Source organism: Salvelinus fontinalis, chromosome 6, assembly GCF_029448725.1.
Source record: "Salvelinus fontinalis isolate EN_2023a chromosome 6, ASM2944872v1, whole genome shotgun sequence".
NCBI lineage: Eukaryota > Metazoa > Chordata > Actinopteri > Salmoniformes > Salmonidae > Salvelinus > Salvelinus fontinalis.
The window spans coordinates 57,370,521-57,431,468 of NC_074670.1; the positions used below are offsets into that span (position 1 = coordinate 57,370,521).

The window sequence follows — 60,948 nt, forward strand, 5'->3', positions numbered from 1 at the left end:
AGCATAAATATTGGAGGCTGAGACAGGAGGGGTCAGGAGACACTGTGGCCCCATCCGATGATACCCCCGGACAGGTCCAAACAGGAAGGATATAACCCCACCAACTTTGCCAAAGCACAGCCCCCACACCACTAGAGGGATATCTTCAACCACCAACTTACCATCCTGAGACAAGGCCGAGTATAGCCCACAAAGATCTCCGCCACAGCACAAACCAAGGGGGGGGGGGGAGCGCCAACCCAGACAGGAAGATCACGTCAGTGACTCAGAATGACACAAATATTAATTTTCACAAAGTCTGCTGCCTCAGTTTGTATGATAGCAATTTGCATATACTCCAGAATGTTATGAAGAGTGATCAGATGAATTGCAAAGTCCCTCTTTGCCATGCAAATGAACTGAATCCCCCAAAAACATTTCCACTGCATTTCAGCCCTGCCACAAAAGGACCAGCTGACATCATGTCAGTGATTCTCTCGTTAACACAGGTGTGAGTGTTGACGAGAACAAGGCTGGAGATCACCCTGTCATGCTGATGGAGTTCGAATAACTGACTGGAAGCTTCAAAAGGACGGTGGTGCTTGGAATCATTGTTCTTCCTCTGTCAACCATGGTTACCTGCAAGGAAACACGTGCCGTCATCATTGTTTTGCACAAAGAGGGCTTCACAGGCAAAGATATTGGTGCCAGTAAGATTGCACCGAAATCAACCATTTATCGGATCATCAAGAACTTCAAGGAGACCGGTTCAATTGTTGTGAAGAAGGCTTCATGGCGCCCAAGAAAGTCCAGCAAGCGCCAGGACCGTCTCCTAAAGTTGATTCAGCTGTGGGATCGGGGCACCACCAATACAGAGCTTGCTCAGGAATGGCAGCAGGCAGGTGTGAGTGCATCTGCACGCACAGTGACTTTTGGAGGATGGCCTGGTGCTTGGAATCATTGTTCTTCCTCTGTCAACCATGGTTAACCTGCAAGGAAACACGTGCCGTCATCATTGCTTTGCACAAAAAGGGCTTCACAGGCAAGGATATTGCTGCCAGTAAGATTGCACCTAAATCAACCATTTATCAGATCATCAAAAACTTCAAGGAGAGCCTAAGAACACAGCCATGAATAAAGAATGGTACCAACACATCCTCCGAGAGCAACTTCTCCCAACCACCCAGGAACAGTTTGGTGACAAACAATGCCATAAGGCAAAAGTGATAATTAAGTGGCTCAGGGAACAAAACATCGATTTTTTGGGTGCATGGCCAGGAAACTCCCCAGACCTTAATCCCATTGAGAACTTGTGGTCAATCCTCAAGAGGCGGGTGGACAAACAAAAACCTACAAATTCTGACAAACTCCAAGCCTTGATTATGCAAGAATGGGCTGCCATCAGTCAGGATGTGGCCCAGAAGTTAATTGACAGCATGCCAGGGCAGAGGTCTTGAAAAAGAAGGGTCAACACTGCAAATATTGACTCTTTGCATCAACGTCATGTAATTGACAATAAAAGCCTTTGACACTTATGAAATGCTTGTAATTATACTTCAGTATTCCATAGTGACATCTGACAAAAATATATAAAGACAGTGAAGCAGCACACTTTGTGAAAATGTATATTTGTGTCATTCTCAAAACTTTTGGCCACGACTGTATATAGCCTCATTATTGTTATTTTGTGTTACTTTTAATTTTTTTACTTTAAGAAAATATTTACTGACTCTTTCTTGAACTGCATTGTTGGTTAAGGGCTTGTAAGTAAGCATTTCATGCATTTCAAGGTTGTATTCGGTACCTGTTGTATTCCGCACATGTGACAAATGTAATTTGATTTGATTCAAAATACAAAATATAGGACAATACACCCATCACGGCAAGAGATATCACAACATACATAAAGGGAGACCCAAGACAACAACATAGCATGGTAGCAACACCACATGACAACAACATGGCAGCAGCACAAAACATGGTAAGAGTTACACACAAGGATACTTTATTGACACACATGAAAAGGTAGTGTAACGGTAGTGGCTATGTAATGGACAAAAAACAGTGGTAATGAATACACTGTTATTCCAAAGCACAATGATAATAAAGGACTGTATAAAGGACCATTAACATCGACGGGGCTGTAGTGGAGCGGGTCGAAAGTTTCAACTATCATGGTCCAAATACACCAAGACAGTCGTGAAGAGGGCACGACAAAACCTTTTCCCCCCTCAGGAGACTGAAAAGATTTGGCATGGGTCCCCAGATCCTCAAAATGTTCTACAGCTGCACAATCGAGAGCATCCTGACGGGTTGCATCACCGCCTGGCATGGCAACTGCTCGGCATTTGACCATAAGGCACTACAGAGGGTAGTGCGAACGGCCCAGTACATCACTAGGGCCAAGCTTCCTGCCATCCAGGACCTATATAATAGGCGGTGTCAGAGGAAAGCTCATAAAATTGTCAGACTCCAGTCACCCAAGTCATAGACTATTTTCTTTGCTACTGCACGGCAAGCGGAACCTGAGCGCCAAATGTAGGACCAAAGGGCTCCTTCTCCACCCCCAAGCCATAAAACTGCTGAACAATTAATCAAAATGGCCACCGGACAATTTACATTGACGCCCTCTCCCCCCACCTATCGCCAAGCCCGGTTCTCCTTTCTGGGGAGGTTCCCATTGCTTGGAAGGCAGCCACGGTTCGTCCTTTATTTAAAGGGGAGATCAAGCTGATCCTAACTGTTATAGGCCTATTTCTATTTTGCTCTGTTTATCAAAAGTGTTAGAAAAACTTGTCAATAATCAACTGACTGGCTTTCTTGATGTCTATAGTATTCTCTCTAGTATGCAATCTGGTTTCTGCTCAGGTTTTGGATGTGTCACTGCAACCTTAAAGGTCCTCAATGATGTCCCCATTGTCCTTGATTCTAAGCAATATTGTGCTGCTAGTTTTATTGACTTGGCCAAAGCTTTTGATACGGTAGACCATTCCATTCCTGTGGGCCGGCGAAGGAGTATTGGTGTCTCTGAGCGGTCTTTGGGCTGGTTTGCTAACTACCTCTCTCAAAGAGTGCAGTGTTTCAAGTCAGAAAATCTGCTGTCTCAGCCACTGCCTGTCACCAAGGGAGTACCCCAAGGCTTGATCCTAGGCCCCATGTTCTTCTCAATTTACAACACAGCTCAGTCAGTAGGAAGCCCTCTCATCCATTTATATGTTCTTGTTCTGAACACCTCCAAAACAAAGGTCATGTGGTTTGGTAAGAAGAATGCCCCTCTTCCCACAGGTGGTATTACTATCTCTGAGGGTTTAGAGCTTGAGGTAGTCACCTCATACAAGTACTTAGGAGTATGTCTAGACAGTGCACTGTCCGTCTCTCAGCACATATCAAAGCTGCAGGCTAAAGTTACATCTAAACTTGGTGTCCTCTATCGTAATCGCTCCTCTTTCACCCCAGCTACCTAACTAACCCTGATTCAGATGACCATTCTACCCATGCTAGATTACGGAGACATAATTTATAGATCGGCAGGTAAGGGTGCTCTCGAGCGGCTAGATGTTCTTTACCATTCGGCCATCAGATTTTCCACCAATGCTCCTTATAGGACACATCACTGCACTCGATACTCCTCTGTAAACTGGTCATCTCTGTATACCTGTCGCAAGACTCACTGGTTGATGCTTATTTATAAAACCTTCTTAGGCCTCACTCCCCCCTAGCTGAGATATCTACTGCAGTCCTCATCCTCCACATACAACACCCGTTCTGCCAGTCACATTCTGTGAAAGGTCCCCAAAACACACACATCCCTGGGTCGCTCGTCTTTTCAATTCGCTGCAGCTAGCGACTGGAACGGGCTGCAACAAACACTCAAACTGGACAGTTTTATCTCAATCTCTTCATTCAAAGACTCAATCATGGACACTCTTACTGACAGTTGTGGCTGCATTGTGTGATGTATAGTTGTCTCTACCTTCTTGCCTTTTGTGCTGTTGTTTGTGCCAAATAATGTTTGTATTATGTTTTGTGCTGCTACCATGTTGTATTGCTACCATGTTGTTATGTTGCTACCAGACTGTATTGTCATGTGTTGCTGCCTTGCAATGTTGTCGTCTTAGGTCTCTCTTTATGTAGTGTCTCTCTTGTTGTGACGTGTCCTATATTTATATTGTGTTTTTTATTTTTTATCCCAGGCCCCCGTCCCCCCTTTTGTATTTTGGTAGGCCGTCATTGTAAATAAGAATTTGTTCTTAACTGACTTGCCTAGTTAAATAAAGATTAAATAAAAATAAACATTTGTTTTGTACACTGCTGCTACTCGCCGTTTATTATCTATGCATAGTCACTTCACCCCTACCTACATGCACAAATTACCTCAACTAACCTGTACCCCCACACACTGACTCGGTACCCCATGTATATAGCCTCGTTATTGTTATGTTATTGTGTTACTTTTTATTATTATATATATTTTTTTTTACTGTTTACTAGTTTATTTGGTAAATATGTTTTTTAAACTCTTCTTGAACTGCACTGTTGGTTAAGTGCGTGTAAGTAAGCATTTCACGGAAAGGTCTACACTTGTTGTATTCTGCGCATGTGACAAATAAAGTTTGATTTGATTTATAAATGGCTATGCCACCTGGGCATATTACAACAATCTTTTTATTTCACCTTTATTTAACCAGGTAGGCCAAGTTCTCACTTACAACTGCGACCTGTCCAAGATAAAGCAAAGCAGTGACAAAAACAACACAGAGTTACACATGGGATAAACAAACGTACAGTCAATAACACAATAGAACAATCTGTATATAGTGTGTGCAAATAAAGTAAAGAGGTAAGGCGATAAATAGGCCTTAGTGGTGAAGTAATTACAATTTAGCAATTTACACCGGTGTGATATATGTGCAGATGATGATGTGCAAGTAGAAATACTGGTGTGCAAAAGAGCAGAAAAATAAAAACAAATATTGGGATGAGGTAGGTAGTTGGTTGGATGGGCTGTGTACAGCTGCAGCGATCGGTAAGCTGCTCTGACAGCTGAAGCTTAAAGTTTATGAGGGAGATATGAGTCTCCAACTTCAGTGATTTTTGCAATTCATTCCAGTCATTGGCAGCAGAGAACTGGAAGGAAAGGTGGCCAAAGCAGGTGTTGGCTTTGGGGATGACAATTGAAATATACCTGCTGGAGCACGTGCTACGGGTGGGTGTTGCTATGGTGACCAGTGAGCTGAGATAAGGCGGAGCATTACCTAGCAAAGACTTATAGATGACCTGAAGTCAGTGGCTTTGGCGACAAATATGCAGTGAGGACCAGCCAACGAGAGCATACAGGTCGCAGTGGTGGGTAGTATATGGGGCTTTGGTGACAAAACGGGTGGCACTGTGATAGACTGCATCCAATTTGTTGAGTAAAGTGTTGGGAGCTATTTTGTAAATGACATCCCCAAAGCCAAGGATGGGTAGGATAGTCAGTTTTACGAGGGTATGTTTGGCAGCATGAGTGAAGGAGGCTTTGTTGCGAAATAGAAAGCCGATTCTAGATGTAATTTTGGATTGGAGATCCTGCTTAATGTGAGACTGGAAGGAGAGTTTACAGTTCATGTGTTCTGCCTGGATGTGTTCACTGAGCATGTCTCTCTTCTATGTGGACGACTTCTGCAAGGTCTGTATCAGCAGATACTGGAATACTACCAGTGTCCAGTATGTTAGAAAACATTTTCTAGTAGACCAGATCTGTTTGTCAATACTTTCATTTCTGAGATGGCTATTAAGTTCAGGAAGTCAGTTGAGGTGAAAGCTATTAGTGGCTCAGACCATCACTCTACTGTGGCTGGAGAAGTGTTCTGTGATGTCCGCACTAGGACGAATCTCAAGGCCCTGAAGTCCTGTCTGGACTGTCTAACTTCTTTCTGTGAGACTCACCTGCAGCCGCATCAGATAGCCCCAGCCCTGAAGAGACACAAACTGATCAGTAGAGCTCATCCAGATAGACTCAGAGAGAGAGAGAGATATGAGACCGTGTGCAGGTCTTCACTGCTCTTGCACACTTCATTGCGAGAAGCCAGGCTGACTACATTGAGGTGATCGAGGAGAAGCAGAAAACAGCAGAGGCAAGCTAGAGCAGCTCTCACATAGTGAGGACCACCTTCACCTCTCCCCATCACTGTGCCCTCTGACACTCATCAAGGACTGGTCTGAGATCAGTGTTCACAGTGAACTGTGTGAGTGGAACCTGAGGAGAGCTTTGTCTCAGCTGGAGGAGATGGCAAGGAAAGCATTTTCTGAACTTGAGGAGAAATTCAATAAAGAGATGGAGAGGTTTTCATACCACCATTGTTGTGTCCTGGGAAAGGAGGGCTTTTCCTCAGGGAGATTCTACTATGAGGTACAGGTGGGGGAAGAGGAGGTGGTTTTTAGGAGTAGCGAGAGTCCATCAATGGAAAATTAGGATAGCACTGTTCCCTGAGAATGGATACTGGACTGCGGGACTGATGTATTAGAATGTGAGTCAGGCCTGTACTAGCCCCACTCTCCCCCTCTCCCTAAAAAGAGAAGCCCCAGAAGGTTTGGGTGTTTGTGGATTATGAGGAGGGACAGGTCTCCTATGATGTCAAGGCCAAGTCTCATATCTTCTCTTTCTCTGGCTGAACCTTCACTGAGAAACTCTATCCATTTCTCTACCCAGGTTATCATGGCGGTGAAAACTCTGGCCCGTTGGTCATCTCTCCTGTCACTCAGATTGAACTTTAACCTCTCAGCTGATGGTCATTCTATAGAGGAGATAACAGTGAAAGGAAACGTGTTAGAGGAGATACTGTACTGAACTTGTATGGTCTTTATATGGGAGGTGGGAGAGAAAATAATATGGAACACTTCCAACTTTTTAAAGTAGTGTTAGTTCTGTACCTACAAATGGCAACTTGACTTGATAAAACGACTTCAAATGAAAAGGCTTATTGAACAGTGCTGTCATATAGACCTAGTCTATTTCCTTGACTACACCTACCACTTTGTGTTGATTGGTGGTTGTAGGTAGAACCATTTCATTTCTCTCAACCCAAAAATGTTTAACACTATTTGAATATAATAATGATCAATTGTAAACAAAAGCAGCAGTTAGGAAAGCTCAAACAGACAGGAAAAATAATGCATTACACTAGTGACATATTTAATCTAATTTATTTAAACTCATTTTACATGAACAGAAAACATAGAATTTCCATGTTTATGATTTCACTTTTGTGGCTTTCTTAGCCTTCTTGGGCTTTCCCTTCTCTGCATTTGGCCTCTCCAGACGATTAAACAGGACTCCAGTGTCAGGACCCAGTGCTCTGCCCTCGAAGGGGCAGTCCTTTCCCTGATATTTAACCAGGAAGTTCAGAGCAGCCCAGCTCTTCTCCTCTGGCTTCACCCCCAGCCTGGACAGAAGTTTGTCTGCTATCTCTGGCACTATGGGCTGTAGGAGTGTCCCATACATCCTCAGACACTCTAGGGACACGTGGAGGATGGTGTCCAGCCACAGCTGGTCTCTCCCATCCCCACTGCCCAACTTCCATGGTGTGTGCCGCTGGACAAAGCCGTTGGTCTGCCTCACACACCGGTTAATGGCCTCCAGAGCTTTGTACACGTGCACACTCTCGTAGTGCTGTTCCACCACGGCTGGTAGTGCACGTACAGCATCCAGCATGTGATAATCTTCCTCCACAGCCCTCCCCTTATGTGATTCAGTCCCTTGATTGGGGAAGGAGTCAGAGCAGAAGTGGGGGTAGACCTGAGCTGGGTTGAGAGAGGGGGCAGTGCAGCGGTTTAGAAGGCCACCCAACGAGTCTGTAAGCTCGGCATTGAGCAGTTTGACCACTTTATCATCATCATAGTCGCAGTCTGTGTCTGGGACCCCCTGGCGCAGGAGGAAGTACCTCATACCATCTATGGTGAACCTTTGAGACCTCTCCAGGGGGTCCACCACATTCCCCAAGCTTTTAGACATTTTCTTCCCTCCCACTGTCCAATGAGAGTGCACATGTATGGTCTGTGGGAGGGGCAAGTCAGCAGCCAGTAGGAATGCCGGCCAATAGATGGCATGGAATTTGAGAATGTCCTTTCCCACAACATGATGGGCAGCACTCCACCATTGAGAGTGTGAGTCCGGGTAACCAGCCACTGTGAGGTAGTTGACCAGGGCGTCTAACCACACGTAGATTGTCTGGTCGAGGTCACCAGGAACTGGAATGCCCCACTGGAGACGGCTTCTCTGGCGGGAGACAGAGAGGTCTGGGAGGTCCTCCTGAAGCCACTGGAGAACTGCGTGGTGGAACCGTTCTGGCTGCACTGCTCTGGGGTTCCCCTCCAGCCACTCCTGCAGCCGGGACCGGAACTCAGACAGACGGAACATGTAGTTCTCCTCCTTCATCCACTCCACCTGCAAAAGACAAACCAGATGATATTTTATGAGAAAAACAATAAATAAAGAGCACTAGAGTAGTAAATAAAGTGTTTTTAAAATAATTAAAACCTACTTGAGTCACTGGACCTGAATTTATCTGACACATGATGGATATGATTTTTCCTGTTCTCTTTCAGATTGTGTAGGTGTTACTTCAGAAACATCACGTTTTGAATACAGACACCTTCTACATTTTCTCTCACCTTCCTAATCGTTATTACATTTCTTATGCTAGAAAGAGAAGCGTTACATGGCCATACCAAGGAACAACACTCAGTAAATGATATGAATCAATGAGATGTAGTAGTAAACCTTGTTATGATGCGAGCAACAACGGTTTATGAAGTCATCCTTTAGCCTACCTTGTGGCCGCTCTCCAGAGAGATCTTGATCTCCTTCCCCGATGAATCCTTGGCATCTCCCACCTGCGATGGCGTGAGGAAGCTCTCGTCCTGTGTGGAGTACCAGCCTTCATAATTCCCCTTATAGATGAAGCCTTTACTCTGAAGCACGGTCCAGAAGTGCTCCACTGCACAGCGGTGTCTCTCCTCAGTGGTACGGATGTAGTCAGTGTATGAGATGTGACAGCTCTTGAAGAGGTATTTGAATCTCTCAGATACTTTAGTGCAGAAACTTAGAGGATCCTGTCCGGCAGCATTGGCAGCCTGTTGGATTTTGAGTCCGTGCTCATCTGTACCTGAAATGCAAAGATGTTATTTAGATATTATGAATGGAGGAGGTGAGTCTCGAAACTCGGGTCGCCTGTCCCTAAGGTAAATCAAATGACAGTTTAGCAGATGTTATAGCGGGTACAGCGAAATGTGTGTTACTAGCTCCTAACAGTGAGGCAAAATGTCAAACAAGTACACAAATAATCATCAAAAACTAGACACAATAAATCACGAATGTCAGAACGAATCCAGTTAACCCAAATAACATTACATTTGGATTACTGAAACAATCTATGCGTATATACACCAACAAGACATACCTAAAATTATATGTACAGCAGTAGATATATTAGTGAGGTATGTCGAGAATCCAGTGTATAACAGTAACTAATTGCAATGTACAGTAGTAGATATCAGAATGAGGTAAGTGAAGAATACAGTATATGAATACAGTATAAAAAGAAACAGTCCAGTGTTCAATGTCTCTATATACGTGGGACTGCAGCATTGGCTGTGTGTCTGTGCATTTATGATGCGCGAGTGGGTTTTGGGTCATGAAATATTGTGTGGATGAAGGGCGGGTGGGTTGCAGTCAGATTGAAAAAAAAGAAAATACAGAAAAAAATAAATACATAAATGTATAATTTCTATAGGCTACATTGAGGTTTCTATTTCTTTATTTTGGCAGAAGTGAGTAAGCATGCTTCAGTTCGGCTGGCGCCTAGCCTAACAGAGCTCAGCTAGCCGAACGAGTGCTCGCATACTCTCTTAAAAGACCTTCGCTTGAAAAATGAGAAAAAGCAGCAATAGTACTGGGTTTGTCGATTTTGAGACACTGTAGCCTGAATTAATCTAGGATAACTCAAGAAATGTCATGAATTGACGTTTTTGCATCTGACTAGAATGTTGTGCACTATTTCTCAAGTGAAAAATTGTACATGAGGACAACTCGTCTCTCGTTGAATGACAACAGGCACTTCATTGAAGAATCCCTACTGTTAACCAATCACCGACGAGTGGGCGTAGACTTCGGCTTGCCTCAAGAAAATGTTTTGTGTGCCCGAACAGAGAATTTTTGTGTAGGTAGTTGTGGAAAAATGTAGGGATGTGACAAATAGACCATTTCTTAATGTTTAAACTGCCATTTAAAAAAAAAAAATCAGTTTTCCATAAAAAATTCCATGTGAAATCCTATTGCGTGATATGACCACTAGGAGACATTTCCTTACGCTGTCATCACTGGAGTCTCGCCCCACTACTGAACTGACAAGTGTAGTGTTTGTAACACAAGATGGAGGAGAGCCCGTCTCTTGTCAGAGATCACATTCATTTTGGGAGATTGCAAAATATGACCTTTTCATTCGAAACAGGATAAATATATAGTTTCAGGTGATAATAAAACATGTTTTGTTTAGTTACTTTTACCTCAACTTGTTTCTTTAACTTTATTCTCCATTGAAATGCATTTAATCCATCGCAACGTAACAGAGTGCTTATGGGTAATGTGAACGAGGTTTATGCGTTCATCTGGATGTGAGTAACACAAGTTCAACATTCACCTTTTGCTATTATTCCTGTCAAGCTGTCTACAGATACAGTTCGACGCATTAAGCATCTCCAATCCAAAATTAAATCTAGAATCAGCTTCCTATTTCACAACAAAGTCCCTTCACTCATGCTGCCAAACATACCCTCGTAAAATTGACTATCCTACCGATCCTTGACGATGTCATTTACAAAATAGCCCCCAACCCTCTACTCAGCAAACTGGATCTAGTCTATCACAGTGCCACCCGTTTTGTCACCAAAGCCCCATATACTACCCACCACTACGACCTGTATGCTCTCGTTGGCTGGCCTCACTACATATCCGTCGCCAAACCCACTGGCTCCAGGTCATCTATAAGTCTTTGCTAGGTAAATCCCCGCCTTCTCTCAGGTCACCATAGCAACACACACCCGTAGCACGCGCTCCAGTAGGTATATTGCACTGGTCATCCCCAAAGCAAACACTTACTTTGGCTGCCTTTCCTTCCAGTTCTCTGCTGCCAATGACTGGAACGAATTGCATAAATCACTGAAGCTGGAGACGTCTATCTCCCTCTCTAACTTTAAGCATCAGCAGTCAGAGCAGCTCACAGATCACTGTACCTGTACACAGCCAATCTGTAAATAGCACACCCAACGACCTCATCCTCATATTATTACTTACTCTCTTGCACCCCAGTATTAATGCTAAATTGTAATTATTTCTCCTCTATGGCCTATTTATTGCCTACCTCCCTACATTTGCACACACTGTACATATATTTTTATTTTCTATTGTGTTATTAACTGTATGTTTTCTTATGTGTAACTCTGTTATTTTTGGTCGCACTGCTTTGCTTTATCTTGGCCAAGTCGCAGTTGTAAATGAGAACTTGTTCTCAACTGGCCTACCTGGTTACATAAAGTTGAAATAAGATAAAAATAAAAATCATATCCAATCAATTGAATCTACCACAGGTAGACCCCCAAACAAGTTGTAGAAACATCTCAAGTATGATCAATGGAAACAGGATGCACTTGAGCTCAATTTTGATTCTCACTGCAAAGGGTCTGAATACTTATGTAAATGTGATATCAGTTTTTGTAATACATTTCTAATAACCTGTTTTACACTTTGTCATTATGGGGTATTGTGTGTAGATTGAGGGGGGAAAAAATATGTAAAACATTTTAGAATAAGGCTGTAACGTAACAAAATGTCAAAGTCAAGGGGACTGAATACTTTCCGAATGCACTGTACCTCTGGTGTACCAAAATGATCGAGGTGTGTGATCGAGGTGTTAAGGTTTTGGCCTAACTTTATGCACCCCAAATATCTTACATGCCAATCGCTTTTTGGGAATGGGCAGAAAAAGTCAACCTTGATCCACTGTCTCAAAAAGGATCATGTCTGAGTTTTGGGTTAAATGGAAACTGAAATCTGGACACTGACCTGACTATGTCTATAACCTCTCTCAGTCTCAATATTAACTCCTGCACAATTAAAAACATTTCTTGCTGTAAAATTATACACCAAATGTACATTTTGACTATGGAACAGGAGTGAAGAAATATGATTTCTTCCAGCATTTTGAGAGAACGCAAACGCACAGTTAGGGACCGTCTGTAGAGGTTCGATTTTTTATCAGCATCATAAAAGCTGATAGTATTTCAACCACATAAAATATTCATCGAAGCCGAACTGAAATGTTAACAGAAACATGTTGGGTAATTTTCACAGCTTTGTATTTCCTTACAAATCAGGCAAACTGATGTCATTTGGAAATTTTGTACCCAAAAAAATCTTCCAATTTTCTTGGAGAGTTATTACATTTTTCCCCCGGTATCTAAACGTCTTAGAACAGAGATGACAGAACTTTATTGATGTCAACTAGATTGGAGCATTCATTCTATAATTTATGACATTATTCTGGTGAGCAAGAGTTTAGTCTTCTAGGGCAACCAAGGCCATATAAGGGTTTGAGTTTTTGTGAGGACGTCATTTCTAAAAATGGAAAGAAAAAGCTATTTGGAAAACATTAAAAACAAGCAAAAATTAGCCCATCCATTATCACCTCTGCTACTGTAGCTTCATTCACCTCAGTCCATGTACAAACACATAGCCTATTAGCTATACAATGTTATACCCCTGAAAGGAGGGAAATATGAGAAATGATTCCCACTGACACGTAGTATCAGCGACTGTTCAATCAGTTGTAATGATGAATTGCATAAAACCATCTCTTTACATAGATCTATTTTCTTACCTTACCTGCTGCTCCTTCTAGGGACATTCATATGTTATATATATATATATTTTTACATCATCATTTTTATTTCACTTGGTCCCCTCAGTGATCATGCTGCCCACCCTATGGTCACCCCCCCACAACAGTCTTCACTCTGCCGCCACCCCAATAAACATTTATTTATTCATCACTGCTACAGTTATGTATATAGTGCTATTTATATTGTTTTTTTATTACCATTTTCATTATTTTATTTCTCTTAGTCCTGCATGTTGGAGCTCAGAGCCTAATATTTTCACTGTACCCTGCAATCACACCTGAAACCCTGTGCATGTGACTATAGAGCCCCACAGTAGAGGTGTCATAATACCAGTGGAGGCTTCATAATTACGGCCGGAACAGAGCAAATGGAATGGCATCATTCACCTGGAAATCAAATAAAATATATTGATACTTCACCTGGTCCGAGAGAGATTTACATTGTTATCAAAACTTCACAATAGTGAAGCCTAGACAAAACACAGCCCTTATTTTAAGTGTTTCTAAAATCCCCTATGGGAAAAATGTATGATGGAAAAACAATTGGAACCATTCTTCTGTTTGACCGCTAGGTTTATGGGTATTATGACTCATACTGTGGTACTCTATTAAAACACTGTCTCAAATGACAGATTTTGTATTCCTAGGCACACATCAACATCATCATCCCAGAAACACTAGACCTACTCCAATTTGCATACCGCCCAACAGATCCACAGATGATGCAGTCTCTACTGCACTCCACACTGCCCTTTTCCACCTGGACAAAGAACACCTATGTGAGAATGAAATTCATTGACTACAGCTCAGCGTTCAACACCATAGTGCCCTCAGAGCTCATCAATATGCTAAAGACCCTGGAACTAAACCCTTCCCTCTGCAACTGGATCCTGGACTTCCTGACGGGCCACCGCCAGATGGTAAGGGTAGGTAACAACATATCTGCCACTCTGATCCTCAACACAAGGGCCCCTCAGGGGTGCGTGCTCAGCCCCCTCCTGTACTCCTTGTTCATTCATGACTGCACGGCCAGGCACGACTCCAACACCATCATTAAATTTGCCGATGACCGACAACAACGACGAGACAGCCTATAGGGAGGATGTCAGAGACCTGGCCGTGTGGTGCCAGTACAACAACCTCTCCCTCAACGTGGTCAAGACAAAGGAGATGATTGTGGACTACAGGAAAAGGTGGACTGAGCACGCCAGCATTCTCATCGACGGGGCTGCAGTGGAGCAGGTTGAGAGCTTCAAGTTCCTTGGTGTCCACATCACCAACAAACTAACATGGTCCAAGCACACCATGACAGTGTGCAGAGTGCAGGCACCCCTGATTATCATGTCCTCAGTAAACTTTATGATTGAGTTGGAGTCGTGCTTGATTATCTGTCATGTCATCAGTAAACTTTATGATTGAGTTGGAGTCGTGTGTAGCCACGCAGTCATAGGTAAACGGAGTACAGGAGGGGGCTGGGCACAAACCCCTGGCGGGCCCGTGTTGGGGATCAGTGTGGCGGAGGTGTTGTTGCATACCCTCACCACCTGGGGTCTGCCCGTCGAGGACGGGCTAGGTAAGCGTGTTAACCAATGCTTCAATAGGGATATTTCACTTAGCTTATAAACAAGGGCAACTACAATATTACCACAATGTTAATCAATCCACATTGATTTGCATGTGTTTTTCACTCACCTGTGACAAACCTGGAGTTGAACCCCTGTAGAAGCTTGTATCTGTGCAGGTAGTCAGCAGTAACAGCCGAGTACAAGTGTCCAATATGAGGGGCAGCATTCACATAGAAGATAGGGGTGGTGATATAATAGTTCCGGTCTTCTGTCGGGATATCCGTGCCCAGGCGTCTCACCATGAGCCTTTTGCAATTCCATTTTGAGGAGAATGGGGATGGAGAAACTGCACATCTTGTAGCATGGCTGAATGACCATCTCTGTGCAACCTTACAGTTTCTGATAACGGAGAGATACGTCTTCATCATGGGACAACAGGCAAATATTGACAGCGTCCACAAACTATGACTGGGAGGTTATGACGGACCATATGACTAACGTTACCAACTCAGCGGTGATATTGCTGTCCATCGTAAATGGCAACAGTGATATATCCTCACCCTGTGTTAATTCATTTCTAAAAGCCCATGAGTCGTAGAGAAAAGTAACGACACCAGAAATTTCAAAACAGTTCAAGTATTTTGAGTAATTCTGGTAATTGTTTGTTTTTATAGAAATATAATTCCGTAGAGGACTCCACTTTGCATATCTTTATGAAACCCACGTTTGTTTCCCTGCCAAGGTTAGATCTTCTTCCGTTTGCTGCAACGTAATTTCGGATTAATCCAATCACAGTGCACAACAGCCTAATACCGCCCCTTTCTACAGGGAGCAACCAATCCGATCAGCAGGAAAGACGCACGTGACATTGGGCCAATTCGTTTTACATTGCCCGATGCCCCGGTTTAGTTTGGTTTGCTCACTTTCAACCATTCCATGGGTAAAAAAATCTCCACTCACCCGAGGCAACGGGCCTTGTAAAACGAGTGCTATGCGTGATCCTTGGGACGAAACCACAGATGCGTAAATGTGAAGCCTCCGGTTGGCGTTTCCACTCACTATCAAATATGGTGATGAGAGGAAGCCCAGTGGCAGCCAGTGGGCGAAGATGGGCGAGATGGATTTTGGCCAACATTCTGATGTTCCTTTTCAGATTCTGTGGCAGCAACAAACTTCCAAAGTGCACAGAAATGATTAGGGGAGTACTGGCTCCTTATTATCTCAAAAGGGTAACATCAGATGTGGGGGATGAGAAGTTCAGTCTCCTTTTGGATGAGTCCACTGATGTCAGTGTCTCGAAATACCTGTGTGTGGTGATTCGGTATTTCAGTGCTAAAAAAATAACCTTGTGTCCATATTTCTCGGGCTGGTTGAATTGGAGGGCGGCGATGCCAGATCAATAGCACAGGCGGTAGTTGAGTTTCTTGAGAAGTGTAACCTTAAAAAAGAGAATCTTCTCATTGCCCAATTTGGTACTCATCCGCTGTGTGTGCCAGTCTTTACAATTGGCTGTCTGTGCAGCATACAAAGAAACCATCCCTGGGAGTGTTGAGTACTTAAATCAGGGAAACCTACAACTGGTTTTCCATTTCCCCAAAACGGCACGAGGCGTACAAAGCCGTGTGTGCCACCATTAATTGTGGCCAGAAACCCCTGCAGATCACCAAAGTGTGTGCCACACGTTGGCTATCGATTGAGCCTGTGGTAACTCGTATATTGAGCCAGTGGGAAGAACTGAAACTCCACTTTGAGTTGACCAAGGCCAGTGAGCGTTGCTACATGGAGGATGTGCTCCACGCCATGTACAAGACCAACTATGTCTACCTGACATTCTTGAAATCAATCCTGTCTGATGTACAAGTTGCAGTGAAGTCATTTGAGGGAGAGCAAACAGATTCTGTCAAGCTTTCGGACAATCTGGTACACCTCTTAACATCAATTTGCAGCAGAGTAGTCAACCCTATGGCAAAAATTGATGTCCTGAAGGATGCCATTGATGGACATCTCAGTCCATCACCATACCTTCGGTACCTTTTCGAGAGCATGGTGTACCAACTCAGTCTTGCGCGAGAGGACAAAAAGGTAATTCGGAGACAGTGCATCAACTACATTGTTGCTTTAAGCAAGGAGCTGCAAGCAAGGCTCCCAGACAACCAAGAAAACTTGCGATTAAGTTAAGGAAACGCTAAAGCACAATAAAGGCACCACTGAAATTATTAAAGTATCTGAGCTACTGGGATACCAGCCCCAAACAATTGATAAAATAGTTTCCCAATAGAGAAACATCCATCTGTTTAGGTGGGACTCAACTGAAAATACAGTCGAGATTTGGAGTGAAGTCAATAACTACACGGACTCTTCCGGGTCAAATCCATTTGAAGAACTGTGCAAAGCTGCACTTGCTGCCCTCTCCTTGCCACACTCAAATGCGGAGGTTGAACGGCTGTTCAGCCAAATGAGTGTGGTCAAGTCAAAGTTAAGAAGTAGAATGTCACTGCACATTCTCAACTCCATACTCCTGGTGCGGTAGTGGCTGGTAGTGGCTGGTGATACCTGTTACCAGCATAAACTACCAAGTGAAGTTCGGCAGCAGTTTGGCACCACAGCAGCATACAGCTTTAAGGCCACTCCATCCTCTACTGCCGGTTCCAACTCTGTGACAATGCAGTTGGACAGTGAAGATGAAGAGGATTTCCTTGCCAATCTATGATTCATCATATTTACAGTACGTATGCAAGGAGTGGACTTTCTGGAACTGGCGGAGACACACAGCTGATGTTGGCAGTGTGTACTGCAGTGTGTGCGAAAACAGTGGCAATATCTGGAGGAAACCATTGAGCAGCTAGCCAGCCAAGCTGCACAACAACCTGGAGAGCTGGAGAGAGATGCCTAGCGCGCACATCATTATTTGAGTTAAGTTGCTTGTTCAATAAGATAGCATTTATACCTTATTAGCCTGTACCTGTAATTGTTGATCAGTTAGGTAGCATGTTAACTAACTACCAATACACTGCTTAAAACTATAATGTTCAGAATGTGTAGGTTTACTAGTTAAAAAGAAAATAAATAAAATGTAATTGTTCAATAATGTGTAATTGTTCAATAATTCAATGTGTTGTGTTTAAAAATAAAAATGTGATCACATAAAAATGTGTTGTGTTTATATTACTTTTACAACCAAAAAATATATAATAAACAAACAAATCTAAACTAACAAATGTCAAATCCTATTTTTTGCTGAGATGGCCAGTCAATTTGAGAAACGTTATTGTGTATTCTACGTAATGACACAGTTTTACGTTATTACGTAATGACGTCATCCCAACGTCATTTAGCAACAAATCGACCTGCCTCTAGCAACTTTCCCTGAAAATTTGTTGGCAACACTGGAAACGACAGGCTGTGGTCTAGGGTTAGTTCTAAAAAAAGATTTGCCCTAACCTTAATAACCCTTATCCTAACCCAGGGTTTTCCAAACTCAGTCCTCATGACACCAAGTGGTGCACATTTCATTAGCTACCCTAGCACGAGTGTGGGCCAGAGACAGGGAGAAACTAAGTCCTACCTGCCAGCCCCATTGCTCTTAAAAAAGATAATATATTCTAATGACGTTCTTCTCAATGTACTCTAAACTAATTTCCAGTATCCCCTTCTCTTATTCAACTGCACCTGCCATCTCTGCACCATCAACATCCCCACTTCTAAGTGCTTGTTTAGCCAGTACATCAACTGCCTCATTCCCCTCCACATGGGCTGGGACCCAAGTAAAGCTTATCTGTATTCCCATCTGTCTAATCCTGCCATGGGTTTGTAGCACCTCATCTGTGACATGACCTAAAGGACTGGAGACTCATTAACGCTGCACATGAATGACATGATCATCCAGACATGAAGGTCAACAGTATGGCCATCAGCTATGCCGTAGATGGCTCCCGAGTGGCACAGTAGTCTAAAGCACTGCCTCTCTGTGCTAGAGGTGTCACTACAGACCCTGGTTCGATTCCAGGCTGTATCACAACCAGCCATGATTGGGAGTCCCATAGGGCGGTACACAATTGGCCCAGCGTCATCCAGGTTAGGGTTTGGCCAGATTAGGCCATCATTGTAAAATAAGAATTTGTTCTTAACCGACTTGCCCAGTTAAATAAATATTTACAGCCAGATTATCTGTAATAAATTTCCTGACTTCCACCCCAAATTCCTGCACTACAAATGCTGACCTAGTACATCCTGTCCTTGGATCTTTTGAACCATCTGTGTAAATGGCCACAAAATCATGATACAAAGTATCCTGACATCTCTTAAACAAATCAGATGGATCAACACCCTCACTATCTTTCTGTAGTCTCTCCAACACTTCTAGATCAACTACTGGAGGCGGGAGTAGCCATGGTGGATTTACAGGAATAGCTCCCGTTGGACTAAACTCCCTTCCATACAGTCCCATCTCCTTCACCTGGGTATTACCCACCTAACGTTTGTGTTCTGTCTTCGGTCATGTTCCAGCATGCCTGTAAAATCCCTTTTGTAGGATGAGACACCCCATGTCACCGTAGGTTAACCCAATAATTCATTGCCAACTGCTGTCTCCTAATCTACAATGGCATGTCACCCATCTCCACCTGTAGTGCAGCCACTGGGGTGATTCAAATAACCAACTAATCATCAAGCTTTGAACATTTGAATCAGCTTTGTAGTGTTAAAGCAAAAACCAAAACGTGTACCGCTTGTGAAACGCTGTCCTAACTCTTACTTTAACCATTTTAAATGTCAAGTTCAATGTCGTAGGGATATACCAAGGATCCCGAATAGAACAGACCCGTGTAAAACGAACTCGCCCATTTCTGTCTCTGATATTTCCCACATAAACTCCCATTTGCTTGTTAATTTGGGTTTTATAAAGTCAGTTGATGTAAATGAAAAATGATTGTGGAGAGTTCGTAAACGTTTGCCAGATATGGAATGAAACAAATATAGCTATAATACATATACATATTCGACACGCTCACTGACACTGCACGAGGAAGTACAGTATCCATTCTGGGCGGACTCCAGCAGTCAGCTGCTTCTTTCCAGATCGAATGGGTTGAAAGCAAAGGTGAGCTCAAAGTACATTTTAGGATGTGTACTATACTAGCCTTTCGTGTTCACGGGAATGTTGTGTGCAAACAAGAAAATAGAATAGCAAGTCAGCTATACAGCCCAATCTGTGTTGTAGAAACGTTTCTCTTCTGCCTGGCTTGCTTACTTAAAAAGTTAGCTGGCTAACGTTAGGTAGCTGGCTAGCTAGGCTAATAGCCCCGCTACATTGCTTTGCCAGTCAAGTTATTGTTACCAGCTACATCTTATGACCTCTGTTCATAATGAGTAATTACAGGTAAAAAAAATACGTTATTCAGATGATTCAGGCAGGAGATAATTCTACTAATACTATCTCACCGCATAAATCTGATCAAATGTGTAACGTTAGTAGACATCGTCACGTGATTAAAAAGTTAGCTAGCTGGCAAAAATAAGACTAGCAGCTGAAGGAAATATTAAGGCTTAAGTCAACACCCTGAATTGAACTGTAAAAGCTAAGTAAGTGGTCGTTACTGTAATTTCAATTAATGTCCATAGGCATTGCATCTTGTCTCATTTATAGATCCTCATGAACATATTACAGTTTATCATAACTCAAGATTTGTTTAAATTCAGACATTGTTTGTAAAAAGTAGCGTTTTGTTAACAAACCCAAACACTATATAGCTTCTAAATATGCCTATGATCTAATCCATAGTTGCATCTACCAATTTGAGAATTGTCCAGCCCCGTTCCTCAGCTGTATTGCGAACCCGTTGTGTCAGGGCTGCGGGATTGAACAACGAATACATTTATTGTCTTTAGGGTTAGTTAGGTGTTTAGGTTAAAAGACATTAACAGTAGTAAACATGGTTAGAGAACCGCCATCCAGAACCTTTCAAAATCTGCTATCTGTGTACTCTGCATTATTATCAAATCTGGTGGTGATTTTCAGATGGATATCGGAACAAACCGCACTGACTTCTACATTGGCCTCTCTCTTGCCATGAGCTCGAGCATCTTCATTGGAGGAAGCTTCATCCTTAAGAAGAAAGGTCTTTTGCGATTGTCCAGCAAGGGGTTTATGCGAGCAGGTATTACCACCATCATACATTAACTTAATCTTAACTTTAGCTACGTTGGGCCATTGAAAATATGCTTACTGAATAAAACCTTAATAAACACTTGTATTATTAGTATAGTAGGCCCTATCTGTATGATCATACATTTTATTTGTATTTATTAGGTCAGGGGGGATATGCTTACCTCAAGGAATGGCTATGGTGGGCAGGACTAATATCAAGTAAGTGTTGAAAAAATCTGTCACCTGATCACAATTGTTCTTTATTTTAAAATACCAATTTAGCATTACTGAACTTTAGCATATGGTACAGTAGGGTAAACCTTGTTGTAACAGTCCTCATTGACCTTTCCCTGTTAACATTGTGGTCTTTGTTTTCAAATAGAAAGGGAGGCTGTTGTGGGTTTGGTATTTTTGCTGGTAGTCTTTTGTGATGATGCAACGACCCACATTGTCGTATTGAAATCTTTGAAATACATATTCTTCAGAAGATCACATTTGCACATGTAGGCTGAATGGGAGCATAGTTATCAAAACTCACCTCCCCTTACAATCACAGTATCATGTGCATCGTCCCATGTCATTGTTGCATACTAATGCTGGTTTCTGTGTTTCAGTGGGAGCTGGGGAAGCAGCTAACTTTGCCGCTTACGCTTTTGCCCCTGCCACATTGGTAACACCACTGGGAGCAATGAGTGTTCTTGTGAGGTAAATGGCTGATTACTGAACTTCAGCTTGTGCTTTGATCGGTACTAAGTTCCTCACACATCATCCCATGAACTGTTAAGATAAGCGTGAGGTGACATTCTGTTTCAAAATGTAATAATCCATTTGCAAAGAGCTAGTTCTAGGATATTTTCCTAACACGTATTTGGGCCTAAAGACAGTCAGACCTTATTGCATGCCATTAAAATGAAGATCGCTACAGAAAAATAATTTGTTCATTTTGACTAGACAAACTTATTTGCCTGCTTCCTGCAGTGCTGTGCTGTCCTCATACTTCCTGAATGAGCGGTTGAATGTTCACGGGAAGATGGGCTGCTTGCTGTGCATCCTGGGTTCCACTGTCATGGTCATCCATGCCCCTCAGGAGGAGGAGGTGGCCTCCCTTACTGCCATGGCTGAGAAGCTCCAAGACCCAGGTACTGTAACTGACATAATGGGTCCAGATATACACAAACACTTTTCTATAATATCATCTTGCATCCCAAATAACTACTCATTCAGTGATTTTAAGGTAAAAAAATATGTGCAGTGCCTTTAGGCCAATCCCCTTGAATGCGCTGATAATGTTTTTGACCAAGTTGAGAAACGTATTACTTCAATCATACCAATGTCTCACATATTGACCTATGCTGAATCACTCAGCAGCTGTTCAGAGCCACTGATTCCAAAAAGCATTGGCTTGTTAATAAGTAAAAATGCAAGAATCTCACCTATTGTATCATGCTCTTACAATGTACTCATTAAAATGTTCCGACTGCGATGTCTCCCAGGATTCATAGTGTTCGCCGTGTCTGTCGTGGCGAGCAGCTTGATCCTCATCTTCCTGGTCGCCCCGCGCTACGGCCAGAAAAACGTGCTGGTTTACATCCTGATCTGCTCCGTGATTGGCTCCCTGTCAGTGTCCTGCGTCAAGGGCCTGGGCATCGGCATTAAGGAGCTGTTCGCTGGCACTGCTGTCCTAAAGGAACCCCTGTTCTGGTGTCTACTCATCTGCCTGGTGATCTGCGTCAGCATCCAGATCAGCTATCTCAATAAAGCCTTGGACATTTACAACACGTCCATTGTCACGCCCATCTATTACGTGTTCTTCACCACCTCTGTAATGGCATGTTCAGCTATCCTCTTCAAGGAGTGGCTGAGCATGAGCACGGACGGAGCTGTGGGGACAGTCAGTGGGTTCCTCACAATTATCTTGGGTATCTTCCTCCTTCATGCGTTTAAAGATCTCACATTCAGTTGGGACTCGCTGCCACTGTACCTGAGGAAGGGACCCCATGGATCCCCTTGGGGCCAGCAGGCCTACGTGGCCCTGCCCAGCCAGGAGAGCCAGGCAGAGGGGCCAGTGGAGGGGAAGCTGGCCAGAGAGGGGAACTCAAAGGGCAGCTACTCACCAGAGGGCTCAATGAGGAGGAACAATAGCTTTGTCACCACTTAGCACTTGGGATCAATTTAGTTTTTAATTCAGCATGATTGAAGCTCAATTCATGACTCTGAAAACAATGGGCAATTTTGAATTCCTTAATTGAAATTTCAGCTAATTTCCTGAATCAAAAACTGAATTGACTCCAACCCTATTTAGCACGAAGGCCAAATGTTTAGAGATCAATTTCCCAATGCCAGTTTTACATTTCTGTTTATTTGATATTTAACCACCTGCGTAGACAAGTGGAAAACATGTTTACTAAATATTGTCTTACAATGCAATAGCCACTGTAAGGATAGTTTGCCTATTATCATGCACTGCAATCCAGTGAGCACATTGCATTTCTATACTGGCAAATGTACAGTATGTCTAGAGATTAGCAAAGTCCAACAGAATTTTATTTTACTTCATGGTACACCTAAACCATTCAACTGGTTGAAAGTATTAGTCCTACAGGTTTCCCCTTAATCCGAAAGGTTTCTACTGTATAAAAAAAGCTGGTGTACATACACTTAATATCTAATCATGGACAGTGATAATTGAATGTATTGATTTTAGTTCAGATCCACTAGTTTTGATATGAACCGACTAGTGCCTTCTGTTTTTTACTGACTGAACTGTAACTTATTGATGTCTTATTCCTTTGTTTTAATGTTACTTTCAAAATGCAAGACCTACTGTGAGTCAAGGTAATGCAGCTTTTACCTTTTGTGTACTTGCTTCAATCATCTCTTTCAAAGTTAGTGATTGTTCAATATTCACAATCTGAGTGTGAAGTTACTGTAATGTAATACCTCAATTGAATTTATTGATCATGTATATGAACATCAGTATTAACTGAGGCACTTTCCTTGAAATAGCCTCTTTTGAAACACATTCCTACTACTGCACGTGCCAAACTTAATGTATTTCTTAATAATTGATTCATAACATACTGCTCATTCTTTTAGTATGTGAATAAACAATTACCTTTTATACAGCAAGACCCTAATACTTGGACCACACACTATTCAAAATGCCAATGACAAAGCAGGCAATACGATTTTTGTTTATTGCATATATACAATGGAACACTTGTTTCAGCCATAGATCGTGCCCTTTTCCCAACAAGACATTGTTCGTACTCTGACTTGGTACTGAATGCAATGAGTTTTTGTGGCTTTCCGACGCGGTGTCAAATTGAATGTCCCAGATTTTTGGCTCTTTGTTTCTGCCCCAGGACAACCTCTACAGCTGGGTAAGCTTGTCATAAAAGCATACTAATTAAGTTCTCCCATCTCAGTTTCCATGATATGATTGACATGCAACAGGCTCATTCAATTTACTACAGTTTCAGAAACACCAACAATGTGAAGATATTAGCTAGCTACCAACCAGAATTGTTACTACTGCACTTAATCTCATGTCCCGCTAGGTGAGAGAGGACTTGGCTAGGTGACATGATACAAGGTGCAAAACCGAGGCACTTATCAAAACTACTTGTTTCTTCCCCACCTGGTTATTGGACAGTGTTCTCATTGCACCATATAGAAAGCTGGCATTGCTGTAAAACAACTTGATTGGCTGTTCAGCGTCTTGTCAGTCTATCCAGTGGAGGTTGTTGCTAGACTATTCAGACATGGATTCTGAGAAGGAGCCCTTACTCCTCTGTGTTTGTTCGAGTCTGTTCAGGATGAATTGGCTTGTGTCAATGAAGCGCTCTACACAGTTCACAAAGCAGATCTCTGTCCGGGAGTCCAACTTGGGCCCAGGTTTGTCCATGCATTTCTCCTGTAAGGAACCAGAGTAGAAGGGTGCTCAATCATTGGCTGGATCACATGTCATTGCATGGAGTGGAAGACATTGCATCGTGCATGAGTAATTTGTTCACATCTCAAACACTATTTTAGGCGAGTACCCTACAGGTGGTTGATTGTGTAGGAGCTTCATTCAGGAGCGTCGTTATTGTAGCTCGTTAGCTTAATGCAGCAAACGTTTGCACTTAGCCACAAATACTGGCATTACAAGTTAGCTAGTACAATAAAGAAGCCTACATGTCCAATGTATCACTGGCAAACTATGTACATTTTTATGCATTCATGTACTTCATCGCCAGATGTTCAAGTAACTAGCTACAGTAGCTCACCTAGCTAGCAAGTTGTCATTGCAGAAGCGTTTCTTACCCAACACACTTCAGTCATCTGATGGACCAACTGCTGAAACCTTTGTTTTTGGGACTCGATTTCGATGAATTGCTGAAGCTGAGGGTCTGCTGTGGCTCCTTGGTTTTCCATGTTCATGCACAAATCGCTTATAAATTAGACAGAAATGTACAATTATTTGATAATTTTAAACGATTGACTGCAGTTCCTGACCTTCACGTGTGTGAATCGGCTTGCGCATCACAGGAAACGGAAGAGTGCTGGACCAATCAGAAAGTGCGCCACTAAGAACAGTAAATTCCATTGGATGTGGGGACATGCTACAACACCAAAACATTTTGTTATCAAGCTTTATCGACTTTATCCATATTGTCATTATATGCAATATGTTTCTCTAAGATACCGAGGCTCAGACACTGCAAGGTAGGCTACTGTTCTTTCTCAATCATTTAATGAAAGAACATAGCTACATTTTCAGTTGATAAAGGGTATTTTTTCTTCCTATACATTTCAGTGGCTAGACATAGAAAAGAAACATGAACTCTTACAGAAACAGATAGGCATGTATGTATGTATGTATGTATGTATGTATGTATGTATGTATGTATGTATGTATGTATGTATGTATGTATGTATGTATGTATGTATGTATGTATGTATGTATGTATGTATGTATGTATGTATATGATTGAATGCAGTTCACCAATGATAGTAATAAAATAAAACACACAAAATAAATAAGGAAAAACGTTTCATATCTAGCATGTTCTCAATAACCAACAGATACATTCATCAAATAATATTTTATTTCACTACTGAAGTTCATCATGGGAGTCCCATGTTCAACCATATAGCATCTCTCAGCTCTCCTATAGGATGGCTGATCCTTCTTTAACAGTTTTATCTACTTCTCCTAAAGCAGGTTCCTCAATGGCTGATGCACAGAATGAATGAGACCCTGAGGGGATGAAGTCTTGAGTCTGCTCTGCGTGAGGAAGTGTATCTGCCAGAGGGAAGAGTCTGCGAACTGTGTTTCAATCTCAGAATGTGGTGGTTGGATCTACTGGAGCTCATAGAGCAAGTCCTGAACAGTCACCGACAGCTCCTGAAAGGTGGGTCTCTCGTCCGCCTTCTGCCAGTCAATGCAAGAGGAGAGACAAGACATTAGAATCTGTCAAGCTGACATGTCCATTCCACTGACATTTATCTTTGAACCCCACTCATCTAGCCTGATCCCTGAACTGTGTTGTTTTGCAAACTTGGTTTGACAATGACCATGAAATTTGGCAAGACAGAATATAGAGATCTGGGACCAGGCATTATGCTGGCTACTTTATACTGTACGTACATCCAGCCAACAGCTGGTCATGATGGTGTAGACTCTGTCGTTGGCCAACTGGGGGCGATAGAGGCGATGGCCTCGGGACACCTGTTCCACTATCTCGTTGTTGTTTAACCGTTCGTAGGGAAGCCTCCCTAAGGTGTAGACCTCCCACATTAAGACCCCTATGGAGAGCAAGGTAACCTTGTCAATATTTATTAAATGATCAGCAGAGGAATAAATAGTTAATGAATAAAGGTTAAATAGCTGTAGCCTGTTCCCAGATCTGTTCGCTCTCGCCAACTCATATGGCCATTGGTGTGAAAACAACCATACCGAGTTGACAAGACAGCTCAAACAGACCTGGGACCTGGATCTGAGGTAAGATAGGAGGCCTATACAAACCATAAGCCCAGATGTCTGACTTGCTGCTGAATTTACAGTAGAGCAGGACCTCAGGAGGAGACCAGCGCACTGGGAACTTGGAGCCTGCAGAGCTGGTGTACTCATCATCCAGGACATACCTGAAATGACAGGGAGAGTTGTCAACTTGTCATGAAAGTAGCTCGAATTACATAATATTGCTGTAAGAATCAACTATAGATTTTATTTATTTGTCAGGTATTTCTGCAGAGTGTGTGCTTTTTTGTAAAAGTTTCCAGATTCAAGTACAACAATCACAGTCGTTTACCTCGACAGTCCAAAGTCAGTGACTTTAATGGTCCCATTGGTATCTACCAAGCAGTTTCTTGCAGCCTGAGAAAAAGAACAGAGTATGTGTTATTTGGGCCCAGTAATGTTTAGTATAGGATAGTAGTAGTACCATGTCAGGATCAGACCTGCTGTGTCTTTCAAATACGTGAGCTGCGCTTGATTTAGTTTGAACAATCAGTGTATAGTCCCAAAAGGGAGTCAGTGGAATAGTCCCAAAAGTGGAAATGGCAGAATCCAAGCTATTTGACTTATAAGTATGTGATGGAAATGTTTATCATGTGAAGAGACAGCCTTGAAAATGTTAATCTTGTCTTAGTGTCGTAAATAATCCTTGGTTCCTGCCTGTGCTTGGTAAAGATATGAGGGGAGGGGCGACATGACCTCCTCCTTAGGACCATCTGGCAGAACTCCCAGAAAATGCTCTATAAGTTAAGATAGGAGACGGTGCCAGACACATGCCGGAACCAATCCTATGAACTATATCTATGCAACGTGTCTGTAACCAGTATATAAGGATCTAACAGGACTGCCCCAGGTAGAGCTCCTGATCGACATCTGTACTTGGTGCATTGAGTTGGTTGGAACCTCTCCAGCGCGCTGATAATAAACAATGAATAATTTAAGATTGACTTCGAGTGTCCCTGTGTAGAATTTCCACAACAATTATAATATCTTACCAGATCTCTGTGGATGTACTGCTGAGCCTCCAGGTAGGCCATGCCCTCTGTGACGTCTTTACACATTTCCAGGAGCTGGACGGGGGATGGATGCTGCTTCAGCCCTTCCCGCAGATAGCTGAGTAGGCAGCCGTTGGAGAGGAACTCTGTGACAATGTAGATGGGCCTTTGTTTGGTGCACACGCCGTACAGCTGAACCAAGTTCTCGTGGCGGAGTTTCCTAGTTCAAGCGAAAAGAGACGAGATTAAGCATGTGTTGTATGCCTATGTAGGTTAAATTGAGCAACACTGTTGTCTAAGGTTGCAAAATTCCGAGAACTTTCAATAAATTCCCTGTTTTTTTTCTGGGAGGATTCCCAGAATCAGGAGGGAATAAGCAGGAAATCCAGAATCTTCCAATCTGGGTTTTTGGAAAACCAGGGTATTTATTGAATTTTACAATTTGACTGCCCCACATGAGGAGAATTTCAGCAGGGGACAAGGTAGAGCTGTTACCATATATGACTCTAAATACTGTACCTCTTGTCCACAGGAGGTAGCTGGCATCTTAATTGGGGAGGACGCCCTCATGGTAATGACTGGAGCGGAATTAGTGGAATGCTATCAAATACATAAAAAACATGGTTTCCATGTGTTTGATGCCATTCCATTAACTCCGTTCCAGCCATTATTATGAGCCGTCCTCCTCTCAGCAGCCTCCAAAGCTCTGGATATATCTCTACCTATGGATCTAGTCCCTATGGCTCTAGTTACCTAGTCACTTTACCTCTACCTATATGTATGTGACAAATACGATTTGATTTACATCAGCACAAGTGCCTTAGGTGTAGCAGGTATGGTAGTAGGAGCTAGGGGTTGAAATTGAGCATTAATTTAATACATTTCACCCCATAGTCCACTGACTGCACCCCTCTGAGATAGAAAGAGCTTTGCTTACATCATGACTTTGGCCTCCTCTATGAAGTCATCTTCAGACATGGAGCCCTCCTTGATCATCTTGATGGCCACGTCATGCTGGCCCTGCCACTTCCCATACTTCACCACTCCAAACTGCCCGTTGCCCAGCTCCTTGATGAAGGTGAGGTGGCGTGGGTCAATCTCCCATACCCCTGGAGGACAAAACAACAAATTGAAGGAACACAACGTTTACTCATGTTAGCAATCAAGCTACAGATAGCATTTCTCAAAGTCACGTCATAAGGGTTTCTGTTACTGCACTAGTCTGGTCCCATATTGTATGTGCCACAACCAACTTTTCTATTGTTGTCAAGTGGTACAGCTACATATCTTCAGCCTGACAACACAGACAGAGAGGAGTTGGCCAGAACACAAACAGACCGGACCACCAGGCTACAGTATATACATAATACTCTCTCAATAGAAATGTATTGAAAGAACACACTCACCGTAACCAAGCCCTGCTGTGGAAGGGGCATTTTTTGCACGACTTGACACAATGTATTTCAGCCTGCTGACCATACCTGGAATGGGACATGATGGACAATATATCTTAAATGCTGTATTTCATCATTATGAAACTGCACTGTTACACAGATGCATATGAAGTGATGTGTTGGGGTAGGGGTAGGGTTGCACATTTCCGGTTAGTTTCCCAAAATGTCCTGGTTTTCCAGAAATCTCGGTTGGAAAATTCCTGGAATCAGGAGAGAATAAGAAGGAAATCTGGAACCCTCCAACCAGGATTTCTGGAAAACCTGGGAATTTTAGGAGAGTTACTGGAATTTTGAAAACCTTAGTTGGGGTTAGTTGTACCTGCTGCATTGTGCTGGTGGTAGTTAATGAGGTCTGGGATGCTGCTGAAATTGTGCTTCTCTGCCAAGTAGAACTGGCCTTGTTGGGTGGTGCAGATGTTGTAGTGTCTGCAGTTACCCGCAGTCTCCCTAATGGGAACAGTGAGTAGTGTTTGGTTTGGTTTGAGTTAGGAGGGTTGTGTTTGGTGTGAGTGAGGAGAGTTATGTTTGGTTTGAGTGAGGAGAGTTACTAGATTGTGTTAAAGGGATAGGAATTTAAAGGGACACAACACTCCAAAATCAAAGTTTGTCAGATGCTTTTAGACCTCAAAAGTAGCCTAATAACATTGAATCTACATCCCACACCCTTGGTTGTGTAGATCTAGTTATATGCCTCAACCCCAAATGAATGTAAAAGATAAGCACTGCAAACCTAGAAATTACATAGTTCTTATCTCTTTTGTAAAATGTTTTTATTGTGGTGTGTAGCTGGATCTTTGATATTGGAGTGTAATGTCCCTTTAATAGTTTTGTTTATTTTCATGGGCTGTGAATCTGAAAGTAACAACAAGATGCTCTGTTCACAGACACATTGATTGCATCCAAAATGGCACCCTATTCCCTATATCTTGCAAATTCAAGCGTGGACCTCGAAGCTAGTTCCACTGCTTTAAAAAAAATGATTCCCCATAAATCGGGGATTGATTTAGACCTGGGACCAATGTTCCCTCTAAGTCCCCTCGGACTGCCACGCAGAAGAAACATAAACCTGCCCAGAGAAGCACGAGATTGAACTTTACTCAACCTTCTAGAGTTTTCCCCTTTTTCCCCTTCTATCAATGTTTTGCTCTACTGTGAGAATTGTGCTCAAATCAATGTAATATTAGCCACTTTCAATGTCACATACCCAAACAAAATGAACTATGCAAGACTTAACTAACTGTTTAAGAGATTTTCTTGTAGGCAGAACGCCTTGTAGGCAGAGCGCATTGGAGTAGGATTCAATTGCATTGACAGGCACAACTCAGGCCTGTATTCTACACAGACCACTGCACCATAACCAATCAGAGCTGCAGTAGGCCTATATGCAAATAGCCATTGCCATATGGATCTGTGCCATTCACTTTGAACTGGACTGTGTTTACAGCGTGAGCAGTCAAGAGTAGATGCGCTTGTTTTGAGATCAAAGCGAGAGCTGCATGTAGCCACCTGTGCACATTTGTTCATATTCTTTGCTAGTAAGTGAGTTATTAGCCCAGTTATAGCTAATTTCTACTCAACAATGGTGGAGTAGTTGCTTCCTACAAGAGCACAAAATGTGTGCATTTCTAGCCATCTTTGAAAAGCAAGTCAGGTCAAGAGCTTTTTTTTATGTCTTAAAGGGGCAGTGTTGTATTTTGGGGCAGTGTTGTATTTTGAGACAGGCTTGAATAAGCTAAGTAGCCAATAGGTTGAGGGTAGCATGATTTGTCTGATTCTCTGTAATAATGGTAACGGGAATAATAATGAATGCTATTTTGTAAAGTGGTTTCTTGCATCAAACAACACACAATTTCCCATCACCTGTCTGAAGGACAAGATGATAAACAGGTTAATGTCACGCCCTGCATGTTTTTTCAAAACTCTCATTTCCATTTATGGTCTGTGTTTGACATTGCATCCAATTCCTATGTAGTGCACTACTTTAGACCAGAACCATATGGTCACCACACATTGCTGCTACTGTAGGCTGAATAACAGAACAGATATTTCCTGTTCAGATGTTATGGGATGCATTTTTCTCCATGTTTTTTTTAATGGTAGGCCACTCTGGTAGGCCTACATTATGATCAAATAGCCACAGAGCCTACTTGGCCACAGTTAAAACTATAACTTAAAGCGGGTACAGCCTCAGTGTTCACAGCCTCAGTGCTCACAGTATATTACATTTGCTCAGTGCCAACATTTTTTGAAGGAACATTGCCTGGGACACCAACAGTTTCAGGTAGAACATTTGAATACTCCTGCCATATATAGTGTGGTACTTTTGACCCAAGCCCTTTGAAAGGTTGTGCAGAAAGAATAATCCTGGTTTTGCATGGAGACATTTACATCTCTCTTCCTCTGCAGGCGGCTGTTTTCACTTTCAATATCTACTGCTGAGCAGTTCTTCTTTTGACTTTCCATTTAGGGTCTGTGTTTGACATTGCATCCAATTCCTATGTAGTGCACTACTTTAGACCAGAGCCATATGGTCAAAAGTAGTGCACTACATAGAGAATTGTGTACCATTTTGGACACATTCACAGTTTTGACTAGTGGATAGGCCTACACACAGGATGCGTCCCAAATAGCACCCCCTGGGCTCTGGTCAAAAGTATTGGACCATAAAGGGAATAGTTTGCCATTTGGGACGCTGACACAGTTAGCCATGCCCCGTCTTTCTGCCCTCGATAAACTCACCCGCCCTTGGTGAACACAGAAACGGTGTACTTCCCAGCTTTGCTTGAGTCTCGCACTAAGAAACCACCATCTTTGTTCTGGGAAAAGGAAAAAACAATAACCTCAATAGCAGAGGTATATACAAAGCAGAGGCAGTATTGCTTTGTGAATATCCCTAAGCAATGTTCAGTCATTCTAAGTTATTTGACAGATGATGGTGCCCATAGCTAAAATTGGTGCCCATAGCTAATGGTATAAGGACCACAGATCAAAGGACCACAATGGAAATAACTTTTGTGTTATTCTCAATGATTTTAAATGCAGTGCATCCACTTGTGTTGCTGGTGTAAGCAAAGGAGAGGAACACTGATACTGTATGTTACAGATGTTTGTTTTTTCATTGAGATTACCTCTGTCTTCAACAGATTCTCTGCCTGGCTACGGTTCATGCTCTTGCAGTACCAGCTGGGAAAAAGAAAAGGTGAAATGTGCATGTTATAAACCACTATGGTTAACCTGACCTCATAGCAACGGGTATTAAAGCAGGTCACATGAGGCAGTATTCTTCTGAATCGTGTTAATTAGGCACTAAACGGAAGAAAACGGATTGAAACAGGGAGGGACTACCTTGATTCATCCAATAAGAAATGCAAATTGTCGCATCCAGTTGCAAAACGTTTTGAAACGTTTTCTGTTGCGTGCCCCACTGAACACGGCCCTGCAGGGATTTAATGTGTTCGGAAGGTGTGGTGACTTGGTACCTCATTATTTTTGGTTCCCACAGGATTAGAGAGGTGTAGGGTTTCATTTGTAATCCTATCATTGTAATGCAATGTTTAATAGTCAATGTTTTGTAGCAAGAGAATTCCATACTCACTCAAACTTTTCCAGTTCATTTCCAGCCTCCACAACGTAATTACTGGGAATGTATCCCTCCTTGCTGCAAAGGAAGGCCACACACAATCTCCTGATAAGTCAATGTACATTTAGTATGTTAAAGACACAGGGTGACGTTTTCATGCTGCACAACAGTTCACATCTGTGAAAAACATACCTTAAAACTCAACATTTTAATCTAGCTGTGTGATTCAATTTAACACTTTTCCTCAACAAATTAAATCACACTGCCAGATTAAAATGAGTTTTACTGTGTTTTGCATCATCACTATTTTGCATCATGAAAATGTCGCCCATAATGCATGAAAGGGATATGATTGTTATTCTTACTGCATGTTAAAACAACACACATATCATGAAAACAGGTTAAATGCACCTGTGACTTTAAGATACCAATGTACCTTAACCTTGGTATACTGCTCATATCACCAGTCCTCATCTCTATTCTTGGAAGCGTGTCATTGTTTTGTTACAGGGCCAAGGGTCGGTCTGGGCTTTTTTAATGTGTTTTTCTAGTGCTTTCTTGTTGATAGGTGTTATGTTTAAAATCGAGGGGCGGCGGACTATGTATTTTGTAAATAACAGCTGGTGCACGATATCTAAGGAAGTCTCAAGGTTTTGCTCGCCTGAATTAGTGTGGCCTACAGCTTATCATGAGGTACTCTATCTACTGAGAGAGTTTTCATCTGTATTTTTCGTAGCTGTCTACATACCACCACATACTGAGACTGGCACTAAGACCGCACTCAATGAGCTGTATTCCGCCATAAGCAAACAGGAAAACGCTCATCCAGAGACGGCGCTCCTAGTGACCGGGGACTTTAATGCAGGGAAACTTAAATCGGTCTCACCAAATTTCTATCAGCATGTTAAATGTGCAACAAGAGGGAAAAAACTCTGGACTACCTTTACTCCACACACAGAGACGCATAGTAAGCTCTCCCTCGCCTTCCATTTGGCAAGTATGACCATAATTCTATCCTCCTGATTCCTGCTTACAAGCAAAATTTAAAGCAGGAAGCACCAGTGACTCGATCAATTAAAAAGTGGTCAGATGAAGCAGATGCTAAGCTACAGGACTGTTTTGCTAGCAAAGACTGGAATATGTTCCGGGATTCCCCCGATGGCATTGAGGAGTACACAAAATCAGTCATTGGCTTCATCAATAAGTGCATCGATGACGTTGTCCCCACAGTGAACGTACATACATACCCCAACCAGAAGCCATGGACTACAGGCAACATCCGCACTGAGCTAAAGGCTAGAGCTTCCACTTTCAAGGAGCGGGACTCTAACCCGGAAGCTTATAAGAAATCCCGCTATGCCCTCCGACGAACCATCAAACAGGCAAAGCGTCAATACAGGACTAAGATCGAATCGTGCTACACCGGCTCTGGCGCTTGTCGGATGTGGCAGGGCTTGCAAACCATTACAGACTACAAAGGGAAGCACAGCCGGGCAAAGGGTCGGTCAGGGCTTTTTTAATGTGTTTTTCTTGTGCTTTCTTGTTGATAGGTGTTGTGTTTTAGAAGTGTTCTTCCAGCACACACACAGCCCAGCAGGTAACATTCAACATCATAATGGTATCCTTTCCAGGTTGTAAACTGGTTACATTTTACTGGTTGCTAAAAGACTTGTTCCTTTAAAAACAGTGTACAACCTGAACAACTTCACATAATATTGTCATAATGATTGCAACCAAGTTTTGCCCACTGGGAGGTGAGTGCACAAAACGTTAAGACCATCTGCTCTTTCTAGGTAAAAGCTATGATCCCTTAATGATGTCACTTGTTAAATCCACTTCAATCAGTGTAGATGAAGGGAGGAGACAGGTTAAAGAAGGATGCTTAAGCCTTGAGACAATGGATTGAGTGTGTGTGTTCCATTCAGAGGGTGAATAGGCAAGACAAAAGATTTAAGTGCCTTTGAACGAGGTATGGTAGTAGGTGCCAGGCACCAATTTGTGTCAAGAACTGCAAGACTGCTGGGTTTTTCACACTCAACAGTTTCCCGTGTGTATCAAGAATTACCCATCACCCAAAGGACATCCAGCCAACTTGACACAACTGTGGGAAGCATAGGAGTCAACATGGACCTTGTAGAGTCCATGCCCAGACAAATTAAGGCTGTTCTGAGAGCAAAAGTTGGGCGTTGCAACTCAATATTAGGAAGGTGTTCCTAATGTTTGGTATACTCAGTGTATGCCAATCACTAGCAGTTACTCAATTAGCCCATGTCAGCTAAAAAATAAATAAATTGTAAATTAGTCTAGTTAGTCTAGCCAGCTATTCAAACAGGGGCCTTGACCTCCAGGGGCCCCCATTGATTTTGTTAGTCACTCTCACTCAGATATCATATTAGCATGGCGTGAGTCAAGGAAAACTGTGTAGAATTGCAGGAAATTAGCTTTCAAACTGCAACACTTTCTCCCCACCCCATGGCAAAATGTGTAGAATTGCAGGGAATATACTGTAAAACTGCAAAAAACATTGTTCTGTAAAGCAAAACTATTTGGTCACCTTCTTTTAATAAAATACCTTTTCTGGTAACAGATCCCTCTGTATGTATTAAATGTGAGTTCATGTGTAGTGGCTAATTGTATATCTAATAGGCTATTTGTTTGTAGATGGACTGAGGTGAATGAAGCTAAAGTGATAATGGCTGGGGACATTTTTTCTTATTTTTGCTGTTTTCCAAATAGCATTTTAAAATGAGCATAAATTGTATAGAAATGCAGAAAATGAGCTTCAACTTTCTTAAACAACCCTTCCTCCATCTGTCTCTTCTTGATTTCCTCTCTGCCTCTCACCCGTATTTGTCCCTGGCCCTCCACCAGTTGGAGTCAGACATCTCCAGAATTATGTACTCCTCATCCTTCCTCAGCTCCAGATCCTGGGGCGTGGAGGGTGTGTACTCGTACTCAGCGACCACCGTCATGCCTGTGGTGAGAGCAGGCTCCTCGGGAGGCTGCGGAGGTAAAGGCCTTAAAGGTTTCTCCTGAAAAATGGGATGGGAGACAACATTGATAAAGACGGGTGATACTGTATATCCTTCCTGTATCAATCAGAAGTAGAGATACTGTAACTGAATGCAAGAGTGGCGAGAACATGTAAGACAGACCTCTTCTGGCGTAGGTGGAAGGGGTTTTCTGGATTGCCTCCGAGACCCCTTTGAAACCCCTATAAGTGAAAGGGAGTGCTTCATGTTTTGTTCTCTGTGACTACAATTTATGCTTCTCTGCCGTTACCTATAATACTTATTTCCTCAGTTACTTGTTTTCACTTCAAGCCTGCAGGTACAAGTTTTAAAAGGTTATATAAGTATGTCTCTCTATGTATCAACATTTATACTGATACAAAATGGCTGGTATTAGCCTGGGGCATTATGAGATGATTATAAGACATCATAGATGCATTATAAGACATCATAGATGCATTATAAAGACATCATAAATGCATCATAAGACATTTTCATCATACATCATGCACATCTTTCAATGCATCAGAGCCATATATTGAGATATATCTGAATATATGGTTCTGCGATGCATTATAACGGCATCATAGTGCATTATACCCGCAAGCTTTAAGTAAAATGTTCCCATTTACTTCCTAATTACATAAGCTGGTAGAGAACACATACTCTTTTTACTGCCAGGTTTATTGATGGCTTTCCCACCACATTACTGACCTACATTCTTGTTCTCCAGCACCCTGCAGCCCATAGCCTGTTTGACTTCCTGCTGGCAGCACTGCCACATGCCGTCCATCCAGAAGCATGGGTGGTACTTCTGCATCAGGTCCTTGTTGAAACGCACCACTTAACATGGCGGCACAGAATGTGGGACGACATTTACATTGGATCAACACTGGCAATTTGCATAGACACCTAGATCTGACTAAACAATGGGACTGGTAGATTATGGGCCGTAAGGAAATGTTTATGGTATCTCATGTCTCCCTTTGTCTATTCTTCGTCGGACACTTTAGTGTTAGGTGTATGATAATGCTGCATACTGACCATGCTTCAGCTTGTGGATCCACTGCTTTCGGACCTCGTCGCTCTTGGCGAATATGTAAAGTGGGCCCTCATCGTAGATTATCTGTGGTAAATTGGGGGATAGAGAGAAACAGCTGTTTCTTCAGTTGAAGGGTAGTACCAGGTCAGGACGTACACATGAAAGCAATACAATAGTGTAGAAGTATCTATTTTATCACAACAATAGGGACGAAAACACTATTTTCTGAACCTGCTCTCAGATCTGTTTGTGCTATATAGCAAGCAATGACCATAGGTTACTGCTTTGGAGATAAATAAATGCCTGCTACATTAAGTTAGCTTATTGTGCTTCTGAGCCTTACTGCCACCCATCCCACAAACCCCTCCTTTAGGGGTATGCAAATATATTGGGTATTTCCTGTGTCTTTATTGCTGCTTAGTCACCATGTCTACTGTGGTGACACCTGCGCTGTTGTTGAAACCCTCAGTTCAGCTCGGTTTCCACTGTCAAGAGAGTCGTTTTCACTTCTTCTTATTGACTTTCAGCATGTTAACCATTTCTGCACTGCTGGGTAAATTAGTTTCTCTCTTGAGGTAGATTGACTTTCAGCATGTTAACCATCTCTGCACTGCTGGGTAAATTAGTTTCTCTCTTGAGGTAGATTGACTTTCAGCATGTTAACCATCTCTGCACTGCTGGGTAAATTAGTTTCTCTCTTGAGGTAGATTGACTTTCAGCATGTTAACCATCTCTGCACTGCTGGGTAAATTAGTTTCTCTCTTGAGGTAGAATGACTTTCAGCATGTTAACCATTTCTGCACTGCTGGGTAAATTCGTTTCTCTCTTGAGGTAGATTGACTTTCAGCATGTTAACCATCTCTGCACTGCTGGGTAAATTAGTTTCTCTCTTGAGGTAGATTGACTTTCAGCATGTTAACCATCTCTGCACTGCTGGGTAAATTAGTTTCTCTTAGGTAGATGCAGTATATCCCTTTTCACCTCAAAGCTACCTGAATAGTCTCTATGGGCTTTTCACCCTGCATGCTTTTAGCCCAGGGCTAACTGGAACCTCAACTAAGACTGAGTGAAGTAAATGCCTGGAGAATAGTGTCAGAGAGTTAAAGGAAGCACAACACGTATGCTTCATTAAACATCTACAGTATCATCTGATGTCACTCAACTGGAGCAACAGTGATGGAGTGCATTCTCTTTTTACTGCCACGCAGAATTATTGTAACAGGACACGAGAAGAAGAGAGAGTGAACTAAAACATCCACAGGTCTGGGATCTGTGGTTGTGTTAATCTCATTGGTAAGAGCTACAGAATGTTAACTGATCTAGGACCAGCAGTAGCTCACCTGGAATGGGTACTGGCGCTCCGCGGGGGCACTGGGCTCCGGCTGTACTGTCCCCACACACTTGATCTTATCGATGCCCACGGTGCCTTTCAACCCCTTCTTTTTCTGCACAGAGGACAAGGATTACAGTGAGTGTGGGAACGGCAGGACTACTAGACTCAGACCTATTTAGATGACCAACAATACAGGTACTGCAGTATATTTGTGGGAGCATAGCGTAGTATGATAGAATTGTTATAGTATTAAACTACGCTTGGGTTATGGTCAATGTTTATAATGATAACATACAGTACATTAACCTGGTCCCAGATCAGCACAAACAGATCCAGGCTACGAGTACATACCCCTTTGTCCAGATCATAGTCGTAGTAGGCGATCTTGTCCTGTGTGAGGATGAACAGCCTCTCTTTGAAGTTTAAAGGGGAAGTCTTCTTCTTCTGCTGGGAGCGTTTTATAAAGATCTCTTCCAGGAGATTGTCTGACATGGTCTGATCAGATGTTATCCCCCTACCTGGAGAAAAGGCAAGTCAACTTAACAGCTACAGTCAGAGATGGAAGAAGGTATAAAATGTTTTGGTCCCATGCATTCAAGGCCTAATGGGGGATAAAGAGACCAGCAGCTTCAACCAGATCAAGTGCTGTAGCAAACCTTGCTAGTGACTGTAGCTACTGGAGGAAATATGTAGTTGACTGTTCTCCATTGGATAAATCATGAACAACATCATTTGATTAATGGTGTACTGTACAGATATTTACCTGAAACTCAGCTTATCACAAGTTTCCACAGTGCTTAACAGAGTAGGGTAACATTGCCCTCTAGACACTGCCCTAAGGTCAGTTTTACATTGTCATCCCTCATGGTTAAGGTTAGGATTTTGGGAAGGTAAAACTATAAGACCAACTTCCCCCAGGTCCTTAACCGACTAACTACTTACCTACTCTTCATGAACTCTGTGCTGTGTCACTACAGCATAGATCTAAAGCATAGATCTACAGCATAGATCTGAAAGCAGATAGAAACAGATGTGATCCGGGGCAGATATCAGTGTATATATATTAACCCCTGGTTTGCATGAGCGCTCCTGCCAATGTTTCCTGCTTTGTGGCACAACTGTTTCCTTTACCCACATCTTCCTGCTTCTCTACAGATGTAGGATCTTAATTTGATCCAGTTTGTTACAGCAGGAAAGTAATACTGCAGCAACAGGAAATGTGAATTATTATGTGGATTATAATTAATGGACATTTTTGTAGGAGTTGATACATTGATACATATGGGAAAATCAAGTCTGAAATTTCAAAGTGTAACCTCAAAAAGTTTTAAATGTCCTGCATTGCAGGAAAGTTCTCCAGCAACAGTGTGATCAAATTAAGATCCTACATCTGTAAGATGTTGCCAGAGAAGAAGGCTGACAATTTACATGTTCCTATCCAATTGTGTTTTTATCCGTTTCTTGCGTTGTTTGTAACTTATTTTTTTACTTATTTTGTACATAATGTTGCTGCTACTGTCTCTTATGACCGAAAATAACTTCTGAACATCAGAACAGCGATTACTCATCATGATCTGGCAGAATCCTTTTTTTCCTTTAACAACGAGCCCGACGTGAATGATATGCTGCTTTCCCGGGAACAGGCCCAGATCCCCGTCATTTGCGTGAAGAGAAGGCGGAGAAAAAGGGGCCGGAGGGCGGGCTGCCTTCTGAGAATTCATAGTCGATCGAAAAAAACCCCACTGCCTTCCATTCTGCTAGCAAACGTGCAATCTTTGGAAAATAAAATCGATGACCTACGCGGTAGATTAAACTACAAACGGGACATTCAAAACTCAAATATCTTATGCTTCACGGAGTCGTGGCTGAACGATGACATTATCAACATACAGCTGGCTGGTTATACGCTGTATCGGCAGGATAGAACAGTGGCGTCTGGTAAGACAAGGGGCGGTGGACTATGTATTTTGTATATAACAGCTGGTGCACAATATCTAAGGAAGTCTCAAGGTTTTGCTTGCCTGAGTTAGAGTACCTCATGATAAGCTGTAGACCACACTATCTACCGAGAGAGTTTTCGTCTGTATTTTTTGTAGCTGTCTAAATACCACCACAGACTGAGGCTGGCACTAAGACCGCACTCAATGAGCTGTATAAGCAAACAGGAAAACGTTCATCCAGAGGTGGCGCTCCTAGTGGCCAGGGATTTTTATGCAGGGAAACTTAAATCCATTTTACCTAATTTCTACCAGCATGTTAAATGTGCAACCAGAGGGAAAAAAACTCTAGACCACATTTACTCCACACACAGAGACGCGTATAAAGCTCTCCCTCGCCCTCCATTTGGCAAATCTGACCATAATTCTATCCTCCTGATTCCTGCTTACAAGCAAAAATTAAAGCAGGAAGCACCAGTGACTCGATCAATTAAAAAGTGGTCAGATGAAGCAGATACAGGACTGTTTTGCTAGCACAGACTGGAATACGTTCCGGGATTGCTCCAATGACATTGAGGAGTACACAAAATCAGTCATTGGCTTCATCAATAAGTGCTTCGATGATGTCGTCCCCACAGTGACCGTACATACATACCCCAACCAGAAGCCATTGATTACAGGCAACATTGGCACTGAGTTAGAGCGGCCGCTCTAACCCGGAAGCTTATAAGAAATCCTGCTATGCCCTCCGATGAACCATCAAACAGGCAAAGCGTCAATAGAGGCTTAGATCGAAACGTACTACACCGGCTCTGACGCTTGTCGGATGTGGCAGGGCTTGCAAACCATTACAGACTACAAAGGGAAGCACAGCCAAGAGCTGCCCAGTGACACGAGCCTACCAGACGAGCTAAACTACTTCTATGCTCGCGTCGAGGCAAATAACGTTGAAACATGCATGAGAGCACCAGCTGTTCCGGAAGACTGTGTGATCACGCTCCCTGCAGCCGATGGGAGTAAGACCTTTAAACAGGTCAACATTCACAAGGCCGCAGGGCCAGACGGATTACCAGGACGTGTACTGCGAGCATGCGCTGACCAACTGGCAGGTGTCTTCACTGACATTTTCAACCTCTCCCTGTCTGAGTCTGTAATACTAACATGTTTAAAGCAGACCAGCATAGTCCCTGTGCCCAAGAACACGGTAAGGTAACCTGCCTAAATGACTACCGACCCGTAGCACTCTCGTCTGTAGCCATGAAGTGCTTTGAAAGGCTGGTCATGGCTCACATCAACACCGTCATCCCAGAAACCCTAGACCCAATTTGCATACCGCCCAACAGATCCACAGATGATGCAATCTTTATTGCACTCCACACTGCCCTTTTCCACCTAGACAAAAGGAAGACCTATGTGATAATGTTATTCATTGACTACAGCTCAGAGTTCAACACCATAGTGCCCTCAAAGCTCATCATTAAGCAAAAGACCCTGGGACTAAACACCTCCCTCTGCAACTGGATACTGGACTTCCTGACGGGCCGCCCCCAGGTGGTAAGGGTGGGTAACAACACATCCGCCATGCTGATCCTCAACACAAGGGCCCCTCAGGGGTGTGTGCTCAGTCCCCTCCTGTACTCCCTGTTCACTCATGACTGCACGGCCAGGCACGACTTCAACACCATCATTAAGTTTGCTGATGACACAACAGCGGTAGGCCTGATCACCGACAACGACAAGACAGCCTATAGGGAGGAGGTCAGAGACCTGGCCGTGTGGTGCCAGGACAACAACAACCTCTTCCTCAACATGATCAAGACAAAGGAGATGATTGTGGACTACAGTAAAAAGAGGACAGAGCACGCCCCCATTCTCATCGACGGCGCTATAGTGGAGCAGGTTGAGAGCTTCAAGTTCCTTGGTGTTCACATCACCAACAAATTAACATGGTCCAAGCACACCAAGACAGTTGTGAAGAGGGCACGACAAAACCTATTCCCCCTCAGGAGACTGAAAAGATTTGGCATAGGTCCTCAGATCCTCAAAAGGTTCTACAGCTGCACCATCGAGAGCATCCTGACCGGTTGCATCACCGCCTGGTATGGCAACTGCTCGGCCTCCGACCGGAAGGCGCTACAGAGGGTAGTGCGTACTGTCCAGTACAACACTGGGGCAAAGCTTCCTGCCATCCAGGACCTTTATACCAGAGGAAGGTGGTGTCAGAGGAAGGCCCTAAAAATTGTCCAAGACTCCAGCCACCCAAGTCATAGACTGTTCTCTCTGCTACCGCACGGCAAGCGGTACCGGAGCGTCAAGTCTAGGTCCAAGAGGCTTCTAAACAGCTTCTAGCCCCAAGCCATAAGACTCCTGAACATCTAATCAAATGGCTACCCAGACTTTTGCATCCCCCCCCCCCCCCTCTTTTACACCGCTGCTACTCTCTCTTGTTATCATCTATGCATAGTCACTTTAATAACTCTACCTACATGTACATATTACCTCAATTACCTCGACTAACCGGTGCCCCCGCACATTGACTCTGTACCAGTATCCCCCTGTATATAGTCTCGCTATTATTAATTTACTGCTGCTCTTTATTTACCTGTTACTTTTATTTCTTATTCTTATTTGTACTGCATTGTTGGCTAGGGGCTCATAAGTAAGCATTTCACTGTAAGATCTACACCTGTTATATTCTGCGCATGTGGCATTTTATTTTATTTGTTTGTTCCATAACACATTGACCCTCTCTTTTCCCCATTCGATGAAGGCATGACATTATCAGCTACCCCTCGCAAACCTTTCCCCACCTACAATCGTTGCCAATGCTTATGCTCTCATGTCTGATATTGTTAAAGGGAAAGTTCACAAAGGATTTGGGTTCATTGACTTACAGCTTAGCGTTAATATTGCTTAGTGCAAAATAATGTGTATCTCTGTTGGCATGCTGGCATACACTATCCCTTTTATTTGATGAATGTCCACAAACTCTATTTTTGGTAATGCAGTTCTATTAAAGTGACAATACTTTATTGAACTCATGAAATATGGGGAGAAATAGGTCCCTATTGCAGAAAACATAAGACACAGAGACAAAAGGATTCATATGCTCTACTTTGTATCTACCACAAGAGAGGCTCATTGCACCTTGCTGGGTTGGTCAACCACACCACTGTCAACCTTCCACACAAAACAAGGCCTCTATTGATTCATTCCAGTATCAGACGGAAGGAAAGCAAGTTTGACAAATAGAGAGATAGCGTCAGATATTTGTTAATTATCTGGGGATGAGGATAATGGCTCCACTATGGACATTGGTGTGGTGATGTCACCTCAGCTGATACCACAGGCCACAAATGTACAGAGTATGATCATCTGATAACATAAAGCATAAAAATGCCATTGTTCACCATGCAGAAGACCTGGGTCCAAATTCATACATATGTCAAATACTTTGTATTTGAAGTACTCTAGATTTACTGGTATCTTGGGGTTTTCGGTACTATTCCATTGGATACACTGCAAAAGTTGGCAAACTAAATCAAGCATACATATCAAGTATTCAATATTATTTGATCTACTTGACCTTCCCTTTCATACAGGCCACAGAATCAACTAATAGTTATTTTTCTTTCAAATAACTGACTTAACCCCAAATGACTTAACCCCAATGAGGAATGATTTCAAAGTCCAAGCAACCATGTATAGTTCCCTGCCTGCATCATCAATACAACCTTCTAGTTCTCTTTTAACATAGGCAGTGTCCTAAAATGAACACAGCACTCAAAAAAGGAATAGTTCAATGTCACAGACATGTAACGACAGAACGTGTCTCACCAACTCCAACTCACCCATGTTCCTTATACCGTAGATATACTCAAAAGAGCTGAATCGTCAAGGTCTCTCTGCCTACTATCTCCATGATACAAGTTCACTCAGCTCAACTCAGACTATTTTAAACACCCTCCTTCTCACTTCCTGGTTGCATCTGCTGCTGATACCCCCTCTCTTTTCACACCACTAGATAGTAGACACACCCGAGTGTAATATATTTTTTCACACTAGCTAGCTGATTTTGATAATGTGCAGTATGTCAACAACAGTATTTTAATTTTGTGTAATGTTACAAATAATCCTCTTTGACACATAATCAAACCCCTTGCCTCTGCTGCAAGCTCATACTGTGCAGTCCACACAATATTTCAAACATAAATTGTTTACATGCAGATATAAGCCTGGGTAAAACCCTGACCTAAAGCTGCTAGGTAGAGCAAGTATACATTTGTCTCTTTAGTGGCTGCAGCTGTCCTATCAATCGTAATATCTTGTATTACAACAGTCGTGTTTAGTCTGTCAGCCACACAAGTGCTAGGGTTTTTTCTAAAGGGCTTGAGTCACTTGGGCTGACACAGTAGAATTTATAGGGAAGTTGCAACAGTGTTGCACTGCAATGCTAAAGAAAAAGAGACAATGTTGGAAAGTATCAGTGGCGCCACTGTGGTTCAACTGGTTACTGTTACATCCCCTCTTCCTCTCTTGACCCTGTCATAATACTACTAACACATAGTATAATACATACTACTAACAACATACCACCAAAGTATTGATTTGTTTGATACAAGCCTCAATGTGCGATAAACAAAATGCCAGGGACACAGCATCCAATCAATGACACTGAGGATGTGTCTCTTAAATCGACCAACCAATGGTGAAGAGGAATACAGACTTTGTGCACAGTAACATACATGGGTTCAGTATCATTTTATGGAGTACTTTGTCTTCTTTTCAATGACACACTCCCTTCCAATGAAAGTGTTGGTTTGTTGATAACAGGAACCTTGCAACAAATGCTCTCTGGACGTTTCCTGTCTGATAAGTGTGTGTGTGTCTTTACATGGAGAGGTTACTTTTGTGGTGACACACATACACACTCAGTGTGTGTCTGACCACAAAAGGAAACTCTCCATGTGAAGATATTTAGGCAGAAGGGTTCCTCACATCCTCAGATAATACAAGCAGGCCAAAACATACAAACAGATCTTGGCTTTACGAACCCTACTTTCTTCCTTAATGTAACATACCAGCTACTAAAGTAAATGGGTCAAGAAGACGTCTGCATAGCGGGGTGACTGTTCTTTGTAGAAGCGAAGGCAGCTTTCGGCTTGCAATTTCTTTGCATGAATGTTTCAGGGATATTGCTGAAATTCCACAGACCAACATACACTGGGTGCACAAAACATGAAGAACACTTTCCTAATATTGAGCCTCAATTAGTCGGGGCAAGGTGTAGAAAGTGTTCCACAGGGATGCTGGCCCATGTTGACTCCAATACTTCCCACAGTTGTCTCAAGTTGGCTGAATGTCCTTTGGGTGGTGGACCATTCTTGATACACACGAGAAACTGTTGAAAGTGAAAAACCCAGCAACATTGCAGTTCGACACACACAAACGGGTGTGCCTGTCACCTATGACCTTACCAAGTTCAAAGGCAGTTAAATATTTTGTCTTGCCCATTACCCTCTGAATGCCACACATACACAATCCATGTCTCAATTGTCTTAAGGCTTAAAAATCGGTCTTTAACAGGTCTCCTCCCTTCATCTACACTGATTAAAGTGGATTTAACAAGTGACATCAATAAGGGATCATAGCTTTCACCTGGAATCACCTGGTCAGTCTATGTCATGGACAGATCAGGTGCTCCTTGTGTTTTGTACACTGTGTATGTTATCAAATTAATATGAAGTAATTAATGTTTAATATCCAGCTCAAACTCTCCACTGTGAAATGTAAACATAAGAGCATGGACAGTGGACACGTAACAACAAAGTTTAAGGATGAACATGATAGTGTTTGTTTTCTATTTCCAATCACTCCACTGCTATCTAATGTGCATTGTAACTCATTCATTGGCTAAATATTGTACATATTGCATTCAGGGCAATGTCTTTAATATGAAGAAGGGGAAAAAGTAATGACTACATGTTCTTTGATATGCATGTGGGCATCATCCACCCTCCAACATACAATGCATCCAAGACGGGCCTGGACAATGAATAAACATCTAATAGAGATACTTAGGAATGATACATGAATGATAGGCTGTAGTTTGTTTGGACATTTTCCATCACTAAGAGAACATTTTCATGAACAAGATATTTGATTTAACCATGTTGCTGCTTTGGTTACGATAGTGAAAGTCCAGAAACGTCAAGCTTGCTTCAATGTTGGAGCTCCCAATGTCCTCCCAATGTAATGGTAGCTTAATATCATTCATGCTTTACATTTCTCGTTGAAACCTCACCAAAAGTGACCAAATTGAGGACTCTTAATTCATTCCTAGATATCATGTAGTGGTAATGTCAACCTTCTGACTTTTCTTTTAATATATCTATTTAAATCTTTATTTACCCAGGTAAGTCTTTCAGAACAAACTCTCTTCTACAATGACCATCTGGTTCTCTCTCAGGTAATGAGGACCTGCATACTCAATAGAAGCCTATTTTTCAATGTAACGCATACAGTAATATATAGCCTGCATGTAACCTATAGAGCTTTCATCTTTCCCCAGCAGATGGACCCCTACCATTTAGTTAGCAAATACCTCATCACTTACCTTAACTCTGACACTCAGCAACGCCTATAGACGGACCACTGTCTGCAGACTGTGATGTGGAGGGTTGACATGGACAAAGACCTCTCTTATTCCATGTACTAACAGTGTGTGGCAGCAGGAGACTAAACCCCACCCTTTCAGAGGAATTGACTTCATGCAGTTCCCCTTTTGCTTCCTGCTCATTTTTATATTAGCTCTCTGAAGCAGAGTTTGTGTGAAGTCGAAGAGGGCCAACTAACCATTAACGCGCCAGTACCCGTGAAGTAGGCTAAGGAATTAGTTATTTACAGTAGCATTAGACTGTGTTCAAACTTGACTGCCTCCGTGAAATGATAACTTCCTTGAGGCCTTTATAGACCAATGATAAGAATGAAAACAGCTTGAGTATAGGCTTAGTGATGAATATGGAATGTATGTGTATACATTACTGTTACCATTTTGTAAGCAAGGACTTTTGCCTGTGTGTCATATAAATAGAGTGGTGCAAAATAGTGTATTTATGGTCATCTGCAATGAAATATATGTTTAGCCCTAATTTATCACATCACCTGCATGGAACCCAAAGGAACCTGATTTAAATTATGATTATTAAAGTATAATTTATCGGGTAATAATGTATAATTCTGAAACATTTGATGACTTCATGGATTCTCATATGATTAAGCATACACACCAGTAGCCTTGTCATTTTACTAATATATCGATATTTTTTAAAGCTTTGTACTGGAGGACTACTACTACTACTTGTGGTCAACTTGGTTCTATTCTACACTCATAAACACAAGGTGGCAGTGTTCAAAATTAGGACCCATTGGTATCCAATGTTCTTTATGAAAAAGTGCTTCCGGCGTCATCCTTCCTCTTTTCGTCTGGATCGGGTCGTCGCCATGGTATGGAACTCAATCACTAATAGACTTTAAAAAAATATCAACTGTAATCTTCAAACTATACATTCACTTGTTACATTTGAAAGTACCCAATGTGTGAATGCAATGGTTAGGGACATGTATATCCCTTTATTCATGATTTTATCTGTATATCTCCCCCCAAAAGTTGCCTATATACAAAACTCGAGCGAATGGCTACGCTACGGTGATTGTATCGGTAACTACCTAGCTAGTTAATGAGTGACAGTCTCCTATTGAAATTGCCCTTATTACTGTGTTCTTGCCAATGAATGGTGTTAACATTTTATAAATGCATCCTTGCCAAATACCTTTCAAAGTTGTAATCATAGCAAATGTATTATAACTACCAAGTAGTGCTGCCCATTGATGCGTGCTATCAAGGAGATCCTGTTGTGTAACGATGGAACTAACTGCCCACACAAGCCTTTGGCAAATGGATTGTTGGTAGAGTTGATTATACAACTTTTTGAGTCAACAACACTAAACGCATGTACATGTAGTCGTTGGAACAAAAATGCCACATAGATGGTGCAAAGGCTCTTGGCCTACCTGAGAAACGCTTAGCTAACTCCGTTCTCTTGTATCAGGGATCATCAACTAAATTCAGCTGCGCGACGATTTTTTTTCTTGAGCGGATGGTCAGAGGGTCAGAACATGATTACTAATAATTTGTCTACTGCAAATTGACCGCAAGAAGCTTAATATAATAAAACAGAATAATTTCAAACCTTTCTTACATTTGTATACGATCACATACTGTATGTCTCTGTTATGTGTGGGAATACTTTGGAACAGATTTCCAAAATTAAAAACACTTGGAGTGATTTTCTGCTGTATATAAAATAATGTAGGAAAAAGCTGCTTGTATTCAATACTTTTTAAATTAAAAGTATGAATTTCAGCACCCCGCGGAAGGACCGCAGTTACAAATATAGGTTCTGGTAAGCGTTTTCAGAATTTACATTTTTAAACATATCGACTGCTGGTGACTCAATGTTGTTGAAAGGAAATCGCATGACCAGTTATCCAAACTCCACTCTGCCTCGATATGCGAAGGGAGTTCGAGTGTTCCTCGGCTAGTAGCCCCCTAGGTTGAATGGTAGTGACCAGTTCCCATGCTGGATATTTACTGCGAAGCCCAGAGACTCAATTTGAATGAAGAGGTACTTTAAATGTATCAGATTGCGGCACTTTGTCAGTATACATTCTAAATCTGTGATTCAGGTGAACGTGCCGAAGACACGCAGGACCTACTGCAAGAAGTGCAAGAGACACCAGCTTCACAAAGTTACCCAGTACAAGAAGGGAAAGGATTCCCTCTACGCACAGGGTGAGTTTGTCTCAATATGAGCATTGGCAGATGTGATGAACATATGACGCAGTATGGACTGCTAGGTGTTGCAAGTTAAATAATTGATGTACGATCTGTGTTTTAGGTAAGCGGAGATATGACAGAAAGCAGTCCGGTTACGGTGGACAGACCAAGCCTATTTTCCGCAAAAAGGTAAGCTTGCAAAGCTTTGTGTGTACTGGATATGTTACCAAAAGGTACCTTATATCAGTGGTATACTTCTCCTATCCTTGAGGAACCCAAACAGTACAGTTAAGTAGTCCTGGGGGTCTGGGGCAACAGAGTTGAAGTCGGAAGTTTACACACACTTAGCTTGGAGTCATTAAAACTAGTTTTTCAACCACTTCACAAATTTCTTGTTAAACAAACTATAGTTTTGGCAAGTCGTTTAGGACATCTACAAATTACCCAAGTAATTTTTCCAACAATTGTTTACAGACAGATTATTTCACTGTATCACAATTCCAGTGGGTCAGAAGTTTACATACACTAAGTTGACTGCCATTAAACAGCTTGGAAAATTCCAGAAAATGATGTCATGGGTTTAGAAGCTTCTGATAGGCTAATTGACATCATTTCAGTCAACTGCAGGTGTACCTGTGGATGTATTTCAAGGCCTACTTTCAAACTCAATGCCTCTTTGCTTAACATCATGGGAAAATCAAAAGAAATAAGCCAAGACCTCAGGAAATACATTTTGTAGACCTCCACAAGTTTGGTTCATCCTTGGGAGCAATTTCCAAACACCTGAAGGTACCACGTTCATCTGTACAAACAATAGTTTGCAAGTATAAACATCATGGGACCATGCAGCAGTCATACCGCTCAGGAAGGAGACGTATTCTGTCTCCTAGAGATTGACATACTTTCCTGCAAAAAGTGCAAATCAATCCCAGAACAACAGCAAAGGACCTTGTGAAGATGCTGGAGGAAACGGATACAAAAGTATCTATATCCACTGTCAAACGAGTCCTATATCGACAACCTGAAAGGCCACTCAGCAAGGAAGAAGCCACTGCTCCAAAACCGCCATAAAAAAGTCAGACTACGGTTTGCAACTGCACATGGGGACAAAGATCGTACTTTTTGGAGAAATGTCCTCTGGTTTGATGAAACAAAAATATAACTGTTTGGCCATAATGACCATCGTTATGTTTGGAGGAAAAAGGGGGAGGCTTGCAAGCCAATTAACACCATCCCAACCGTGAAGCAAGGGGTGGCAGCATCATGTTGTGGGGATGCTTTGCTGCAGGAGGGACTGGTGCACTTGACAAAAGATGGCATCATGAGGTAGGACAATTATGTGGATATGTTGAAGCAACATCTCAAGACATCAATCAGGAAGTTAAAGTTTGGTCGCAAATGGGTCTTCCAAATGGACAATGACCCCAAGCATACTTACAAAGTTGTGGCAAAAGGGCTTAAGGACAACAGTCAAGGTTTTGGAGTGGCCATCACAAAGCACTGACCTCAATCCTATAGACAATTTGTGAGCAGAACCTGAAAAAGCGTGTGCGAGCAAAGAGGCCTACAAACTTGACTCAGTTACACCAGCTGTCAGGAGGAATGGGCCAAAATTCACCCAACTTATTGTGGGAAGCTTGTGGAAGGCTACCTGAAATGTTTGACCCAAGTTAAATAATGTAATGGCAATGCTACCAAATACTAATTGAGTGTATATAAACTTCTGACCCACTGGGAATGTGATGAAAGCTGATAAATCATTCTCTATTATTCTGACATTTCACATTTTTAAAAGAAAGTGGTGATCCTAACTGACCTAAAACAGGGATTAAATGTCAAGAATTGTGAAAAACTGAGTTTAAATGTATTTGGCTAAGGTGTATGTAAACTTCCGACTTCAACTGTACATGTACTGTTGATTACTCAAGGAAAGGAGTTGAACCACTGATATACCTTACAAATGTGTACTATTTGTGCAGGTCATTGTCAGCAAGGCTTGGCCTGTAGTGGCTTTGTCCTTTCCTAAGGTGTCTGCTAGAGAAAACTGAGATGGTTTGAGGCCCTGCTGTGTCTCTTCCATGGCAAGGTTATAGGTAAACCTCAGACAACTTGATTATTAATGAACACTTTATTTCTCCTTTACTTCGGCACCTACATATAATACAGTATTGACAAAAATTTTACACTCCAGCAAATGAAAAGGTGTTGGGGGTAGAATTTTGAGCTCTGAAATGGAGAAACGCTGGCAACGCTGTTATTATCCACCCTTTTCCCAAATTTTGCACTCAAACACCCTCTCATGGATTTGAAAGGAATGGGTGGTAACTTCCTCTAGCCATTTAATGCATGAAGGGGAGTGAACGAGAACACACTTCAGGAGAGGGGTAGATCATCAGAATGCCGCTGCCTTGTGTCATGTGTGCATGGATCCTGGACTGTGGTAACATTGTATTCTCTCCTCAGGCCAAGACCACAAAGAAGATTGTGTTAAGGCTGGAGTGTGTGGAGCCCAACTGCAGGGCCAAGAGAATGGTGCCCATCAAGAGATGCAAACACTTTGAGCTGGGAGGTGACAAGAAGAGAAAGGTAAGCACAAACTCTAGCCAAGTAGTGCAACACAGACGTTCCTGGCCCATGTTTATTCTGCATGTGGGATGGGTTGTGTATTTGTTCCACAGCCATGAAAAGCAATGTGTGTATGCACAGTGCATTTGGAAAGTCTGGGTCTGAATACTTATGGTAATGTGATATTTCAGTTTATTTTTAATGTGAGAATATTTTGTCATTATGGTATATTGTGTGTAGATTAATGAGGGGGGGGGGGGGGCAATTTAATCAATTTTAGAATAAGGCTGTAAAGTAAATGTGGGAAAGTCAAGGGGTCTGAATACTTTCTGAATGTACTGTACTAGGGTTATTCAACTCTTACCCTACAGGGTCCAGAGCCTGCTGTTTTTTAGTGTTATCGTTGGTGACATTTGACAATGTTAAACTATCCTTGATACACCTGAGTTTTTCCACTTTAAATCGTTGCTCTATAGAACATTTAGTCAATTACAAAAATGCATGCTTCCTCTGAACTCAGGGGTTATTAGACAGCCTGGAGAGGAATTGACAATAGCAGTCTGAAGGCCCTCTCTGGCCAAACGTGTGCGGCTCTTGAATTGTTTGGATTTTAGATATGCCCTAATGAATGTTAACAAGTTCTATTAAGTTGTCAAATTGAAAGATGTGATTGGATTCAGAAGTGGTGTTTCGGATTTTTTGTTGTGGAAAGGTGAATAGTTTCAATGTGCTGGTTGAATATCTGAGCTGCCTTATAACCTTGTTTGTATTGTCTCCTTTTAGGGCCAGGTCATCCAGTTCTAGGTTGTGGGTCAATCTATTGGATGGACTTGTCGTTTTTCCCCCCAATAAATGTATAAAAATTTTACCAGATGTCTCATCTCTCCTTACTGTACCTTGGTGGTAATTACAAGATGATGGCAATTAGTTGGTGGATATGAAGATGTAATTGGCCATTCCAGAATTTACAACTTAACCTTTCCAAGAGTGGTTAAAGCACATCAGTATAAACACTAGCGGATAACCATGCCTGAATCATCTCCTCATGGGCTTAGTACAACAGTCTAACCCCATCAGAACCGAATGATGTATATAAACCCTAGAATGCTGACGCTATGTATCGGCCATTGAGATGCTTTGAAGACACCGATCGGCCATATTGGCACTCCCTAGTAGGAGCAGTCCTCCATAGGAATGAATGGAATAAAACAGTATTTCAAATAAATGTTTCAAGGACAATTGCATGTATTTAAGTATATTTGTTGTACGCTTACATTAATATCAAATTATACTATAAGGAATATTTGTATACATTCTTGTTTAGGTCACATTTATAAAAAAATCTAATAAATGCATTTCTATAGCTTCCAAAATATTTTTACAACGGTGGGGTCCCATATCTAGTGTGTGTACGTATATTGAAGTGATAAGAACCCCAAATGAGATTTTGGGATTAAAGCCCTTGTTCTACTTACAGTTAGATGAACACACGGATACAATTTTTGCTTGTGTAGTTTGAAGGAAGTTGGCAGTAGTTTTGCCAGCCAATGCTAACTAGGGTAGTGCAAAGACAGCATTGAAAAGATTTAAAACAATCATTTCGATATGGTCAGTCCTTGCCTGTGGAAATTTGGGGACAACCAGCATCATAAGTTTGACATATTGCATTACTTTATGGCTGGTTAAGAACTACAGAAGTGTAAATCTACCACAGAAGTAATTTTATGGCTGGTTAAGACAACTACAGAAGTGTAAACCTACCACAGAAGTAATTTTATGGCTGGTTATGACATCTACCACACAAGGCAAAACATTCCATTACACCATATAGCCTACTTGTCAACAGTATGTTTACTATAATTTTCTAAAATTTACCAAATTAAATTGCACACACATTGATGTCAGACATGCACCGACCCCAACACTCTTGCTGATGACTGGGATGTATGCAGGACAAGACACCCTCTTGACATAAGGGCATATATTCTGGTCATACACTTTGACACTTCCAAAAAGCATTATTTTCTTAGTCACAGGGTCAAAGTGTTTTCTACAAGTTATTTAAAATATGAAGAAAAAAAACGACAAAATAATTACGAAGGCCTTTTGGCAAGGAAAAAACATTTGAATAAATGTGGGTTTTGACACTTACGCAAGTGTCATAACCAGCCATAAAAATAACGTCACAACAGGTGTAAATATGGGTCATGACAATGTTATGATCCCATTTTGACAAGTTATGTCAGCTGTTATGACATTGACATGGTTATAACCATGTGATAACGCTGGTTGAAGTGTTACCGTAAATTTAAGTAATGTTTTTCCAGCCCCATCCCGAAGTTGACCAAAAAAGTGGCAGGTTGATGGCTTTGGTTTTGTTTGAATTCCAGATTGCCCCTTTAATTAAATGTGAACATTTCCAAACATGATTGTACCAAAGTAACAGTTACTGCAAATCAGGAAAAATTGTTACAGTACTACTGATTTTTGCTATCTGAACATTCAGGTGTCTGCCATCCAGCAAATCTCCTTTTTGTGACCAGAACAATTGGCATACAAAACATGAACAATTACTAACACATTCCACACTTAAAATAAAGATGAAAAATCCCTCTAATAATTCAAGGGAAGCACACCAACTAAATAACCTATTCTAAGGTTCATAAATCCTGTGCATTTCAATCAGTGCTGGGTGAGGGCCAGGGCCCATATGCTTGTCTGCTAGCTACACCATACTAAAGAACTGCTCACGTTGGGCATGTCCTTCCATAATTGCCATTGGGTGTTGAAGTCACACTTAAATGGGGGTGACAGTCAGCAGTGCTGTGCCAGAAGGGTTGACCACCACCACAAGTTTACTGAGTAGGGTCTGGACCCCCAGCTCCTTGTAGCTGGGCAGGACCTGGGTGACATTACACTGGGGGTGGCAGATCTTCCAGCTAGGCAGCGTGGCCAGGGTGAGGGGGAAGCCTCGGGGACCACCGATCTCCTGCTTGTTCATCACTGCCAGAGCCAACCGGCCACCAGACAGGTGTCTTTCCCACACCTCGAAACTGTCCACCTGTCAATCAACAGTCAGGTTAGTTTCAACAGCCTGATTTCAGATTATAAACTGGGTGGTTCGAGCCCTGAATACTGATTGGCTGAAAGCCGTGGTATATCAGACCGTATACCACAGGTATGACAAAACATTTATTTTTACTGCTCTAACTGCGTTGGTAACCAGTCTATAATAGCAATAAGGCACCTCAGGGGTTTGTGATATACGGCCAATATACCATGGCTAAGGGCTGTTCTTATGCACGACGCAATGCGGAGTACATTTAAACTCAGTTTCACAATTCCTGACATTTAATCCTAGTAAAAATTCCCTGTCTTAAGTCAGTTAGGATCACCACTTTATTTTAAGAATGTGAAATGTCAGAATAATAGTAGAGAGAATTATTTATTTCAGCTTTCATCACATTCCTCAGTGTGTCAGAAGTTTACATACACTCAATTAGTATTTGGTAGCATTTCCTTTAAATTGTTTAACGTGGGTCAATGTTTCAGGTCGCCTTCCACAAGCTTCCCACAATAAGTTGTGTGAATTTTGGCCCATTCCTCCTGACAGAGCTGGGGTAACTAAGTCAGGTTTGTAGGCCTTGCTCGCACACATTTTATATAGGATTGAGGTCAGGGCTTTGTGATGGCCACTCCAATACCTTGACTTTGTTGTCCTTAGGCTATTTTGCCACAACTTTGTAAGTATGCTTGTGGTCATTGTCCATTTGGAAGACCCATTTGCGACCAAGCTTTAACTTCCTGACTGATGTCTTGAGATGTTGCTTCAATATATCCACATCATTTTCCTCCCTAATGATGCCATCTATTTTGTGAAGTGCATCAGTCCCTCCTGCAGCAAAGCATCCCCACAACATGATGCTGCCACCCTCGTGCTTCACGGTTGGGATAGTGTTCTTTGGCTTGCAAGCCTCCCGCTTTTTCCTCCAAACATAACGATGGTCATTACAGCCAAACAGTTATATTTTTGTTTCATCAGACCAGAGGACATTTCACCAAAAAGTGCAATCTTTGTCCCCATGTGCGGTTGCAAACCATCTCCTGGCTTTTTTTATGGCGGTTTTGGAGCAGTGGCTTCTTCCTTGCTGAGTGGCCTTTCAGGTTGTCGACATAGGACTTGTTTTACTGTGGTTATAGATACTTTTGTACCCGTTTCCTCCAGCATCTTCACAAGGTCCTTTGCTGTTGTTCTGGGATTGATTTGCAGTTTTTGCACCAAAGTATGTTCATCTCTAGGAGACAGAACGCGTCTCCTTCCTGAGCGGTATGACGGATGCGTGGTCCCATGGTGTTTATACTTGCGTACTATTATTTGTACAGATGAATGTGGTACCTTCAGGCATTTGGAAATTGCTCCCAAGGATGAACCAGACTTGTAGAGGTCTACAATTTTTTTCCTGGGATCTTGGCTGATTTCTTTTGATTTTTCCCATGATGTCAAGCAAAGAGGCACTGAGTTTGAAGGTAGGCCTTGAGATACAAGTACACCCCCAATTGACTCAAATGATGTCAATTAGCCTATGACATCATTTTCTGGAATTTTCCAAGCTGTTTAATGGCAGTCAACTTAGTGTATGTAAACTTCTGACCCACTGGAATTGTGATACAGTGAATTATAAGTGAAATAATCTGTCCATAAACAATTGTTGGACAAATTACTTGTGTCATGCACAAAGTAGAGGTCCTAACCGACTTCGCCACGTGACTGTTGTGTTGCTAAACAACCAACCCGTCTATATGTGTTACCGGCATCGGTGGTGTTGATTATTGGGGGAAAGTAAATATTTTATGTGGCTACAGATGAACGCCATATGGTTTCGGAGTTGGCAATTTATAGTGAACGCATGATGTTAGATGTCATTTCTTTGGTGTTTCAGGCTTTTTGAGTTTGATTAGGCCCTGTGATAGTGGAGCTGCATAAGGGTATTTGACCATTATTACACTGAACAAAAATATTAAACAACAACTTCAAATATTTTAATGTGTTACAGTTCACATAAAGGAAATCAGTCAATTGAAATAAATTGGGCCCTAATCTATGGTTTCACATGACTGGGAATACAAATATGCATCGGTTGGTCACAAATACCCTTAAAAAAAAAACGGTCAGTATCTGGTGTGACCACCATTTGTCTCATGCAACGCGACATCTTCACATAGAGTTGATCAGGCTGTTGATTGTGGCCTGTGGAATGTTGTCCTACTGCTCTTCAATGGCTATGCGAAGTTGCTGGATAATGGTGGAAACTGGAACACACTGTCGTACACGTCAAACCAGAGCATCCCAAAGATGCTCAATTGGTGACATGTCTGGTGAGTATGCAGGCCATTTCCAGCAACAATGACATCAGCAAACTGTTCTCCCACACAATGCCATACACGCTGTCTGCCATCTGCTCAGTACAGTTGAAACAGAGATTAATCCATGAAGAGCACACTACTCCAGCGTGCCAGTGGCCATCAAAGGTGAGCATTTGCCCACATAGTCGCTTACGATGCCAAACTGCAGTCAGGTCTAGACCTTGGTGAGGACAACGAGCACGCAGATGAGCTTCCCTGAGACTGTTTGACAGTTTGTGCAGAAATTCTTTGTTTGTGAAAACCCAGTTTCATCAGCTGTCCGGGTGGCTGGTCTCAGACAATCTCCCAAGTGAAGAAGCTGATGTGGAGGTCCTGGGCTGGTGCGGTTACACATGGTATGCGGTTGTGAGGCCGGTTGGATGTACTGCCAAATTCTCTAAAACGATGTTGGAGGAGGCTTATGGTAGGGAAATTAACATGCAATTCTCTGGCAACAGCTCTGGTGGACATTCCTGTAGTCAGCCAAATGCAGCCTCCCTCAAAACGTTAGATATCTGTGGCATTGTGTTGTGTGACAAAACTGCACATTTTAGAGTGGCCTTTTATTGTCCCCTGCACAAGGTGCACCTGTGTAATGATAATTTTTTAATCAGCTTACTGATATGCCACACCTGTCAGGTGGATGAATCTTGGCAAAGGAGAAATGCTCATTAACAGGGATGTAAACATATTTGGGCACAACATTTTAGACAAATAAGCTTTTTGTACTTATGGACAATTTCTGGTATTTCAGCTCATGAAACATGGAACCAACACTTTACATGTTGCGTTTATATTTTGGTTCAGTGTTGTATTGAAATGTATTAGCACCGAGTAGTCACATTTAAAGTAGGATTTGGTACTGCACAACAGAAGTAGCATATGCCCTGTTTGTTTTATGTGTGGCGGTAATTCTATTCTCCATTGTGCATTACCATGAAATATCCCCAGTGAGTGACAGAGTAGAGGTGTACTACCTTGGCTGTGCGATAGCCCTGCCTGCCCAGTGGGTCCTGACTGATGTCGATGATCCTTGTGTTCTGCAGCAGCTGCTTGGACCGGGGGCAGATGTCTCTCAGGTCATTGGACATCAGCAGAGGGGCGGCCATGATGGCCCACAATGCCATCTGAGACTCCTGTTGGGCGTGACTCAGGCCAAAGTTTCCAATCACCAGCTGAGGAAGGAACACCATCAATGTCAATCAGACATACTATTCAGACAAAGTACATGGGTTATGGCAGGAACAGCTGGTGTGAGTAAGATGAAAAGTTGATGATTAATCATTACTCAGACCAGTGAAACAGTAAAACTAAATGCCATCAACTGAGTAGCAGGATTCGATTGGTCAATTCAGGAAGTTCACTTAAACATTCCCCATAGAAAACAATGGGATGAATTGGCCCCAACTCCTTATCCATAGCAAAAAGTGGAACCGCCACAGTACCATGTCAGGGTCATTCCAGCCCCCAGGCCCAGCCGCTGGGACAATGACGTCCTGATGGTCGGCAGTCCAGTCCAAGATGGTCTTCACACTGTCCCAGGAGTCATACACATCCGCAAAGTTTCGCCAGTGGTTACAGACCTTCCGTATGGCAGCATAGTCTGGCTGTGAGTACATCATTGACATGGTGGGACACATTAATCAATGCAAAATGAATCATGAATGAATCCTCCTGACTAACATTAAATCAATTCAGTTTCTGATATATTTAGCATTTTCATTAGCCAACGAACTGAAGGAATAAAGGCATTTACCACCTCGCCTCTTTTCCTACCTGATGGTACGGCCACTCATACAGTGGCCACTCGCAGGAGTACAGGATACTTCTCCCAGTTCGGTTCAGTGCTATTGACATGTTTGTGTAACCTGGGGAAAAAAAGGTCACACAGCAGTAATTATAAGGTTTCGGGTGTTACCAATCAATCACTCTCTATTCAATTAATGAAACGTAACTTAATCTGAAAGACTTTTGAGCTGTTGAATTAGTCATTTTGTAGCATGACATTTAATATATAAATCACCTTCTCCCAGTAAAGTCCACTTCATGTAGCACCCATCAAATTTGAGCAGATCCACACCCCAATCAGCAAAGGTCTGAGCGTCGATGTCGTAGTATCCCAGGCTCCCTGGAAAGCCTCCACATGTAAAGGTTCCCAAATCAGCATAGATCCCCAACTTGAGACCCTTGGAATGAACCTGTATAACCAATCACAAATCATTTTACAATACGGCTTTTAGAAAAGGTTTGTCCTGTAGGCCAAAATCCATGAACAAAGTGGACCCTCACAGTTGAAACCAGTAGATGGTGATGTTGTATTACCAAACCACATTTCCATGGCACTTCAGAGGGTTTTGAAACCTTTGGTCATTTAGCACCATGGTAATAGCAATATTCCCTTTCTGTTTGCTCATAGTTATGTGTCACTCTTAGCAAAGTGGATGATCTAATTAGTAAACCACATAACATAATACAGTCCCATTGGGTAGGTTATCACTCGAGGAAGGACATGTTTCTGTTTGTTGTGTTAAAGTGACAGAGTGTGTGATAGAAAAGCACTGGGAACTAGAAAAGCACTGGGAACTAGAAAAGCACTGGGAACTAGAAAACATTGGCGTTAGAGCTGACATAAGCAGTGCATCACCAACTGTATGTGGATAATATAAGTTGTCCCTCAACAACTGGTTCATGTTCAGTAGACATGAAACCAAAACAAATGGCCCAAAAGTAAATGATTATTTTAATTTTCCATTGCAAAACATTTTTCTACATGTGTGCCCTAATGAGCATGACCTCTCTGTAGCCTATACACTCACATAGTCGGCCAGTTTCTTGATGCCTCTGGGGAACCGCTTCGGGTCTGCCTGAAGGCGTCCCTTGGCGTCACGTTGGTGGCTGGGCCAACAGTCATCGATGCAGACATACTCGTAGCCAGCCTCCTTCCAGCCTTCCATCACCATCACATCTGCCATCTGCATGTAGAGATTCTCACTAGCAGCACAGAGATCAGGGACAGACAGAGGAAACTATTAGCCAGTTCATATTGTCATATTAACTATGCTTCAATGTGTCAATGAAGTAACAGTGAACGTGTGAGGCCATTTATACCTGATGAATGTAGAACCACCCCACTAACATTAATGTTACCGCCTACAGTTACTCTACTTCCTGCTATGAGTTTGAATTGAGCGGTCATCAGAATGGTCTAAGCTAGTTTAGTGGTGTCAATTTGGGTGGGGATACTTTGTGGAACGTTCCAACAGGAATCTGTTGCAAAAACGTCGTAAATAACAAGGCTGCCAACAAACAACGCATACAGAGTTGTATAGCGGCAGAATAAGATACCGGGTAGGGCGTGGGCTATTTAATTAAGTTTTTCACTCCCAACGTTTATTCCGAAAAATGTCTGTCCTCACTCTGGTAGCCTGTGGACAAACATTAAGAATAAGCTACGTGGTGAGTTGATGCCTATTCGGCAGCTAGTTAGCTAGGTGAATTGATAATGCTACTTTGTGTGCGTTGTTTGTTGGCATCCTTGTACTTACGAAGTTTTTGGAAAAGATTCCTGTTGGAACGTGCCACAAAATTATACCCATACTGTCAATTGTGTTTCCCTTGCCTTCAATGTTTGAGTCTGGAACATTTAAATGTACGCGTAGAGTTGAGGGTGAAACCAGATGTCATACCTGATGCAATTATTGGGGTCCGTGTCACAGTCGACATTGCACATGAATCTCTCCCAATGCAGCCAACCCATTGTAGGCTTGAGCGCGAGACCATTGTCCAGAGATCGAACTGGACTGATAAAAGCACCGATTGTAAATAGCACCAGAACTACAGCACCCATTTGAGTTACTGGTTTCATTTGACCAACGAATAATCTTCATCAACAATGTGTGAATTAAAAGCACGTCTATTTCCTGATAGTGACACAAACTGGGTCCGCCTTACCGGAAGATTGACTGCAACATGGACCAGTAATATCATGATGCGCTGGAAACTAGCCAATCACGTTGCACCCGTGTCTGGATATAAACAAGGAAGCGCACCTGTGTCAAGTGTTTGCATGATGACATGGATTGTAATTCAACATTTTTGCCTGTAACTTGTGATGTGCACCTGGCCAGAACTTCATAATCCTTTTTGCTACGTTTGAAAAGA

The 60,948-nt window shown here is 42.3% G+C and overlaps 6 protein-coding genes, 1 long non-coding RNA gene and 1 other non-coding gene across 12 annotated transcripts; 4 read left to right on the forward strand and 4 right to left on the reverse strand.

Moving 5' to 3' along the window:
* Positions 1 to 7,148: 7,148 nt before the first annotated feature.
* On the reverse strand, positions 7,149 to 15,251 carry mars2 (methionyl-tRNA synthetase 2, mitochondrial). The gene is made up of 3 exons (XM_055927219.1): positions 14,607 to 15,251; positions 8,791 to 9,125; positions 7,149 to 8,404 (listed from the first exon to the last, which is right to left on the reverse strand). Exons 1-3 carry the CDS (start codon positions 14,905 to 14,907, stop codon positions 7,211 to 7,213), a joined length of 1,830 nt encoding a protein of 609 aa, XP_055783194.1. The 5' UTR covers positions 14,908 to 15,251; the 3' UTR covers positions 7,149 to 7,210.
* Positions 15,252 to 19,468: 4,217 nt separating this feature from the next.
* zgc:101583 (uncharacterized protein LOC494104 homolog) lies at positions 19,469 to 23,749 on the forward strand. 3 transcript variants are annotated; one of them, XM_055927224.1, is made up of 6 exons: positions 19,469 to 19,577; positions 20,496 to 20,634; positions 20,787 to 20,843; positions 21,239 to 21,329; positions 21,603 to 21,763; positions 22,118 to 23,749. In XM_055927224.1, exons 2-6 carry the CDS (start codon positions 20,496 to 20,498, stop codon positions 22,780 to 22,782), a joined length of 1,113 nt encoding a protein of 370 aa, XP_055783199.1. In that variant the 5' UTR covers positions 19,469 to 19,577; the 3' UTR covers positions 22,783 to 23,749. The 3 variants fall into 3 exon arrangements, with proteins under 3 accessions (XP_055783199.1, XP_055783200.1, XP_055783201.1); XM_055927225.1 differs by lacking the exon at positions 19,469 to 19,577 and adding an exon at positions 19,642 to 19,856; XM_055927226.1 differs by lacking the exon at positions 19,469 to 19,577 and adding an exon at positions 19,904 to 20,059.
* A 53-nt stretch (positions 23,750 to 23,802) lies between these two features.
* Positions 23,803 to 25,156, reverse strand: timm8a (translocase of inner mitochondrial membrane 8 homolog A (yeast)). Its single transcript, XM_055927228.1, has 2 exons — positions 24,933 to 25,156; positions 23,803 to 24,540 (listed from the first exon to the last, which is right to left on the reverse strand). The coding sequence occupies exons 1-2, from the start codon at positions 25,047 to 25,049 to the stop codon at positions 24,379 to 24,381; spliced, it is 279 nt and encodes a 92-aa protein (XP_055783203.1). The 5' UTR covers positions 25,050 to 25,156; the 3' UTR covers positions 23,803 to 24,378.
* LOC129858197 (uncharacterized) lies at positions 25,059 to 27,575 on the forward strand. Its single transcript, XR_008759988.1, has 2 exons — positions 25,059 to 25,334; positions 25,831 to 27,575. It is a non-coding gene; the product is annotated as an uncharacterized LOC129858197 (long non-coding RNA).
* btk (Bruton agammaglobulinemia tyrosine kinase) lies at positions 25,700 to 48,260 on the reverse strand. 3 transcript variants are annotated; one of them, XM_055927222.1, is made up of 19 exons: positions 48,054 to 48,260; positions 38,986 to 39,053; positions 38,395 to 38,561; positions 38,051 to 38,155; positions 36,713 to 36,794; positions 36,383 to 36,511; positions 35,813 to 35,871; positions 35,502 to 35,689; positions 32,673 to 32,735; positions 32,206 to 32,260; positions 31,817 to 31,893; positions 29,397 to 29,524; positions 29,030 to 29,104; positions 28,561 to 28,732; positions 27,624 to 27,843; positions 26,924 to 26,988; positions 26,638 to 26,756; positions 26,260 to 26,417; positions 25,700 to 26,043 (listed from the first exon to the last, which is right to left on the reverse strand). In XM_055927222.1, the coding sequence occupies exons 3-19, from the start codon at positions 38,533 to 38,535 to the stop codon at positions 25,972 to 25,974; spliced, it is 1,908 nt and encodes a 635-aa protein (XP_055783197.1). In that variant the 5' UTR covers positions 38,536 to 38,561; positions 38,986 to 39,053; positions 48,054 to 48,260; the 3' UTR covers positions 25,700 to 25,971. The 3 variants fall into 3 exon arrangements, with proteins under 3 accessions (XP_055783197.1, XP_055783195.1, XP_055783196.1); XM_055927220.1 differs by lacking the exon at positions 48,054 to 48,260 and adding an exon at positions 46,597 to 46,709; XM_055927221.1 differs by lacking the exon at positions 48,054 to 48,260 and adding an exon at positions 43,832 to 43,938.
* On the forward strand, positions 47,385 to 52,252 carry LOC129858195 (60S ribosomal protein L36a-like). Its single transcript, XM_055927227.1, has 5 exons — positions 47,385 to 47,486; positions 48,729 to 48,834; positions 48,941 to 49,008; positions 51,283 to 51,405; positions 52,168 to 52,252. Exons 1-5 carry the CDS (start codon positions 47,418 to 47,420, stop codon positions 52,186 to 52,188), a joined length of 387 nt encoding a protein of 128 aa, XP_055783202.1. The 5' UTR covers positions 47,385 to 47,417; the 3' UTR covers positions 52,189 to 52,252.
* On the forward strand, positions 50,793 to 50,929 carry LOC129858735 (small nucleolar RNA SNORA9). Its single transcript, XR_008760088.1, has one exon. It is a non-coding gene; the product is annotated as a small nucleolar RNA SNORA9 (small nucleolar RNA).
* Positions 52,253 to 52,598: 346 nt separating the features above from the next.
* On the reverse strand, positions 52,599 to 60,746 carry gla (galactosidase, alpha). Its single transcript, XM_055927223.1, has 7 exons — positions 60,474 to 60,746; positions 59,604 to 59,778; positions 58,811 to 58,985; positions 58,564 to 58,655; positions 58,233 to 58,394; positions 57,765 to 57,962; positions 52,599 to 54,445 (listed from the first exon to the last, which is right to left on the reverse strand). The coding sequence occupies exons 1-7, from the start codon at positions 60,650 to 60,652 to the stop codon at positions 54,182 to 54,184; spliced, it is 1,245 nt and encodes a 414-aa protein (XP_055783198.1). The 5' UTR covers positions 60,653 to 60,746; the 3' UTR covers positions 52,599 to 54,181.
* Positions 60,747 to 60,948: the final 202 nt, after the last annotated feature.

Excerpts from the sequence above, each read along its gene's own strand:
- LOC129858195 (XM_055927227.1), top strand. The coding sequence starts at position 47,418 with ATGTTCTTTATGAAAAAGTGCTTCCGGCGTCATCCTTCCTCTTTTCGT. Across the intron at positions 48,835-48,940 it reads GGATTCCCTCTACGCACAGG|GTAAGCGGAGATATGACAGA; the intron begins GTGAGTTTGTCT and ends TCTGTGTTTTAG. Across the intron at positions 49,009-51,282 it reads AGCCTATTTTCCGCAAAAAG|GCCAAGACCACAAAGAAGAT; the intron begins GTAAGCTTGCAA and ends TTCTCTCCTCAG.
- timm8a (XM_055927228.1), bottom strand. The coding sequence starts at position 25,049 with ATGAACATGGAAAACCAAGGAGCCACAGCAGACCCTCAGCTTCAGCAA. Across the intron at positions 24,541-24,932 it reads AGATGACTGAAGTGTGTTGG|GAGAAATGCATGGACAAACC; the intron begins GTAAGAAACGCT and ends GGTTCCTTACAG.
- mars2 (XM_055927219.1), bottom strand. The coding sequence starts at position 14,907 with ATGATGAAGACGTATCTCTCCGTTATCAGAAACTGTAAGGTTGCACAG. Across the intron at positions 9,126-14,606 it reads CAACTCCAGGTTTGTCACAG|GTACAGATGAGCACGGACTC; the intron begins GTGAGTGAAAAA and ends TTTGCATTTCAG. Across the intron at positions 8,405-8,790 it reads CTCTGGAGAGCGGCCACAAG|GTGGAGTGGATGAAGGAGGA; the intron begins GTAGGCTAAAGG and ends TGTCTTTTGCAG.
- btk (XM_055927222.1), bottom strand. The coding sequence starts at position 38,535 with ATGTCAGACAATCTCCTGGAAGAGATCTTTATAAAACGCTCCCAGCAG. Across the intron at positions 36,512-36,712 it reads GATCCACAAGCTGAAGCATG|TGGTGCGTTTCAACAAGGAC; the intron begins GTCAGTATGCAG and ends CGCCATGTTAAG. Across the intron at positions 35,872-36,382 it reads GCTGGAGAACAAGAATGTAG|GGGTTTCAAAGGGGTCTCGG; the intron begins GTCAGTAATGTG and ends TTTCACTTATAG.
- gla (XM_055927223.1), bottom strand. The coding sequence starts at position 60,652 with ATGAAACCAGTAACTCAAATGGGTGCTGTAGTTCTGGTGCTATTTACA. Across the intron at positions 58,656-58,810 it reads GTGGACTTTACTGGGAGAAG|GTTACACAAACATGTCAATA; the intron begins GTGATTTATATA and ends TTTTTTCCCCAG. Across the intron at positions 57,963-58,232 it reads GCTGGAATGACCCTGACATG|CTGGTGATTGGAAACTTTGG; the intron begins GTACTGTGGCGG and ends TTCCTTCCTCAG.
- zgc:101583 (XM_055927224.1), top strand. The coding sequence starts at position 20,496 with ATGGATATCGGAACAAACCGCACTGACTTCTACATTGGCCTCTCTCTT. Across the intron at positions 20,844-21,238 it reads GTGGGCAGGACTAATATCAA|TGGGAGCTGGGGAAGCAGCT; the intron begins GTAAGTGTTGAA and ends TCTGTGTTTCAG. Across the intron at positions 21,764-22,117 it reads TGAGAAGCTCCAAGACCCAG|GATTCATAGTGTTCGCCGTG; the intron begins GTACTGTAACTG and ends GATGTCTCCCAG.